Below are 72,089 nucleotides of genomic sequence, written 5' to 3'. Positions count from 1 at the left end.
CGTTCCTTATCTCCGTCTAGATCTTTTTAATTCTCTCCTCAGCACCAGGTTTATGAACATCTGCACCTCAGAGTTGGATCATGAAACAGACTTTTGCTGCCGTTGCTGGTTGAATAAAATGAACCAGAATCCGTCAGAGTCTCTTTCTCTGATTTCCTCCTCCTGACTCAGACGTCTGACTCCAACCCCCGACCAATCGGTGGTCTGTAGTGTGATGATGTCAGATACAGCTGACTCAGCAGCTTAGAACCTCGGCAGAATAGATACAGAAAAGTATCTACCCGGCACGTTGGACCCCTGTTGGAAAAGAACCAAACCGAGTGGAGGAGAGTTGAGTCAGACTGAGTAGGTTCTAGTGGAAAAGCGCCTGAAGTTTCTTAGATTGCCGTAGAAACAGCGCCGTGCTCCTGGAGCCAACACTCAGACATGGCTGTGATCACACATCCCAAGGGGACTCTTCTTCTTCATTTACATGTAGTCATATGCAGAACAAACCTCTGACATCTCATTTTAATTCTATTGTGCACCTGTTGTGCTTGAAATCAATGTTTTACCTTAAAAGGTCACGGATGTTTTTAAATCATGTTTTGTATACTTATAGCAATGAAGAGAATGTTTAACACGTCTACCTCATTTATTCTGGAATGTGCCAAAAAAGCATGTCCACAGTTTTGTGTAACCATAAAAGTATATTCATGCCGCTTCGTCTCCGTGTTTTGTGAACAGAAAATTTTTATTTAAAGAAAAAGAAGGATCATATTTAGGAGTTGAATAACAATCAGTAAGAGCTTTCTGTGATCAGTATTGTCCCGGCACGCGTGTGGAACAGCAGATCACATAATATAATAATAATATAACAGATGAACCACCTATCCATTACAACCATTTCTTCAATACATCCATCATTTACCTTCAATCTTTCAAACCTTTTTTCACAGCATGCATGGCATCGTGTAGCCTATGAATAAACTGCTTTTTTATGATTTTGAGCACTTTGATTTGCTATTATCTGAGAAGACAACTGAGCAGTTTTAGAAAGCAGCAGCCTTGCCCTTTATTGTTGTCTCTGTTTCCATGGTGATGTCCTCCTGGCTCTGAGCTCCTGCTCTCGTCAGCCACAACATTAAAGCGCTAAAGTAAACTGAATTACACTTCTCATCTTATTACAATCACATGGATTTTACCATGACACTTCCTGTCTACCTATCCCAATTACCGATGAGTTACAAGAAAGTGTAAAAAGATCGAAGTTAGTGGCCATTTTTAAGAGGTAAATTCATTGTTTATTGGTTATTTCAGATCACATGAACACTGAAAAATAAACACAAACGAGTCTTGATTGATTTATGTTTTATTTGAGGAACCAATTTGTGCACTCTGCGTTTTAAGTCTTTTAGTCTTTTTTGTGTTGATTCATTTTAATTTAACTTTGAAGATTTTTCAATAGAGGGTCTGCATTGATGTCACTTCCCCACTGGACCAGCTCCCTTACTGCACTGAGTGGTAAAAACAGCTGCAACTAGTGGAGAAGACGGGATAACAGCTGATTATCGGCTTAAATTAAAGACAGTTGGACTTGACAGTGACCCGTACAGTTACCCCAAGAACCAGTGGTCCATGGACATTAATATTTGGTACAGTTACCAAGAACCAGTGGTCCATGGTCATTAATATTTGGTACAGTTACCAAGAACCAGTGGTCCATGGACATTAATATTTGGTACAGTTACCCCAAGAACCAGTGGTCCATGGACATTAATATTTGGTACAGTTACCCCAAGAACCAGTGGTCCATGGACATTAATATTTGGTACAGTTACCCCAAGAACCAGTGGTCCATGGACATTAATATTTGGTACAGTTACCAAGAACCAGTGGTCCATGGACATTAATATTTGGTACAGTTACCAAGAACCAGTGGTCCATGGACATTAATATTTGGTACAGTTACCAAGAACCAGTGGTCCATGAACATTAATATTTGGTACAGTTACCAAGAACCAGTGGTCCATGGACATTAATATTTGGTACAGTTACCAAGAACCAGTGGTCCATGGACATTAATATTTGGTACAGTTACCCCAAGAACCAGTGGTCCATGGACATTAATATTTGGTACAGTTACCCCAAGAACCAGTGGTCCATGGACATTAATATTTGGTACAGTTACCCCAAGAACCAGTGGTCCATGGACATTAATATTTGGTACAGTTACCCCAAGAACCAGTGGTCCATGGACATTAATATTTGGTACAGTTACCAAGAACCAGTGGTCCATGGACATTAATATTTGGCATGTGACTAAGTGGCTGTGTGTGTGTGTGTGTGTGTGTGTGTGTGTGTGTGTGTGTGTGTGTGTGTGTGTGTGTGTGTGTGTGTGTGTGTGTGTGTGTGTAATAAACCAAACAAAGCTCTACCTGAAGTGTATCTATAGTGGGGGAGGGGGGGGAGCAACCCCGCCACCCGCGAGACCAGAGGCTGACACGGAAGAGCCCGGAACCCAGGCCACCGGCAACCCCACAGAGGGGAGAAGCAGGAGGGAGGCAACCCACCGCCTGCGAGCCCCCCCCCCCCCCCCCCCCCCCCCCCCCCCCCGGCGGCGGCCGAGGGGGTCCGCGGGCGGGGCCCCCACGGCGCGGGAAGAAGCAGCCAGGGACCCCGCGGCGGCGGACCGCGACCCAGGCAATCCCCGGCCACCCGGTCCGGGCCGGACACGCGGCCAGGAGGCCCTCACCCTTCAAGCCAACGACCCCCACCCGGCAGGGGGTCAGCCTGCCCGGAGAGACAGAGCCGCCCCGGCCACCCGCCCCCCCACGAAAGTGGCCCTCCAAGACCAGAGGGGCGCCCCGCCGCAGAGGCAGCGGGGGGGACCGGAGACGGGCCCGGAGAGAGGGAACCCCCCAACAGGGCGACATCCGTGCAGGCCCGACAACGGAGGGCCCCAGACCCAGGCATCCCATTCATTCATCCATTCAACTATCCGATATCTATACTAATAATAATAATATGATATACTATACATAATAATAATAATAATAATACTACTACTAATAATAATAATAATAATAACCATCTTTGTATAATATAATATTGATTTAGTTTTGATGTCCTGCCAATGGAGGCTCAAATCCTCCATGGCAGGACCCTTCCATACTGCATTCTCACCGACACAGACACACAATCACACACCGTTTCCCCCTCCCCGGGGGGGTCCAGCACCGCCAGAAGGCACCCCAGGCTGCACGGCGAGCCCCGCCGGGCCCGGGTATCCCGACCCACCTATCCCAGGCCGGTGAGGGAACGCGGGTGATGTGGGACCCCCTCCCGCCCCTGGTGTTGAGTGCATGTGATTAATGCCATAAAAACAGGGAGGGGGAGGGCCAAGTATCGATTTGACACCGACCCCCCCCCCCTCCCGAACTACGTGTCCTTGTCAAATGTCTTTATTAAGTGTTGAATGTGCAGTGTCTATTTTGCTGTTAAAACCGTGAGGCGGGGAGTGCCGGGCCACGCGGGACAATGCCCCCCACGACCCGGACCCCCCGCCCTTCGCCTATGTGCGTATGAATCGTGTAGGGGGGGAAGGAGGGGGAGCGGAGGCCGAAGCCAGGAGACAGGACCAGCAAAGCCGGCCCTGATAAGACACCCGCGCCCCCCCACCGGCCATCCAGTAGACGGGGGCCGGCCCTCCGAGCCGGGCCAGGGCCCCACCGTACCTCCACGGGCGCCCCCGGCGCCGCCGGAGCCCCCAGACGGAGGGGGAAACGGTCCAACATCCTCCCATTCATACTGACAACATAAGACATAGACACCTGGGAATGGTGCCGCCCCGCCGCCACGCCCGCCCGTGCACCCCCCGGTCAGGGGAGGCCCGATCCCCGGACCCGGCCCCCCCCCCACCGAGGCCACCCCGGCATCCCCACATCCGCAGGGGCACTCGGCCCCCGCCCAGCGACGGAGGACCAAGGCAGCAATGTCCCCCCAGTGCAGACAGCCACCCCCCACCCAGGCAGGGCCGGGCCCTCCGAGTGGGACCCCCACGTCCACGGCCCAGCCCCCCCCGGGAGACCCGGAGACGCCCAAGCCACAGCCCCCCGCCCGAGCCCCCCCAGCCACCCCCCCCCCCACCGCCATGAGGTAACCCCCCCCATAGGCCCCCAAGGCCCCCACCGGCCAGGGACAGGGCCCCACGCCCCCCCCCCCACCGCCCCCCAGGGGCCACCAGAGGCCGGCGCCCCAGACCCCCCAAGCCGACCCCCAACCCCAAGGGCTACGAGATCACCACCCCCCCGCCCCCACTACGTAACGAAGCCAATAATCGGGGACCACAGAGAGTGCAATTCAGCTGAATGTTGTTCAGTGGAGGCAGACATTATCTCACTACTAATATGATCTGATAAAAGATTCCTAAAATGGTTGATACATAAACTGGATTTTTGTTTCCAATTTACTAGAATGGTTTTCTTTGCGATACATAAAGCAGTGAGAACCCGGTGTGTCCAATTAGGATCTATTTGAGTGTCTCCCAGGTGACCTAATATACATACCGTGGGGCACACTGGGATTCTGTAGTTGATCCATGTGGATAAATCCTCACAAATCTCCTTCCAGAACCTCCTATCAGGAGTGTTCTCTGTGCACTGTGAACAGATATTAGAGGTGACAAAGCCCATCTGGAACATCCTTTGTCCAGTATAATGTATTCTATGAAGAACTTTGTACTGTATAAGTTGTAAGTTTGGGTTTTTAGTCATAGTAAACGTATTTAAGCATATTTGTGACCAAGAAAACTGGTCGGTATTCGGAGAGAGATCCGCCTCCCACTTGGAAATCGGAAGAGAGACTGAATCGTCCAGTTTAGACACTAACCTGTAGAGTTTTGATAACAACTTTAAAGTGCTTAGATTCAATAAATCTGTTATCTTAGCGGGAAGTTGTAAGTTTAATTGACTAATTTTGTATGTTTTATTTATTATGGCCTTAAGTTGTTGATACTCTAAAAATGTATTCCTGCTAACTCCGTATTGAACAATAAGTGTATTGAAAGGTACCAACTGTCCTCCTACAATTACGTGCTGTAAATACCGTATTCCTTGATCTCTCCATTGAACGAAATGAACCATCTTTTTATCATTTTTCACGATGTCTGGGTTGTTCCATATGGGAGTACGATCACATGGAAAAGGTGAAATTTTAGCTACTTTAAGAAATTCCCTCCAAGCTGATAAAGTTGTGCTAATATTAATGCTTTTGAAACATTGATGACGTTTTATAGAGATTTCTAGTTCGTTGCAAAACACTTGCTCTGAGTCCAGCCATTGACTATGTAAAGGATGATCTTTTGACCATTTTACAATATACTGTAATTTATTAGCAAGAAAGTAATACTGAAAATTAGGTAGCTCTAAACCTCCATATTCTTTAGATTTTTGCAATGTCTTTAAACTAATAAGTGGAGTTTTATTTTTCCACAGAAATTTTGAAACACCTGAGTCCAACGATTTAAACCAGGAAAGAGGGGGTTTGCATGGTATCATTGAGAAAAACTAATTTACTTTTGGTAAAACCATCATTTTAATGGTGGCTAAGGAACCCATTTCCTTTTCCATATACCTGTTTATAAATATTTTTGTGTATTTCTTTATAAACAGATTTATGTTATTACAAATATCGAAAAAGAAAACTTCTAATCGAAGTCATTTGAAAAAAACTCCCAAATATGGCAAAAACCTGCCGTGAGGTGGCTTTTCAGATGACTTGATAATACGGTTTATTGAAAAAGTGCTTTTTGCGCATTTCAACGTCTCTGGCAGCAGTTTATGTGACGTAGCCGGTCAATCTAAAGCAATCACAATCTAGCTGTTGACTGCATTCATATGATGTAGTTCTGGATATCTGCATCACATACAGGCTTTACTGGGAGTAATCAACTGAACCATCCTCTCCTGCATTTTCTTTTAAGTATGCATGTTCCTCAAAGTTGAGATTTTCTTTTTCATTGAAAAGCAGTCTGGGAGGACGAGATGCGGAGAATTACGAGAATTACACTTATTCCAAAAACACTGTTCAATGGAAACACCGATCCCCTGGAGCGCTACCTTTTGTTGCCAATTCAGAGTTTCGATTTCCTTTTGCGAAAAAGTGTAATGGAAACGCGGCTTGTGAGACCATTTTACTCACCAAGAAGTTTTCCAGGCCGTGCTCCCTGACATCAACACTGCAACTGACAAGCAAAGATGCATTTCTGCATTCAAGAGGAAAGCTGACTGATAGACTGGTACATGTGTTCACTCCATTCACTATGGTTGTGGTTTTCAATCATTAGACTTTCCTGATTGATGCTTTGAATGTGTTTTATTTTCACTGGATGAATTCAGTGCAATGAATTCAATATTGTATCTTGTTTCTCAGGGTTTCATAGTTAAAGACTTTCCAGTTTTGACATTTAACTGCAGCATATTTAGAAACAAAATGGTGCTTTTAATTTCAGTCAGCATTTATTCTCATCACTTTCCTTTGCTATGGACACATTTTTATCTCTTAGGCAGGCGGTTTCAGATGCTTAAACGTCTGTATTCTGCACCAAGCGTAGCGTTGTCAGGTTCTGCCAATAATGTGCATCCTCTTCTACCCAAAAATCCAACATTACCTGATACAAAATGGGAACCACAAATCCACGTTTCGGTGCCTGGAATCCAGTTGTTTCTGTGAATTGTAGCGATCCATTTGTCTCTCTTAAAGGGGACCTATTATGAAAAACACGTTTTTTCTTGTTTTAACATATATAAAGTGGTCTCCCCTCACCCTGCCAGCAGAGGGGAGATGAAATCCCATGAATTTCTGCAAGGTCTGTTCTCCCCCGCCCGACTGAATCCCCCAGTGTCATGTGACTTTCTTGAGCCGTTTAGAATCTGCTCCCGTCGTGACGTCAGGACAGGAGCAGATTTCCATAGGTCGGCCTCCGCTACTGAAACCACGCCCATAACAAGCTCTCTCCGCCGGCTGGAGCTCCGCCATTGTTTAGAAGCGGTGGCTGCTGAACAGCGAGGGACGGTTAAAATGAGGTTTTGCATCGACATTTACCCTCATAAAAGGATCAGTTCCAACAGTACGGACCCGGCAACTGCACACGAGTCAGCGGTAAGTGACGTTATTTTTTTATGTTATTTATATTTGTCTAAAAAGTATGATCTTTGCATGGGTTAAGTATTTAGCTTATCTCTGGAGCACCCGAGCTGCTGCCGGAGCTGCTCACGGACCGGACCGTCGAGGAGCCCCGGGCCCAGAGCTCCGAACCCGGGGGCTCCGGGGGAGCTCTGGGCTTGGAGCCCCGAGCCCGGAGTTCCGGACTCGGGGCTCGGGGCTCCGGGCCCTCCGGGCTTCACATACCTGAGCCCAATGATAAGGTACCAATTTGAACATGCTGCTCCACAAGCCTGTACCTTTGCATTGAAAAATTGGTAATGCAAAGTGGACGCCATGTAAAGGTATTGCCATAGTTCCAACTGTTTTCCAGGAGAGGAACACCTGATGAAATCCTAAAAGATCACATCCAGATTGATGCAGCTCTTCTATAAACAGCAATCGAGACCACAACATACCACCCCCAGATAGATGATCTGGTTGAAGATTCAACAAGGAACTAAAGTGACCATTTCTTCTGTTTGCATATTGCAGAGTTCCACCAGCCTTCTCGGGTTTCTCCCCTTTTGAGCTTCTTTATGGTTGGGATGTCCAAGGGGCATTGGAACCGTACCACAAAAGTTGGAAAGCTCTTTCTACAGTAGCTACCAATCAGGTGGTGGTGCAGTTTGTGTTGGAGATACGTGACCTGGGGAGATATGGAGAGGAAGCATGGGTACACCTGCGTGAGGCACAGAAAGGTCGGAAGACGTGGTATGACCAACAAGCTTGTCACCTTTAGCGCTTTTCCACTAGTACCTACTCAGCCCGACTCGACTCACCTCCACTCGCCTTGTCCTCGTTTGTTTTTCAATACCCAGATGAGAAGTAGGAGGTTGGAGAAGCTGCTGTGATGTATTTGATTGTGTATCTAAAGGAAGAAGACAACACTAAAGATGTAGAACCTGGAGGAGATGATAGATGTGCTGCTGGGTCTGTGACTTGTGTTTGATATCAAGTTAAAAAATGAGAGTGAGAGAAACTTCAAGCGGCGATGCTTTTTTTTTGTTAGTTTGTCTCTGCGCTGCTGAAAAGTCAGCTGGAGCCGTGAGCAGCTATGAAGAGACAGAGCTCCTGGTAGATCTGGTCGTTCCTTATCTCCGTCTAGATCCTTTTTAATTCTCTCCTCAGCACCAGGTTTATGAACATCTGACCCTCAGAGTTGGATCATGAAACAGACTTCTGCTGCCGTTGCTGGTTGAATAAAATGAACAAGAATCCGTCAGAGTCTCTTTCTCTGATTTCCTCCTCCTGACTCAGACGTCTGACTCCAACCCCCCGACCAATCAGTGGTCTGTAGTGTGATGATGTCAGATACAGCCGACTCAGCAGCTTAGAACCTCGGCAGAATAGTTACAGAAAAGTATCTACTCTGCACGTTAGACCCCTGGTGGAAAAGAACCAAACTGAGGCGAGTGGAGTCGGGCTGAGTAGGTACTGGTGGAAAAGCACCATGAATGTAGATGTGATTGTGAGTATGTCTGGTTGTTGTGTATATGTATATATATATATATATATATATATATATATATATATATTTGTATATATGGCCCTGCGATGGACTGGGGACCTGTCCAGGGTGGAATGAGCTGGGATATTAGCTGTGATAGGCTCCAGCAGACCCCCTGACCCTGAAAAGTGGGTATAGAAAATGGATGGATGGATATTTTGGGGTTCAATTTTTTATTTGACATCTCAATAGTTTTCTTAATTAACCAAAAGCTTAAACAGCCATACACTTTAAAATGTAAATATTTTTTACTTGTTGATCAAATCCAACAATGACAGTAAGACAGACTGTAGTTGTTACAGAATTTTGATTGTACTTTGAAAACAGGTCTGTCAGGTGTTTTATGATGTTTTTCTTTGATGTACTGCTGCAGCGAGTATTAGGAGTTAAAATCAGGTATTCAAAAAAAAGGAATAACATAAATAAGTTTTACTGATCATGTATGGGTCTTCATGAGCTGACAAAGGCCTGGGCATAAGGGTCTATTACTGTGAGGAGATGTCAGTCAGATATCATCCTGGTACTCCTCCAGAACCTTCTAAAACCTCATTTAGCAAACACTTTTGTCCAAAGCAACTTACATGACACCCCATTTCTCCTGGGGAGCAATCTGTTGTGCCACAAGCTCCTGGCGTCCCCAGCCCCCCCTGCAGGACGTCATAGGGTGAGGGCCGGGCTTCTCCCTCAGCCAGCAGCCAGCACCAGCATCATCATCAGGGGCTGCTACATAAGCTGCTGAGAGATGACGCCCGGCGCTTAGACGTTGACTACCTTTGCTCCCTCCAGCCAATCCAGTGTCTCCCCGCTCCACCGCTCCACCGCTCCGTCCACCTCCCCCGGATTGAGTTTACTTATTAAATCCTTCGTTTGCAACTCCAGTCTCAGTGTCTTTGCTTTTGGGGCCCTGGCACATTTGGCTATTGAATTCTTGAGTGACATAACACAATCAGGGATAAGGGGCTTGCTCAGAAGCCCAAGGTGGTTCATCTTGGTTGCCGTTCTGGGGCTTGAACCTGCGTCCTCCAGGCCCAGCCCTCCTCTGTGAGCGCTAGAATACCACCCCCCCCAATTCTGATGTTAAATTACTCTCGCCATTTTGTCTCGTTGAAGATTTCAATCAATCAATCCATTTATTTTAACTCACGACCATGATCACATGGTATGGAGCACAAAAACACAAACATTTGTACATTTGTAGCAAGTGGCAGGCTGCACATGTTCAACTAAAATACTCAATTTGGCAAAATAAAAATAAAAATCATTTAAACAGAGGAAGGACATTCTTCAAAAAGGCGCCTAATTTATAAATAACATTTAATTTATTAGATTGAAGTAACAAAATCATTTAAACATAGATGGTGGGTTTGTATAATACTTTGGTAAGTATTTTTGTCTGAGATTCATTATATTTACATTTTTACATTCAAACAAAATCTGAAACTCATCTCCAATACAGTTGATGTTACAGAGTTACAGAATCTCTGACTTCTATCCAGACCTTTATAATAATAATAATAATAATAATAATAACCTTTATACCTTCCAGTGACTTTTGGGATTATGCTGTTATTCTTCCTAAAATTACAAATGGCCTGTCTATACTTTTGATTTTGACATAATAAATACTGTTCTAGGTTAAACTCTTGCTTAATCTCTATATAAATATCACATGATGTTCGTCCTATAGAGTTCACTTCGCCATTTTTGCAGGAATTGATCTTTCAACCGTTGCTCAACAGTTAGTTTCAACCAGTCAATGTTATTCCATGTTTGATGGAAGTAAATGTGATTGGGCCCGAGTCAGAGACACCGGTGAAGAGCACTTTATTCCCCCACAACAGTCAAAACAGGTGAACGCGCCAAAAACAAACCTGACTGGTATCTAATTTAAGTCAGGAGTAAATAAATGCAATAAATGTGTACATTTGTAGGGCTGAGTGTGTACAAGCATCTGGGCTTGATATTGCACATTTCTGAGAAAGCGTATAATGTGCCTGGATGCTAAAAACCCTGTCTGTCTTCCAGTAAAACAGTGATCTCATAAACAAGGACGTATGCTGCCTATGAAGGAGTTTTACCTCTTAAAGAAGATACTTGTTTTCAGCAAAGGTATGCACTTTGGTCAGGAGCAGGATTAAAAAGGAGAAATGCAGTAAAGATTGGTTAATTAAGGCTGAGAACCCTGATGTAATTAGGTTCAGCAACGATTAGTGGCCATCGATGGAGCGACCAGGGTTTTCAGTAATAGACTTATTATTGAGGCTTGCTGAATGTTACTTTATACCTCTGGATAAACAAAAACAAATTAGGAGCAGTTGTCCAATAATAAGTTATCTTGTCAAGGGCTGACAGAAATCCATGCCCCTTTAACACAGTGTTAATTTTATGCACGACTGACAAGCAGAATGGTAATCAACAGTAGTGCTATAAAATAAGGCGAAGCATCAATCTGCAGAGGTGTTGATGAAGCTGGGACCAGACCAGAGACAAATGTCAGCAGTGATTTTGGAGACGGAGAGCATGTCCACACCCGGGTCCGGGAGAGACTGACGCAGCAGAATAAAAGAGTGCAGACCAGATTTCATTTCTACGCACGACATCCGTGCTCTGGAACATTTTTGGTGATGTTGTCTTTGTAACTAAGCTACAGATACTACCAGTACTCGAGTTGTAAAAAACAATCAGGGGGGATGGTGGATTTGATCATATGGGGACAGATAATTTGTACTGATTACAAATAATATAATATATTACAAATAATAGCAGTGACCAAAACACCTGCAGAAATACTGCAGGAATGACATAGCAGCAGTTAAATGCAGCCTTCTGTAAGCTTTAAATATCCACTGGGCTTACATCAAATACATCCAAACACAACAATAAAAAACACTTTTCTGAACTTATCAATATGACTCTGTCCTTCACAGGATAAGTAACATGGATCACTGCAAAAACTCACAATCTTAACAAGAATATTTGTCTTATTTCTAGTTAAAATGTCTTATTTTAGTTAAAAAAAAATCTCATTACACTTAAAACAAGACTCATCACTGGAAAAAACAACAATTTTCACCTGTTTCAAGTAGATTTTCACTTGAAATAAGTAGAAAAATCTGCCAGTGGAACAAGATTTTTTTGTTTGTAATAAGAAGATAAATCTTGTCCCACTGGCAGATTTTCCTACTTATTTAAAGTGAAAATGTACTTGAAACAGGTGAAAATTGTCAAATAAGTTATTTTTCTGGTGTTATTTTTCTGGTGATGACTCTAAATGTTGAAATAGCAGTAAAACCACATTCATTGATGAAATGACATAAGGGATGGAAAGGAGGGATGGCAGTTTTACAGGGGGGATGATTTGGACCGTTTTTATTTCAGGGGGGATGCCATCCCCCCTCATCCCCCCTCATCCCCCCTCATCCCCCTCATCCCCCTCATCCCCCCTCATCCCCCCTCAACTCCAGTACTGGATACTACATCAGTGTGGATATCATCATTCTTCCTTCAGTCCAGCATCCCAGACATCAGATCCCCCGACCTGCAGTCATTCTGAGACGACACCCCGACATCCGTATGTCATACATGCTGTGAAGTCTGTGTTGTTTTTTTTTTTACTTTTTATTTAAATGTTTTAAACATTTTACAGAACATATCCTGACTTATGACTTCACATCAAACAGAGTAAGTGAATATAGAGCAGACCAGAAATGAATCTGCCAAAAGCAAGGTAAATGAAAGATCCACATTATTGTAATATTAAAAATAACAGTATCAATGACAGGTAGAAGAGCAAATATCTATGATAGTGGCTGAGCAGGATTTTATAAAGAGGAACTCAGTCCTCCCTCACGTCCTCCATCCATCAAACCCCAGGTATCTAGAAATGCAGGTCCATCTTTGCAGGAAAGTGTCCATTCTGAGCTGCAGACGAGCGTTCATTCATCCATCATGTTCACATGTTTCACTCTCTGGTCCATTCACCTGTAGTTGGTGGTTTTACTTCTCCAGTTCACTGGAATCATTTTCTTCACTACTAATAAAAGAATCCTCAATAAATATATATATATTGTTGCTCTACATTATACATGTCTTTGGGTCTGACTCCCAACAAGAACAACATTGGTTCTAGTGTAGCATCTTTCTCCAGAATAGTGTCCATTTCCTTTTTAATATTAACCCAGAATCCTTGTAATACTGGACAGTCCCAGAAAATATGTGTGGTGTCTCCAATCTTTCCACATTTTCACCAACATAGTTCTGCATTGGGGTTTTTCACATATGAAGAAATAATAAGGGGAGTGTTCAAAAATCTAATTTTAACCCTTGTACTGTCTTTGGGTCAAAATGACCCAATTCTCCTGTTTCTTCTTTCCTCCTGCTCTCTCCTTCCTTCTTTCCTTCCTTCCTTCTTTTCTTCCTTCCTTCTTTCCTTCCTTCCTTCTTTTCTTCCTTCCTTCTTTCCTTCCTTCCTTCTTTTTTCCCTTCCTTCTTTCCTTCCTTCCTTCTTTTCTTCCTTCCTTCTTTCCTTCCTTCCTTCTTTTTTCCCTTCCTTCTTTCCTTCCTTCCTTCTTTCCTCCCTTTTTTCCTTCCTTCTTTCCTCCCTTTTTTCCTTCCTTCTTTTCTCCCTCCCTTCCTTCCTTCCTTCCTTCCTTCCTTCCTTCCTTCCTTCCTTCCTTCCTTCCTTCCTTCCTTCCTTCCTTCCTTCCTTCCTTCCTTCCTTCCTTCCTTCCTTCCTTCCTTCCTTCCTTCCTTCCTTCCTTCCTTCCTTCCTTCCTTCCCTTCCTCTGACCCGGAGACAGCACAAGGGTTAACCTAAAGTCCGTGTTTTTACTAACATTTACACACTGATCCCGGAGGTGACATCGAGACTTTGCTCTTTATTAAACAATAACCTTTAATGTAACATTACATTTGAGTAAAAAGCATCAGATCAGCCTCCTTAAGCGTGATGACAGATGAAGGTGTGTTACTGCGTGATGCAGCCATGCTTGCTGTTGTTCGGCTCATCTGGACTTCTTGTGAAACTTCATGTTGATTCATTTCTCCATGTTTATCAGCTACAAATATCAGATCATTACACTATATGGGCTGGCTACAGGCTGACGGACTGCAGTTGCCAAAATTACACCGGGAAAGAGGGAGAAAGGCAATGACAGGAATTTATTCATTGATTGATTGATTTTTTTAAAAGATTCCAGCCTTCATATCATTGAATACTGACATGTGGATTTGGACGGGATTCCAATGATCTCCCGTGGGTACCTGGGACGGGATGAGATCACAGACGTCCTCCGTGATGGTCACAAATCACCACGGAAACCTCAACGCCCTCGTGTGATGCTGGACGTGGTTCGTCAGGAGCTCTGGGAAACCCGGATCACGGGTTTGGACTGGCAGTTGGACTGCAAGGTTCATCAGCGTTCAGTTCTTCTGCTCCTCACCGGTGGAACAAACGTCCTGTAGACCTGAGGTCTGCTCCAACTGTAGATCCTTTAAATCAGGATAAAAACATTACTGAAGCGTACTCGTTTTTACTAAAACCGCACAAAGTTACACTAGTGATGGACAAGCCCTGAATGCAGGCATTGTGACGTAGAATTGTCTAATTGGTCTGATTCACTGTACAAATCGGCACAGATTACTTTGTAATACTGTATTTGACCCGGTCTTTGTACGTTTTGACCGTATAGAAATGTAATTCTTGCCATTGTAAGAATGAGACGAACCTGCTGGATCTACTGCCCTTACTTTATAACTGGTGCTTTTGATTATTTTACCTCTTTTCTTATCACTTTATTTCATTAGGGCCCGAGCACTGACAGGTCGAAGGCCCTATTGTATCTATCATTTTTCTTTCTCTTTTTCTTTCTTTCTTCCAACGAAATGAGGGCCTTTTTTCCCCCTAAACCTGCCCCAAAAGTCACCAAATTTTGCACCAAGCCAGGCCTGGCGAAAAATTTGATATTTAATGGTTTGTATTAATGGGCGTAGCCTAATGGCTCAACAGCGCCCCCTAGAAAACTTTGTGCCTCAAGCCCCACAATACGGTTTGACGTACATGCACGAAAATCGGTACACACCTGTATCATGTCCCAACTTAAAGAAAAGTCTCTTGGAGCCATGGCCGAAACCCAACAGGAAGTCGGCCATTTTGAATTAATCGTGTCATTTTGGCGCAATTTATGCCATTCCTTCAGCCGCTTCTTCGCCCGAACCGTAACGTGCACCCAGGTGTGTTATACATCAACATTTGCGTCTCCATCCTGCGATGAAGCGCATTACTTTTCTCAGTCAAAAGCGTTACCGTGGCGACGATAGATGCCAAAAAGCGCACCCCCCCCCCCTTCATCTGATTGGTCCATATTTGATAGTTCTTACTTTCTGCCATAACCTTTGAATGGTTTCACATAAAGACTTGTGGGTAGTGTCATCGGACATGGTTTTGAGTCCTTATATATAATATAATTGGTGCAAATTAGCCCCGCCCCTTCTTCTGATTGCTCGATATCTGATTCTACTTTCTTCCATCCCTTTTGAATGGTTTGATATAGAGTTGTGGTGGTGTCTAGGGATGGGCGGTATGGACTAAAAAATGTATCACGATAATTTCTGGCATTTATCCTGATAACGATAAAAATGACGATAGAAAAAATACCAATTCACCAAATCTTTCTTTCTTTCTTTCTTTCTTTCTTTCTTTCTTTCTTTCTTTCTTTCTTTCTTTCTTTCTTTCTTTCTTTCTTTCTTTCTTTCTTTCTTTCTTTCTTTCTTTCTTTCTTTCAGACTCATTTCTTTCTTTCTTTCAGACTCATTTTTCTCAATTTATCGTTTTTACCGCGAGATGACAAATTCTTACCGTGGGGAATTTTTTTGACGGTTTATCGTGAACGGTAAAATGTCACCCATTCCTAGTGGTGTCATCCACTAAATGTCCAGTTCTGAAGAATCTACATGAAGTCATACAAGCTTCCACTGCAGCCTGAACCTGCACAAGGGTGGAGGACCGTTCATCACTGCTTGCAGCTTTCATTTAATTTGTTATTTACTGCTCAATATTGTCTTACCGCTTTTAATGTTGATGTAAATCACTTTGTGTTGAATTGTGCTATACAAATAAACTTGCCTTGCCTTGCTTATAAGGTTTTAATTTAAACATGTTGCACTTTCATGAAGTTGCACTTTTATGGACAATATTGCACTTTTAGGTAATAAAAATATATTGTACATGAAGGTAAAAATACAACTATATTGCACAATGTAAGGAACACAGTATTTCACATGATTGCGGTGTTGGACATGTATTTTGAAACACGATGTGTGTTGATTGTGCTGGTTTAACGTGGCGATAGCTCTGGGAAATAAGCTCTCCTTCAGTCTGTTACTCTGTGATTGTGTGACCTGTAGCGCCCTCTGCAGGACAAGCAGGGGACGGCCAGGCAGGTGCCGGGAGACAGACAGCCTTCAGAAGTGGTAGAGGAGCCAAGTAAAAGTACTGTTACTTCAGAATAATATGACTCAAGTAGAAGTAAAAAGTAGTCATCCAAATAATTACTTGAGTAAAAGTAAAAGAGTACTTGGTGAAAAAACTACTCAAGTACTGAGTAACTGTTGAGTAACGTCTGATTTATTTTTTTAACACAACCATTCAAACAGACAAAAGTACTAAATAATCATCTTCAGGCAAATTAAATCAATAAAATAATAAAATAAATTAAAATGAATAAAAAATAAAAAAGCTTAAATTAAAATAAGCTTAAAGTAAATTCAAGTACTTTACAAAATAATAAAATAATAAGCATTTCCCCGTCTGCAGCCGTGCACCATGATGCACCACGATGCAGTACGTCAGTATTCCCTCAACGCTGGCCTGGTAGAAAACAAGCAAGCAGTTTCCTCCCAGGTGTCTTTCCTGAGCACTCTAAAGAAGCTCCCGCAGGGCCTTCTTCGCCACTGCTCGGATGTTAATGGTCCAGGAAAGTTAATCAGATGTGCAAGGGCCAAGAATCTGAAAAGAAAAATCTGAAAGAGTGAACTCTTGTGGTCCAGGATAGGGCCCGAGCACCGAGGGGGCGAGAACCCCATTGTATCTGTAATCAGTACTCCAGTTGTAAGAGAAAATCAGGGGGGATGGTGGATTTGATCATATGGGGACAGATCATTTGTGCTGATTACAAATAATATAATATATTACAAATAATAGCAGTGACCAAAACACCTGCAGAAATACTGCAGGAATGACATAGCAGCAGTTAAATGCAGCCTTCTGTAAGCTTTAAATATCCACTGGGCTTACATCAAATACATCAAAACACAACAATAAAAAACACTTTTCTGAACTTATCAATATGACTCTGTCCTTCACAGGATAAGTAAAATGGATCACTGCAAAAACTCACAATCTTAACAAGAATATCTTATTTCTAGTTAAAATGTCTCATTTTAGTAAAAAAAATCTCATTACACTTAAAACAAGACCCATCACTGGAAAAAAACAACAATTTTCACCTGTTTAAAGTAGATTTTCACTTGAAATAAGTAGAAAAATCCTTTTGAAAATGCAGGATTGAACACTGGGGTGCTGAATGACAGCTGAACTGCTGAAAACCTAAGATGATGGTAGAAGAGAGGAATTGAGGAGGTACTGAAAAGAGAAATATTTGCAAAGAAAGGAAGATGGTATGTGTATATGTATGTATGTATATATATACACACACACACACACACACACGTATATATATATATATATATATATATATATATATATATATATATATATATATATATATATATGTATGTGTGTGTGTGTGTGTGTGTGTGTGTGTGTGTGTGTGTGTGTGTTTTTCAGGAATTAACAGCTATTGTATTTAAAAACAGTGATGGACAGAGCCAATCAAGATGCACACGTCAGGATAGACACAAGGAAGGGTGGCGTGTAATTATGATCCATCTGCCGTAGAATAATGTTCAGTTCGGGGGGGTGGTGCTTGTGTCTAGCTTTCTTTTCAGTACCTCCTCCTGTCTTCAACTTCTCTTCATCCATCATCTGAGCTTTTCACTATTTTCTACAAATTTGTACCAGATTCTAGTATTTTGTTGGATTTTCATCAGTTCATCTGTTTTTTCAGCAAAGTCCAGTTTTCATTCAGCACCTCAGCGTTCAACCCTGCATTTTTAAAAGACATGCAGCCTTTTCTAGACAATTGTGATCCTGTTTCTTTTTATAATATCTTCTTCTGTTACTTTTTAATTGTTAAAAACCTCCACATACTTTCAGCTATTTCAGCCACTCAGCTATTAAAAAATTCAGCTCCTTCGGGACTCTGGTGCAACAACTTTTGTTTCAGCAAATCTTTATAGTTTATGACATATTGATAATTAAAAAAAAAGAATGATATATATAAGGGGTCTATGGAGAGGGCGTAGAGTGGAGGTCACAGGACTATAGAGTGAGAGCAGAGTTCAACATTTCAAAGATCTTCTTGATTTCAGGTTCATTTACCCCCCCCCCCCCCCCCCCCCCCCCCCAGGGTTACACTAGTTTCAGATTCAGGCTCAAACTGTATTAAATCTTTGCTCTGTCCCCCGATATGCCTCTGGCAGCTCTCTGAGTTACTGAACCTGAAATATGAGCCCTAGAAAGACAGAAACTGCTCCTGTCAGCGTCTACTGCTCCACAGAAAAAGCTCAGTCACTGGGGTTTTTTAGATAGATTATTTTATTCTTTGAAAATAAAAAATACATCAGTGTTCTCCTGACTCTTGTGAATCTGTGTCAAAATGATTGTGAAAGGGTTAACTGTTTTCCTACAGCCTCAAAAACCTTCAGACAACACACTCCATGGTAACCTCCACCTGCAGCTCTTAATGCTGACTGGACAGGTGGTGTTGATGTCTGACCACGACTGGCCAGCAGGGGGAGCTCTGACACCGGACATTAAACAGCAATGTGCTGCTTTCCCAGCGGCCCTGGTGGTCACACAGCTCAGAAGGTTAAGTAGCAGATGTATCTGCTTTGATTCCAGCCAGGTACTACTGTACATCCACTGAGGCTTCCGAGCACTTTGTTAGTTCTGGACTTCCTATAATATACTGTTTACTGTTCCCCCATCAGCTGTTTCTGATCTACACTTTCATCCCCACAGTCTGACCGTTTCCAAGCTATTTCAACTAAATTCAGAAATTCCTTTCAAGCATTCAGGCTTTCATGAAATGTTCATATCAACCATTCAAGCCTGCATTTTCAAAAGAAATGCAGCAATTTCTAGTTTTTATTCTATCGATTCCGAACAACTTCCACATACTTTCAGCTATTTCAGCAATTCAGCTATTGAAAAAAATCTGCTCCTTCTGGTCTCGCCTGTGTGAGGAATTTTGGTTCAGCAAATCCTTATAATTTATGAGATACTGATTTTTAAAATGAATACAATTCCCATCTTTCAAAAACATCCTCTTCCTTCAGATCCATCTGCTGTTTTCTCAGCTCTTTCAACAGAATTCAACCCTGCATGTTCAGAGGAAATGCAACTTTTTTTCTAGTGATGTTTGCATGTCTGCATGTCTGAAACGAGGTGACGGGCTGGATAAGAGCTTGATATTCAGTTCTGGAGGACTTCATACTCAACCAGATCGTACCGGTTGCTCGCAGTTGGATTATTTTCTGTAAAACACCATGACGGGCCTATAAGGGACTTCCGTTGTCGTTTAACCCCGTTGAATGAGCCACGTCTGCGTTACTGACGGAATCAGCGTGGACTCAGACTGTACAGTGCCAGGGCCGGGGCTTCGGGGGGGCTGGGGGGGCCCGTACTCCCCCGGCCCGGGGCAGCAGGCCACGCCCACAAGATTTTTTTTTTTTTGTTACGTGGCACCACTTGGTTCATATTAGGTATAAGTTAAAGCATTGTATAATATGTTGTGCTGAGATTTTCATGCTCACAGTTAACATTAAAACAAAAATTGCAAGTGAATCTCCAAATGTATTTTGGGTAAAATGGTTGGTCATCAACAGCCGTCTATCAACGTCATCATCCATCACTTGTCAACAGAGCAGTAATCCTACCGCCTGAACATGAGCGGGAGTTAGAAACACAAAAGTGGAGCGTAAAACGCAAAGAAAAAGAAAAAAGGGAGAAGGAAAAAGCCAAATTGCCCAAGCTAGACGCATATTTAGTTGGCCCTAATCCTCCTCCTGTGGGAGATGAAGCTGACGTTGTTAGCAGAGATTCATCCTCGGGTCCAGAAGCTGCATCCTGGTCAGGGAGCAGGTTTACAGGGAGGTACTGTTAGAACAATCACAGACACACTGGCAGCAAGAACATGGGAGTTGGTGGTAAATTGTTGATATAGTAGCCCGGCCGCCTAGCTTATTTCCTGCTCTGTGTCTCGGCTGTAGTGATGATAATAGGAACTCAGCAGCTCCCGGGGAGGTCGTGAGACGAGAGGCTCCAGGCTGCAAAGGAGCCCGGACATATGCCCCGCCCAGTACTCCAGTTGTAAAAAAAATAATCAGGGGGATGGTGGATTTGATCATATGGGGACAGATCATTTGTGCTGATTACAAATAATATAATATATTACAAATAATAGCAGTGACCAAAACACCTGCAGAAATACTGCAGGAATGACATAGCAGCAGTTAAATGCAGCCTTCTGTAAGCTTTAAATATCCACTGGACTTAAATCAAATACATCAAAACACAACAATAAAAAACACTTTTCTGAACTTATCAATATGACTCTGTCCTTCACAGGATAAGTAACATGGATCACTGCAAAAACTCACAATCTTAACAAGAATATCTTATTTCTAGTTAAAATGTCTCATTTTAGTAAAAAAAATCTCATTACACTTAAAACAAGACTCATCACTGGAAAAAACAACCATTTTCACCTGTTTCAAGTAGATTTTCACTTGAAATAAGTAGAAAAATCTGCCAGTGGAACAAGATTTTTTTGCTTGTAATAAGAAGATAAATCTTGTTCCACTGGCAGATTTTCTACTTATTTCAAGTGAAAATTTACTTGAAACAGGTGAAAGTTGTCAAATAAGTTATTTTTCTGGTGTTATTTTTCTGGTGATGACTCTAAATGTTGAAATAGCAGTAAAACCACATTCATTGATGAAATGACATAAGGGATGGAAAGGAGGGATGACAGTTTTACAGGGGGGATGATTTGGACCGTTTTTATTTCAGGGGGGGATGATTTGGACCGTTTTTATTTCAGGGGGGGATGCCATCTCATCCCCCCTCAACTCCAGTACTGGCCCCGCCCCCCGGACATATGCCCCGCCCCCAGGCAGGTTCTGATATGTTCCACTAATGATCAGAGCCCAAACATGAGCCACGCCCTGCATCTGGCTGGCTCGGCGAATGTGAGCGTGATCCTGTGCTCAAGCACGGCATCATCTCTGGAGATTAGAAGAGGCTTGTTTGGACATGTTTGGACATGTTTGGACATGTTTGGACCTGCATGTCATGCAACACGTGCATGACATGCAGGTGTCCCGTCCTCACACTCATCCCTGAACAACAAAGGGGTATAACCCCGACACTCGTACCTGCAGCGGGCTACGTCTGCCGGTCCCCAGCAACCACCCACAATAATCCAGAGCCCATTTCCTACATACAGTCATTTAGTGCACTATGTTGTGCACGTTGCTTTTTTTCTTTTCCACAAAAGGTGTCCATTTTATTCCATGTGAAAGCTGAATTTTCAAAGCTCCATATGACACAATGGTGCAAATGAAAGACCAGCTGATATTCACACCTTTTCACCTCCTACTTTTCTAGACCCAATTTATCCAGACGTCAGGGTCTGCTCTTATGGGCTTCTGGAAGCTGAGCGGTTGTAGTAGAGATTTTACCATCTGCCTTGTTAAAATTAATGACTTTGCTTGTATGTTGAGCTCCTCACTAAAGAAAAAACGCTATCTGTAAAAGCATAATGTGATACTCACCTCATTAAGTCTGAAAGGTGTTGGGATGCGTTAATGATCAGCGTTCAGAACAGATCTATACAATCAAAACCCTAAACTAAAACTGCTTTCAGTTGAAAATGTGTGAGCAGGGCTGCAAGTGCGTCTGTTAGTGTGTGCGCGTGTGCGCGCGCGTGTGTGTGTGTGTCAGGTTTTGCCGAATTTGGCCAATTAGGAGCTGGGAAGAACCAGGATGTGCAGCCAAATCCTAACACCTGTAAAAGGGGCCGAGGCTGCAGGGCTTTTCCTCTGCCTACCTGTGCATTCATCCCTTCTTTCTAGCTCTGCTCTGGTATAATAGTCACACAGGCGTGTACTTGTCTGAATGGAAAGTAAATGTTCATAAGAGGCACGTAGGATCGAGTTGTCTGTGGTGTCGGGGGAAACCCGCTACATTACTGTGGAAAAACTTATGGTTGAGGAAAAAAAATAAAGATTAACAGTTGTAACAGTTTATTAAAGTTGTTACTTTATATCAAGTATTTCATTTTTTTGCCTACTTATGTAATCTTTAAATAAAACGGGCTATAGCAGTTGTTAGATTGTGTATTTGGCTCCTCCCCCTCTCACCGGAGGCTCCTCCCACCTGAGGCTCCTCCTTCCACCTGAGGCTCCTCCCTTCTTACCTGAGGCTCCTCCCTTCTTACCTGAGGCCCCTCCCCCTCTCACCTGAGGCCCCTCCCCCTCCTGTGATAGTTTCACATCATTGAACCACAGTAGTCGACTTTAAGTGAATTGAAAGCATTTGTCCTGCCAGAATATCTGTTATCCCAGGACAACTTGGATGATGTTTTGATCCCCTTCAAGCGTCGACTACCGTACTTTCATAGAGTCAGAGGCGCAGCTGAATATCAATCATTTAAAACAACTGCAGTTTGACCAAAAGCATTGAGAACTCTGACAAAGTCTACTAGCAAAGATACTGTGTGCTGAACGGTGCTGAGCAAGCAGATCTCTGCTCCGGGGGGGAACCGGCTCAGGTTAGACTTCTACAACACGGAGGGTTCTGAGCAGGGACGTCCAGTCCCATCCTCTCCACTCGGAGTCAGTAAAAAAACTTCCCAAAATAATCACAGCATCTGAAGAGCTACTGATATCAATCGGCAAAACAGTTGATCCTAAATCTGCGTGTAAAGACGACTGAAGTGTTGAGAAAGGGCCAGCCTGGAGTCCTGGTCTTAAGACTGCGTACCGATCACGGTGTCCAACCACTTCCTGTAGGCCTGAGCAAAGCTCTTCTGCTCCCGGTTACAGCAGCCGTCCAGAACGGTGCTGACGAAGGCGTGCTCGGCCTGCAGGGCCAGGGGCGGGGGCCGCAGGGGCGGTGGCCCCAGGGGCCCTCTCCTCAGCCGCTTCACGTCCTGGGGGTCAGGCTTGGACGGCTGGTCCACGTCCATGGCGTGGACAGCAGGATGCTGCTGCGTGAGATCCGTGCAGGGACTGCCCTCCGCCGTGCCGGGGTCCTTCTCCCGGGGGGGGCTGTGCTCACCGCCGCCACTCCTGCTGCAGCACAGCCCCTTCCACTTGTGCCACAGGAAGAAGACGTGCCGCCTGGGAGGGGGGGGGACACAAACACAGTTCTTAAGAAAACGTCCTGCTTCCCCCTTACACGATGCATACGCACATAGGACAAGGGGTGGGGGGTCCGGGTCGTGGGGGACATTGTCCCGCGTGGCCCGGCACTCCCCGCCTCAGGGTTTTAACAGCACTGTAGACACTGCACATTCAACACTTATTAAATACATTTGACAAGGACATTTAGTTTGGGAGGGGGGGGGTCGGTGTCAAATTGACACCTTGTCCTCCCCCTCCCTGTTTTTATGGCATTAATCACATGCACTCAACACCAGGGGCGGGAGGGGGTCCCACATCACCCGCGTTCCCTCACCGGCCTGGGACAGGTGGGTCGGGTTACCCGGGCCTGGCGGGGCCCGCCGTGCAGCCTGGGGTGCCTTCTGGCGGTGCTGGACCCCCCCGGGGAGGGGGAAACGGTGCGTGATTGTATGTCTGTGTCGGTGAGAATGCAGTATGGAAGGGTCCTGCCATGGAGGATTTGGGCCTCCATTGGCAGGACAACAAAATGTAATAATTTATTAATATTATGTTATACAAAGATGGTTATTAATATTATTATTATATTATTACTACTATTATTATTATTATTATTATTATGATAGTATATCATATTATTATTAGTGTAGATATCGGATAGGTGAATGGATGAATGAATGGGATGCCTGGGTCTGGGGCCCTCCGTTGTCGGGCCTGCACGGGTGTCGCCCTGTTGGGGGGTTCCCTCTCTCCGGGCCCGTCTCCGGCCCCCCCCACTGCCTCTGCGGCGGGGCGCCCCTCTGGTCTTGGAGGGCCACTTTCGTGGGGGCGGATGCTCCTGCCCATGTCGGCGGCCGGGGCGGCTCTGTCTCTCCGGGCAGACTGGCCCCTCGCCGGATGGGGGTCGTTGGTCTGGAGGGTGAGGGCCTCCTGGCCACGTGTCCGGCCCGGACCGGGTGGCCGGGGATTGCCTGGGTCGCGGTCCTGGGCCGCGGGATCTCTGGCTGCTTCTTCCCGTGTCGTGGGGGCCCCGCCCACTGGCGGTGGGTTGCCTCCCTCCTGCTTCTCCCATCTGTGGGGTTGCTGGTGGCCTGGGTTCCAGGTTCTTCCTTGTCGGCCTCCTGTCTCGCGGAAGTCTACACTTCAGGTGGAGCTTTGTTTGGTTTATTACACACACACACACACACACACACACACACACACACACACACACACACACACACACACACACACACACACACACACACACACACACACACACACACACACACACACACACACACACACACACACACACACACACACACACACACACACACACACACACACACACACTGGCCTGTTCACCTACATGCTCGACATGCTAAAAAATCACTGGGTTTGTATGTATATATTTATGTATGTATGTATGTGTATGCGTATGTAGGCGTATATATGTATATATATTAAATATAGCAATAATGCACATATATATGCCTTTGGTTTTTACCTACATGGCATCAATCATTAATATGTGTGCAGACAAGGTAAAAAAAAAAAAAAGAAAACGTCCTGCGGTAAAAACAACGCGGTCACACTGTCCACACACTCTTGAGGTTTAGCAGCATCTAGTGGCCCGTCCAGGACCGGCATCCAAAACCTAGTTCCACATGAGCCTCGGTGCATCAGTGAAATGGTTGGCTTGGTTTTATTGTTTGCAGAGCCTGCACAGTATGACAGCACTTCCCCACAATACATCTGGCGCTTTTCCACTAGTACCTACTCAGCCCGACTCCACTCGGTTTGGTTCTTTTCCACTGGGGGTCTAACGTGCCGAGTAGATACTTTTCTGTAACTATTCTGCCGAGGTTCTAAGCTGCTGAGTGGGCTGTATCTGACATCATCACACTACAGGCCACCGATTGGTCGGGGGGTTGGAGTCAGACGTCTGAGTCAGGAGGAGGAAATCAGAGAAAGAGCAACTCTGACGCCTTCTTGTTAATTTTACTCAACCAGCAACGGCAGCAAAAGTCTGTTTCATGATCCAACTCTGAGGTGCAGATGTTCATAAACCTGGTGCAGAGGAGAGAATTAAAAAGTGATGTAGACGGTGATAAGGAACGACCAGATCTACCAGGAGCTCCGTCTCTTCATAGCAGTTTCTCTCACTCTCATTTTTTAACTTGATATCAAACACAAGCCACAGATCCAGCAGCAAATCTATCATCTCCTCCAGGTTCTACATCTTTAGTGTTGTTGTCTTCTTAGTTTAGATACACAATCAAATACGTCACAGCAGCTTCACTCCAACCTCCTACTTCTGATCCAGGTACTGAATTGTTATGGAAAAGAAACCAGACCGAGTTGAGTCGAGCTGAGCAGGTACTAGTGGAAAAGCGTCAATTGTGAACTGACATCCATGTCCAAGCTCTACAGTTGTTCAGAAACAACAGGTATTTAGAGGATGTTTCTCTAAAAAACAGGACAACGTAAAACATAATACGCATAAATAAAATAAAACAATCATGGCGAGTTAAATGCTATTGAGTAAAAATGAGTTCTTAAGATGAGATTTAAAAACAGCCACAGAAGGAGCTGGCCGTAGGTGCAGCAGCAGCTCGGTCCAGAACCAGGACCGGTACCACAGAGGCCAGGTCCCGCAGAGGCCCGGTCCCCCCTGCTCTTTAGCCTGGAGTTGATCAGCCCTAGAAGGTCTATGGACATTTAAAAGACCAGGGGCCTCATTTATAAAAGAGTGTATAGGATCCATACTAAAAGTGCACGTAAACCCAAAAGCCTCTCTCACATGTGTGACCTTTTAACCCCGATGTCTGTTCCTCCGTCTGTTTCCTCCGATTGTCCACTGTCTACTATTGGCTGTCTTTATATGGTCATTTTCCTGCCAAAGTTTCTCAATAAAAGCGTTTTGCAGAAAGAGCATCTTGGGAGAAGAGCTGACGAGTTCTCGAATGAGGGCCACGTTGCCCTGCAGCTCCTCTGCTCTCTCTTCCCCTTCTGCAGAAGTACGCTAAAACTATTCCAACAGTCTCTTGTGTTTTCCTCGTAATTAATTTCTGTAATGTTGATTTGAGGACCTAACACTTCCTGCAGTCTGTTTCTGCTGCGTCAGGATGAATGAACGTGTCGAGCCACCGTGCCACTAAATTTCACGGAGACTGAGATGGAGATGTTGTGGATGAGGTGGAGGACAGGAAAACCACATTATCTGGTGGTCACAGTAAAAGTATAAATAGTATATAAATGGTATAAAATAAAGCGAGTGAGTGGCAGCACGTCGTTGCTGTGCTAAACGCTGTGTGAGTGCCACGGACAGATGGTGCAGAAAAAAAAAAAAGAAGGGGTGTGATTTGAAGGTGGAGGCCAAGAGGTACGGAGCCCCTAAAGGGACACGGATTTTTTTATATATATAATGAGTTTTACGTGCGCGCGTGAAACCTTTAAGGCTGATTTATGGTTCCGTGTTACACGTAGTTTTAACGTGGAACTATAATTTAGGCTTTACGCGCGCGTGTAAAGGTTTCACGCGCGCCAGTTCCCCATATCTTCTAAATTTTTACAGCGAGGGTCAGGGTTGGCGTAGAGATATGGACATTTTTCGGTTAGTTTTTTTTTTTTTTTAAATCCCAACCTTGGCGTAGAAGGTGGCTTGCGCATCTTTCAAGCCCTGTTTTGTGCGCAAGCAAGCTTTATAAATGAGGCCCCTGAGATGTAAGAAGGTGCAAGACCATGGAAAGATTTAAAAACAAATAGAAGAATGTTAAAATGGATCCTATAAAGGACGGGGAGCCGACGAAGAGCTGCAGCACGATATGGGACAGGGAGGACCAGCTAACGCCTGCATGCAGGGCTTTGTAGTAGTCCAGGCGGGATGAAACAAAGGTGTGTATAACTTTCTCAAAGTTTCTGAAAAAGGCCTTAACCTTTGATAAAAGCCTCAACTGGAAGAAACTAGATTTTACAACTGCATTCATTTGTTTCTCCATTTTAAAGTTAGAGTCCAACAAAGGTTCATAGACTTTAAGAAGCAGCATCTGGTTTGACGTGGGGATATGTATCTGTGAGCTCACCTGTGACTCCAGAGGGTCTCGTGTCCAGGGAAGGCCTGGATCAGGTCCGAGCACAGCTTCATCTCCTGGCTGAACAGCTGCAGGATTTCATTGTGGCTGAGCTGCTTCTCTTCAGCAGCGGCCTCGGCTCCCAGCAGCTCCCCGTTTATCTGCGTACAGCTCCGGTGCGTTGTGCTGTTCCACTGCCAGAACGGACCCGAGCTGCCGGTCCCCGCTCTGTCCAGTTCCGTGATCAGCTCCCGGAGCAGGAACTGGCGGTAGTGGAAGCCGCTGTGGTCGGACACGTGCATGGACACCCACAGGTGCATAGACGACAGCTCATCGTGGAAAACCTGCCACAAGATTCACATTAGGATGAGTCAAAGACAGATTTGACAGCAATCAGAAGCAGCCTTCTTTGGTTTGATTCACCGCATGAATCGGCACAATTACTTTTGTAATACTGTATTTGACCCGGTCTTTGTACGTTTTGACCGTATAGAAATGTAATTCTTGCCATTGTAAGAATGAGATGAACCTGCTGGATCTACTGCACTTACTTTATAACTGGTGCTTTTTATTATTTTATCTCTTTTCTTATCATTTTATTTATTTATTGCTTAATTGTCTTGCCGCTTTTAATGTTGATGTAAAACACTTTGAATTACCCTGTGTTGAATTGTGCTATATAAATAAACTTGCCTTGCCACCAAAACCTGTCCTTTAACCATGGTCCAGATTTTGCAGACAAAATTACATTAACTAAAACTAAACCTATTGACACAAAAATCATTGCACAATCTGGATTGATCATTACAATGTAATGGCTTGAGTTTGCTGCTTCTGAATATTCATGCATTTCTTGCTAACCGGTTTTCAAACCTTTTACAAGGTGCAACAACTTAAATATTTCACCTTCCAGGCACCACAACTAAGGCCAGCATTTAAATACACTAGCATAGGGCTAAACTGCATAGAGTTTACAGATTTATGTTACTAATATGAATATTACTAATTCAAAGGTACTGCATGAGAACAATCTTCAGTATCGAAGGTCCAAGTGCATTAGCATAGTGACCTTTGTGGCTTAAAAATTAGTTTTTACCTGGTTAAGGTCTGGTTGAAAAATATAGTATAGAGCTGATGGACGTAATGTGTTTGATATGTGTAAATCTTTTTAATGATTGCTTTATCCTAACTTTAAAAACAACAACTAAAAACGTGGACGATGGTGGTACTTGTACCACTAGAGGAAGCACATGTACCACAGTTTGAGAACAACCGAACTCAACAACTGATTGCTATTTAATATGCAATGTTTTTCCATTTTCAATAAAACCAATGAGGAATTTAATACCGATACGATATTTTATACATCTAGTATATCATTTTCTTCACATAGTAATCTTTGTTTCATTTCTTGGGTCTTTTCATTTAGTCAGTAAATACAAAATACAGACCTCAAAGACAAAGTTTAAATATGAAATTACCAACAAAATAATGAAGGTTGTACTCATGTGAAAGAGTTAATTAGTTATTTTAATAAGAGTGACTTTGAGTTTTAGGACCAATGAAAATACAGCGAAATCAAACTATTTAACATTTTCACAAATCACAAAGCTTCACAATAAGCCCTTTAGTTTGGGTCACCCTCACCTACTTGTTTCAAAAGGTGCTGTAATGACATGGCTACACGTCTCCATCTCCAAAGGAATTTGTTAGATTCTGTCTGACGTCCAGCCTGTGTTTCTCAAGATCTGGGGACCTTTCATTGAATACGTCAGGAAGGACAGATTTTTGCCTCACACTTGATTTAAGCTATTATGAACACTTTATGAACTATTATGAACTCTTTATGAACTATTATGAACTCTTTATGAACTATTATGAACACTTGATGAACTATTATGAACTCTTTATGAACTATTATGAACACTTGATGAACTATTATGAACACTTTATGAACTATAATGAACACTGTGCCTGCGGTGTGTCTATCTCGCTCGGATTTACATGGACTTTATTCTGTCCCGGCCTCTCAGCCAATCCCCAGCCGCCCTGAGTTTGGTCACCACTGACACGGGGATGGATATGGATGGATGGACATGTATGAAGGTAGACAGTTACTGTAGCTATGGACTGAAACATCCAGACATACATAGACAGACAGAGGGATAAGTCTCCTCAAGTACAAGTATTACTTTAAATAGTATATGTGAGCTCAAACTGTCAATCACAGCACCTACTGTATATAGTTCATGTTAAAAAGTGCTTCCAAGGGGTTTTCCCATAGCGGCGGCCGCCGGCTTTCCCATTCATTGTGTATGTGTTGCCGCCGCGCAAGGACGCAAGGCTCTCCGCACAAGACGGCGCAAGCTGCCGCTGCGAATTGAACATTTTTTAATTTCACCGTGCGCCCTGTGACGGCATCTCGATGGTGTCCAATAGGAGAGAAGGTGATGGGGGGTGAAAAAAAACTTGCAGCTTGTAGATCAGAGATGATCAACATGGAGGAAAGAATGATCTTGGCTGTGAGTCTGTGTGAGGAGCTGTGGGATACGAGACTGCAGGCCTATCGGGACATCAATAAGAAGGGACAAAAGTTTTGGACATACCTGGTGTGTTTAAAAGTGGTAGAAATATGATATTTTGCTCTTTTAACAATAAAATGTTATTTTAAAATAAAATATAGCATTTCCATGCCTCATATCAGGATCAATTGAATCATTTATCAATATATGGTTATGAAAAGACCATGTGTCAATACTTTTGTAAACTGAAGCACATACTAAATGTACAGGACTGTCTCAGAAAATTAGAATATTGTGATTTTCTGTAATGCAATTACAAAAACAAAAATGTCATACATTCTGGATTCATTACAAATCAACTGAAATATTGCAAGCCTTTTATTATTTTAATATTGCTGATCATGGCTTACAGCTTAAGAAAACTCAAATATCCTATCTCAAAAAATTAGAATATTCTGGGAATCTTAATCTTAAACTGTAAGCCATAATCAGCAATATTAAAATAATAAAAGGCTTGCAAAATCTCAGTTGATTTGTAATGAATCCAGAATGTATGACATTTTTTATTTTATTTTTTTTTTTTAAATTGCATTACAGAAAATAAATAACTTTATCACAATATTCTAATTTTCTGAGACAGTCCTGTCCACTCAGTATATCTAAAAATCTAGATGACTGACATGAGCTAAAAAACATAGTTCAGAAAGGTTTTTTAATAAAATATGTTTTTAACTATTTACAGTGGATGACTTGAAGAAAAAAATGGAAGAACTTGAGGGACAGATATATGATGGAGAGGAAGGGAGGCCAGGCATTTCATGGACCCTCCTTGATGCTGCTGCTGCTCGTCTCCTCCTCAGAAAAAGAAGAACTAAAGCCAGGGCTTTTCTCTGAACCAGGGACAGATGTATTTTGCAAACGGAGCTGTAGCTACTGTACGTCCAAACGAGTGGGAAAACGGCGCCAGACCGGAAAAACTTTTTTCCGGTCGCCAAGCAACTTGCAACAAATATGTACGCGATGCGCGCGCCGACTCTGCGCCGAGTCTGCGCCCACCCCGGCGTTGTGCGCGGCACAAACCGTGTTCTATGTGAAAGCCCCTTTACATTCTTGTGCTTATCGTTACATCTGAAAATTCTGTACATCTGAGTATTTTGTACACACATTTGAGACTTTCATAAAAAAAAAACAGCAAAATCTGTCTGAAATCCCACCTTGATGTTTCCCTTGGCCATGTGCTGCAGCACCCAGATGCGGTGGGACCAGGCGTTGTAATTGCTGGGGTAGTGGGAGGCAGCGTCGGAGCAAACCTTCATCTCCTGCTGGAGCGTCTGCTCCAAACGGTCACTCAAACGCTGGCTGGTCTCTCTGTCACACTCCTGCTGGTTCTTGTTGTGACACACAGACGGGAGCTGATGCAGGATGTGTTTCAGAACCCAGCGTCTGCAGGGAGACAAGGATGACTGGACGGTTAAATAACCGCTTTTTGCAAGACAAGTGCCTTTTATTTACATGATATGGAGAAATAAACATCTGGTGACACCATTCTGTGCAAAAGAAATGTGAATAAACGCCCTAAAAGAATGCTTTTAAAAATAAAAAAATGACATACTGTGTTTTCAACCATTTTACAAGATGAAGAAAGAGCTAACAGAAGTTTCAATGTTGGAGATCAATGAGAAGACTTCATGGTAGGTGTATTGTTCTACTTGCTGCCATCTGCTGGTGCTACCGAGGGGCAGCATCAGATTTGATCAAGGACATTCTGTCTACTGGCTATGTGCTATGTGAGTTTTAAGGTTGTTGTAATTAAACCTTTACTTAAAAAGCCTACTCTTGAACCAGAACTGTTAGCTGATTATAGACGTACAGTGTATACAATCTCCCTTTATCTTTAAAAAAAAAAAAGAGTTGCAGCTCAACTCTGTAATTATTTACACAGAAACAGAATCTTCTTGAAGAGTTTCACTAAGAGTTTAGAGAACACAGAAACTGTATCTGTGCTGCTTGTCCTGTTGGATCTCAGTGCTGCATTTCATACAACTGATCACAACATTTTACTACAGAGACTTGAACAAGTTATCGGGAATAAAAGATACTGCATTAGACTCGTTTAAAGGAGCTTGAGGCCGGATTGTGGCAAGATTTATGAAAAAAATCCGTATACATTTTAAGTTTTCTAGTAATAATGTCAGATGAAGCGTTCCAAACCCAAAAGAATGAGCCCTCTAGTGTATCTCTCCGTTGCCTTGAACAGGCTGTGTGCTGCAATTCGGTCCCGAATTTCCCGCGCTGGGCTGTGGATGTGACGTCACATGACGCTGCATGCTCGTTCTCCCCGTTCTCCCGTGCCGGCTTCACTGTTGGTTGCAGTACCCCCAACGGCCGTCGTGGTGAAGGGTGGCGCTAGAGAGTCTCATTTCTTAAAAGGAGCCTCAAGCTCCTTTAAGTCATAAATGATCTGATAGGGGTGTAACGATACACTAATCTCACGATACGGTACGATACACTATATTGAGGTCACGATAACGATACGATATTATAGCAGTATTTTTTTAACAACCTTGAATGAGGAAGTAAATAAAAGTAAATAAATACATACAATTTTACATCATAAAAAGATTGATTCATGCTCACCTTATAAGTGTAAGAGGAGATTTATTTTTGTTAAGGTTATTTTGGTAATTGAGGGTTCATTATTTTATAAATATATTCTTTATATTCTGATGTAAATCAGGGACTATAATGACACTAGTCAGTTTATCTGTAGTGATTAGTCTGTTTTAGATTGGGCGGAGTGATACGCCACAGTACGGCACTAGGTGCTATGTTGATGTTCTAAAATCCTACACTGTTGAGGGACATTAAAGTACACTGGAACTCAGCAGAAGTTGTCCCCGTGTTTATCCTACTCACCACCCCAAAAAGGTTTAATTTAATAAGGTAAGGTTTAACTCTACACCAGACTTACATCAGTAAAAGTTCAGAGCTCAAAACCCCCAAGAGTCCCGTGATCGGGACCAAAACGGTACTAGTTTCTTCTGAGCGGAGGAAGATTTTGGTCCGCGGGTCGAGGCGCGGTTGTTACTAGTCAACACAATAGATTAATATTAATAACCCAATATCGTGATACAGTTTGTCACCTCCACAACACGTATTGTGACGTTTTTGTATCGCAAAATTTAGTGGCACGATATATTGTTACAGCCATATTATCTGATAGATTGCAATTTAACGTAACTGGAGAGAATTCCTGGCGCAGGGTTCAGTGCTTGGATCGATTTGTTTCACCTTATATTTGTTTCCATTGGGTAATATTATCAGACGGCATGCCATTCGTTCTGAGCTGATACGCATATATATATATACACACCTTTCCGTAAAACCAGGGGAAACAAACCAGTTGGTCAGACTACATCCATGTCTTCAAGAGAGAAAGACATGCATGACTCAAAACTTTCTCGAGATAAATCCAGATTAAACTGAAGTTGTTATCTGGACCGGAGCGCTTCAAGGACACATTGTCTAGCTATGTAATGACTCTAGATGGCGTTACTGTACCTCTGGTACTACAGTTAGGAACCTGGGAGTCTTTTTTGACCACAATCCGCCCTTCGATTTGCATATTAAACAGGTTTCTAGGAGTGCCATTTTTCATCTTGGTAATATTGCTAAAATGAGGAAGAGCCTGTCTCAGAGTGAGGCAGTTACTTAAAGATTGGACCACTGTAATTCTTATTTATTGGGTTGTCCTATAAATTATTTAAAAAATCCCCAGCTCATCCAAAATGCTGCTGCCAGGATTCTGACAAGAAGTATGAGAGATCATATTTCCCCACTTTTAGCTTCTCTTCATCGTTTACTTGTGGTTCCTAGAGTTTCTAAAAGTAGAATGGGACATTTTCAGCCTTCAGCCCACTGGCACAGATTATAAAGAACACCAAAATAAGCTACTATAGATATATATAAGTGTCACCAGGAGGCCGAGGCCTGTACAGGCTCTTGGTGAATGCATTGAGGAGATTAATGACTGGCTGAGCCACAACTTTCTCCAGGTAAAACAAAAATAAAACTGAGGTAAATGTCTTTGGAGCCAGAGAGAAATGATCACAGGTCACCACAGAGCTTAAATCTATAGACTTTAAAACCACCAACCAGGCCAGAAATCTGGGTGTAGTGATGGACTCTGACCTGAATCTGGAAAAACACATTAAGGCAACAAAGTCAGCCTACTATCACCTTAAGATTATATCAAGGATAAAAGATCAGATGTCTCAGCAGGACCTGGAGACACTAGTCCAGGACCTGGACACACTAGTCCAGGACCTGGAGACACTAGTCCAGGACCTGGAGACACTAGTCCAGGACCTGGAGACACTAGTCCAGGACCTGGAGACACTAGTCCAGGACCTGGAGACACTAGTCCAGGACCTGGAGACACCAGTCCAGCATCATCTTTAGTAGCTTGATTATTGTAACAGCATCTTTACATCCACCTTAAAAGATCAGTTAGACAACTGCAGCTCATCCAGAACTCCAACAGAGTGGACACATCAGTCCACATCAGTCCACATCAGTCCACATCAGTCCACATCAGTCCAGCTCTGAGGTCTTTCCCTGGCTGTCTGTCCCTCAGAGGACAGACTATAAAGTTCTGGTGCTGGTCTATGCAGGGATTTGTCTGGTTTTTATCAGTTCCCAGAGTCAGAACCAGACATGGAGAAGCTGCGTTCAGCTTCTATGATCCACATGTCTGGAACAAACTCCCAGAAGCCTCAGATCAGCTGAAACACTCAGTTTATTTGAGTCCAGGTTGAAGACTCACCTGTTCTCAGCATCTGATTAAAGCTCCAAATCTGAACTGGTACTTTTAATCTGGACTTTCAAGACTTGATCATATTTGATCTATTGTTCTTTTTTTCTTTCTTTATGTTTACATTTTAAATCCTACTGATTATTTCTACCATGCACTCTGAACTGCAGACTCATTTACATGTTTGGACTTGATTTAAAAATGCAAATTACAAGGTGACTTCACTCCCTAGTGACATTAATACACCCAATGTTATTACTTTTTGTTAACAAGCTTTTCAAAGTGATATTGTTGATCTGTTATAGCCAACTTGTTTGAGCCATAACTGATTTTACCTGCTGCCACTTAGATCCATGGTAATAAAACAGCTGGAAGAACATCCTCTGAGAGAAATAAAAGGCGAGCTTTTACAGGTGAGGCTGTCCGTTATTAAACCGTACCTGTGTATCCATGTCTCAGGGCTCTTGGGGAACTTGGTGAGGGCCAGCTTGCCAAGGTAAAGGTCCCTCTCTGGGTTAAGAGCGCCACACTGCAGCAACTCTTTCCTGGAACAAATTGGAATACAGGACTGTCTCAGAAAATTGGAATATTGTGATTTTCTGTAATGCAATTACAAAAACGTCATACATTCTGGATTAATTACAAATCAACTGAAATATTGCAAGCCTTTTATTATTTTTATATTACTGATCATAGCTTACATCTTAAGAAAACTCAAATATCCTATCTCAAAAAATTTGAATATTCTGGCAATCTTAATCTTAAACTGTAAGCCATGTTATAAACCACAGATAATTTATGTTTTAACAGGGGGGCAATCACTTTTTCACATAGGGCCATTTAGGTTTTCTTTCCCCTTAATAATAAAAACCTTCATTTAAAAACTGAATTTTGTGTTTATTTAGGCTAATATTTAGATTTGTTTGATGATCTGAAACATTTAAGTGTGACAAACATGCAAAAAAATAAGAAATCAGGAAGGGGGCAAACACTTGTTCACACAACTGGAATACTGTACTATACTGTAGTACTGTAATATATATATATATACACACACACACACACACATATATATATATATATATATACACACACACATACACACACACACACGTACGTACTACATACATAGACACACTCACACAGAGACTGGTTTGAGATGACAGACAGGCATCATTAACGCAAATCACCACCCTTTACATCTTATACATCAATCAACTGCTCACTAATTCTTCAAAGTTTACTGAAAGATTCCTTTAACCAAAGGAAAGTTGGTTTCAAAGATGACACTGATGGCCAGAAATGTTGGTGTTTCATTACCTGACATTCCAGGCCGTGGTGAAGTCTGGGTTGAGCAGTAACAGAGTGCAGGTGATATCCACTAAAGCTGGGAGAAAACAACACAAACACTCAGCAAACATCCTCACTCACTCCTCACATTCAGCCAACAGGCCGGCAGAGTTTTTTAAAACCCCTTTAAAGCACTTTCAAGGTTCCAGCTGTGGTAAACTACATATTCATATTCATATTCATACATTTGAATAACATTATTCTTTTTAAATCCTGTTTAAAATGATGGTATTGTTATAAAAAGCACAAACAATGTTTTCTAAGAGCAACACACTAGGAAACTGCATTATCCAATGAAAATGCAGGGTTGAATGCTGAGATGCTGAATGAGATCTGACATTTGCTGGAAAACTGCTGAACTACAAAAAAATTAAAGAAATTGCTAAAGTTGGGTCAGAATTTAAGGAAAATAGTCAAACTACTCACTCCGACTCGACTCGTCTCGGTTTGGTTCTTTCCCACTCGGAGTCTAACTACCGAGTAGATACTTTTCTGTATCTATTCTGCCGAGGTTCTAAGCTGCTGAGTCGGCTGTATCTGACATCATCACACTACAGGCCACCGATTGGTCGGGGGGTTGGAGTCAGACGTCTGAGTCAGGAGGAGGAAATCAGAGAAAGAGACTCTGACGGATTCTGGTTCATTTTATTCAACCAGCAATGGCGGCAGAAATCTGTTTGGTGATCCAACTCTGAGGTGCAGATGTTCATAAACCTGGTGCTGAGGAGAGAATTAAAAAGGGATCTAGACGGAGATAAAGAACGACCAGATCTACCAGGAGCTCTGTCACTTCATAGCTGCTCACGGCTCCAGCTGACTTTTCAGCAGCGCAGAAATAAACTAACAAAAAAAAAGCGTTGACGCTTTAAGCTTCTCTCACCCCTCATTTTTTAACTATATCAAACACAAGCCACAGACCCAGCAGCACATCTATCATCTCCTCCAGGTTCTACATCTTTAGTGTTGTTGTCTTCTTTGTTTAGATACACAATCAAATACGTCACAGCAGCTTCACTCCAACCTCCTACTTCTGATCTGGTGTCTAAAAACAAACGAGGGCAAGACGAGTGGAGTCGGGCTGAGTAGGTACTATAGTGAAAGCGCCATAAGACCGGGAGACTGGACCATATAAGTCCAGTTCTTAGATCTCTACACCAGCTTCCTGTCTGTTCCAGAACAGATGTTAAATCCAGCTGCTGCTTTATAAATCTGTGAATGGCCTCAGACCAAAATACATCTCTGATCTGGTCCATGATGAACCAACCAAACCCTCGGGTTGTCAGACCAACGGCTACTTTCTGTACCCACAGTTAGACCCATACACCTGGGGAACAAACTCCCAGAATGCATTTAGGCGGCTGGAACTCATTTACTTTAAGTCGAGGATGAAAATTTTTTCATTTACTGCTCAATTTCAGTAATCTCCTATAATGCAATGCAACCTTTATTTCTTGCATCTCATTTGTTTAATTCTTTTTAACTTATGTCTGTCAGTCTTTAATTACGCTTTTAAAGTATTTTACTGTTTAATGCTGACGTTGGACCCCTATCCTCATCCTGCAGCTCGGGGAGATGTTGCACCGAGTGTGCCCAGGCATCTATTGCGTTAACAAAGTGGCCAACATGCATTTTTCACAACTTGAATACTGATGTTGTCATATCAAGCTCATTCTTCCCAGGGAGACAGTATAATCCAAACTAGGGCTGAACCATTAATTGCATTTGCGATAATATCGCGACGTGATAAAACGAGATTTTCTAAACGCAAAGACTGCGATTTGACCAGTCACGTGATCTGGGTACGTGATGTGCGAGTGAGCAGAGCGGGAGGAGCAGAGCCGGCAGGGAAAAAAAGTCAACAGTAACCTAAATCTACCATGGCCTCAGTGTTAGGGCTCGGCCGGGCGGGGCTTTCCTCCACAGCCCGCTCGCGCTGGGAGCGGGCCGCGGAGGAAAAAGCTCTTTCCCATTTTAGATGTTTTGCATTTGCTCAAACTGAAAGTTTACGCTGACACTCAGTCTTTCTGACGTAACCCGCTGTGAAGTCACATCTGTGACGTCATGCACATTCCCTCTATATAGAAGAACTGATGATTCCAGTACTTACCTTCCCTGTCCAGCCAGTGTTTCCTCTGGCGATAAAGCAGCAGCTTGTTATGCACATATGGCAGCAGGAACTTGACACACCAGCTCTCAACACCCAGCTTGTTCTCCACCAGCACGATGGGACTGCGATTGCAGCGGGCCTCTGGACACGGGATCATGCCAATCTCATCACTGCAGGGAGCAGATAACAAGATTCAGAGTGGAGGACAGAATAGGAATCATTCCCACTCCACATTTTGGGTGTTTCATTGTAAACACGAATAAGACGAACGGACAACCCTGTCACAGACTTCTGGACTCTTTAAAGATCTGACCAACCCATCTAGATTCTCTTTCCCTCTAATAACTATAATCAAGTATTTTCTAGTTGATACTGGGTGAGATGTAGAGTACAGTTTAACAGGGTCTGCATACCCAATTGTTTTTGTACAATTTATTTTAATACAACATTCAAATAGAAATACTGGTCATGAATAACTTTGACATTGTCTGGAAAAGCGCAGCAGGTTGCAGGGTATTACCCTCCGTCAGTGTTTTTCAAAACTCCATCAAATTACAGCTTTATTAACATAAAGAACATGTTCTTAGCAGATGTTCTTCAGACGGGGGGTCAGAGATGCAACGTGCACTTTTGAAATTACACTTTTTATGTTTATGCCACTCACTGCTTACTAACTGTTTAATAAATACAGTTTTGGTAAATTTGACTTATTCCCCCTTTTTGTATGAAAGTTTAAAATGAGCATATATTAATGCAGTATGAACAAGAATGTTTTAATGTAGATATAGAATCATCATACTGGTGTGATTGTAGGCATCAAAGTGTTAATTCAAGGCTAAGGCAAAATATCGAGATATATATCGTGTATCGTGACATGGCCTAAAAATATCGAGATATTGATAAAAAGCCATATCGCCCAGCCCTACCGGACATTTCAAATTTTTAGTGAATAAAATCAATATTTTGAGTTAGTTTCTGCATAAAAATGTGTTTTGATTACATTTCTAGCAAGAAATATATATTTTACTTTCATAATATTCACTCAGTGAATGTACATAATCACTCGCTTGCTTGTTGTTGATCTTTTCAGATGTCGCCAGAATAAAGGCTGATTTATGGTTCCACGTTACACCAACGCAGAGCCTACGACGTAGGTTACGCCGGCGACGCGCGCCGTACGCCGTAGGCTCTGCACTGATTTAACACAGACCCATAAATCAGCTCCCGGGCCGGCTGCTCTTCTCATCCCCGAAAACATCGGAGCAAATTTCTTAACAGGCGTTATTTGGATAAACTGAGCCCAGGTTGGGGATCTTAACGGTTAATTTTACGCCTGAAAAAATATTAAAACTTAATAAAGTGGCATATTAACAGCGCTACAGCGGAAATTAAAACAGCTTTTATCTCTGGGCTTCCTGATATGGTGTGACGTTTGTGCAAACGTAACTACGCAGTCGCTTACGTACCCGAACGTAAACCATGCAGTGACGTAGCAAGTGGTGTCCCAATCCCTAGGGAACATTACAAGGGCCCTACTCATTTTTAGGGCTAGTGGTAGTGAGTGAAGGCTAGTGGTAGAAAGTAGGGGGTGTATTGGGATTAGCCCTTAGAATCAGATTGATTTGTTATTGATTGATTCAGTGTTTTGTGATGTGTTATTTACGTCTCCCATGTGCCTCTCTGACCCCGCCCTTACTTGGCCCCGCCCCTCCGTGGCCCACCACTACTTGGCCCCGCCCCTATGCCTCTGTGGTCCCTCCCTAACCCCGCCCCTCCCGGAAGCACGGCAGGTGTCCGGCCGCCTGTCCGTGACACTCGCACTGTACAAGAGAACCTGAGTGTGACTAAACATGGACGCATTTATCCCTCATTAAACGAATCCTTGCAGGGATTACAGGAAGTTATTTGTTAATGTAGATCACGAAAGATGCAACAGGGACCAAGTTTACAAAGAAACGCCGGTTCTAAACGCAGGGCACAATAATTCAGCCCGTAGACCCGCTGGCTGAACTTCCAGGTATTAGTCCGAGCCCTGCGGACTAACACCTGCCGGCAGCTGCTGCTCCTGGGGCGGCTCGGCCCGCGGGTCCTCTGCGCTCCCAGCGCCAGCAGAACTTACATGTTGGGGTTCCTCTTGAAGGCGCTGCTGAGGTCTTTGAGGACTCTCTGCACTAACACCTCCACCTCCTCCTCCGACTGCGCCATCATAGGACCCGTCTGCGTCTTCCTCTCCGTCTGCTCGGCAGCAGCCGCAGCGGTGGCGCGGCGCGGTGCTGCCCCCCTCAGGACGCCGTAGGGACTGCAGCCAGTTCAACACCAAGCTGGTTTCTGGCACAGTGGAGGTAGAACCAGAACTCGAGTTGTAAAAAATCAGGGGAGATGGTGGATTTTATCATATGGGGACAGATAATTTGTGCTGATTACAAATAATATAATATATTACAAATAATAGCAGTGACCAAAACACCTGCAGAAATACTGCAGGAATGACATAGCAGCAGTTAAATGCAGCCTTCTGTAAGCTTTAAATATCCACTGGGCTTACATCTAATACATCAAAACACAACAATAAAAAACAGTTTTCTGAACTTATCAATATGACCCTGTCCTTCACAGGATAAGTAAAATGGATCAATGCAAAAACTCAAAATCTTAACAAGAATATTTGTCTTATTTCTAGTTAAAATGTCTCATTTTAGTAAAATAAATCTCATTACACTTAAAACAAGACTCATCAATGGAAAAAACAACAATTTTCACCTGTTTCAAGTAGATTTTCACTTGAAATAAGTAGAAAAATCTCAGATTTTCCTACTTATTTCAAGTGAAAATTTACTTGAAAGAGGTGAAAATTGTCAAATAAGTTATTTTTCTGTTGTTATTTTTCTGGTGATGACTCTAAATGTTGAAATAGGCTGCAGCTGATCCAGAATGCAGCAGCACGAGTGCTGACAGGAATCAGCAGGAGAGACCACGTCTCTCCAGTGTTAGCGTCGCTCCATTGGTTACCCGTAAAATTCAGAATCCAATTTAAAATTTTATTACTTGCATATAAAGCCCAAAACGGCTTAGCTCCGCATTATTTGCAAGACCTGATAGTGCCTTATGTTCCTGGCAGAGCTCTCCGTTCTCAGAGTGCAGGTTTACTCGTAGTTCCTAGAGTATCTAAATGTAGATTTGGAGGGCGGGCGTTCTACTATCAGGCACCATTACTATGGAACCAACTTCCAATCTGGGTTAAGGAGGCTGACACCACCTCCACCTTTAAAACTAAACTTAAAACATTTCTGTTTAGTAAAGCCCATAGTTAGTGTTTAGTAAACCTCTAGCTGGTGTTGGTAAATCTCTAGGTAGTGTAAACTCTAGTGTGTTAGAGTTGCTCCTGTGGTTTCTTGTGCTGGTTCCCCCTTCTCTTCTCTTTTTTCTCTTTTGTACATGGTGCAGCATCCTCTGCCGGTGGCGAAGAGCATCTCTGAATGCACAACACCGGAACCTGCAGCGTGGGAGTGAGGGGGGCAGGGTAACGGCCCGGTCAGGCGGGGGAGAGATTTGTCCGTCTCTTCTCCCTCTCCCTGGCCCTGCCCCTTCTCAACCTTTCCCCGACCCTGAACCTAACCTGGGACTTGCTGATTGGGCCGGAGCTTCGGGAGCTGCGTGCTGGCCTGCGGTCCCCACCCCTGGTCATCCCGTTGCTGCTTCCACCTGCCTGCTGTGCTGTTGCCGTCCCTGACCCACCAGTCTGGCCCTCGGCAGGAGGGTCCCCCCTTATGATCCAGGTCCTGCTCAAGGTTTCTTCCTCCTAAAGGGGAGTTTTTCTTGCCACTGTTTGGCTTAAGGTTTTTCTCCCACTAGGGGAGTTTTTACCTGCCATTGTTTATGTAATAACTGCTCGGGGGTTTATGTTTATGTTCATGTTCTGGGTCTCTGGAAAGCGTCTAGAGACAACTTTGTTGTATTAGACGCTATATAAATAAAATTGAATTGAATTGAATTGAATTGAATTGAATTGAATTGAAATAACAGTAAAACCACATTCATTGATGAAATGACATAAGGGATGGAAAGGGGGGATGGTAGTTTTACAGGGGGGGAATGATTTTGACAGTTTTTATTTCAGGGGGGGATGCCATCTCCCCTCATCCCCCCTCAACTCCAGTACTGGGTATCACAATAAAACAAAACAGAGTACCACTGACATGACGTAGCTAGTCATTTAAAAACGACTTAAAGGGGACCTATTATGAAAAACAGGTTTTTTCTTGTTTTAACATATATAAAGTGGTCTCCCCTCAGCCTGCCAGCAGAGGGGAGATGAAATCCCATGAATTTCTGCAAGGTCTGTGACCCCCGCCCGGCAGAATCCCCCAGTGTCATGTGATTTTTTTGAGCCGTTCAGATTCTGCTCCTGTCGTGACGTCAGCACGAGTCAGCGGTAAGTGACGTTAATTTTTTTATGTCATATAAATTTTTTATGTCATTTATATTTGTATGATCTTTGCATGGGCTAAGTATTTAGCTTAGCTCCGGACCACCGGGGCTGCATACGGAGCTGCCGGAGCTGCTCACGGACCGGCCCGTCGAGGAGCCCCGGGCCCGGAGCTCCGAACCCGGGGCTCCGGGCTCGGGGCTCTATTAGTACCGTAATACATTTTTCTTCTGTGGTTTCAGATCTTCCAAGCACCTGGAGCTGTTCAACGACACCTTCAGAAGACGCGCGGTCCTTCCTTGAGCCAGCAATAGTGCATACATTTTATTTATATATTTTAACAATAAAGTTGCCATTTGTGAAAATTCAGTGTTGTGATTTCTTTACAGTTAACATGATTCATTTGTCTTGTAACATAAGAAGTGAAATGATGAGGAATTGGAGTAAATAACCGTGGTGTACCTGTTTAGAATTAAATTCAATCTTCCTGTGTGAAGACGAGGTGACTAAAGGCTGATTTATGGTTCCGCGTTACACCAACGCAGAGCCTACGGCGTAGGGTACGTGTGGATTTAACGCAGAACCGTGGACACGCTTTGCTACGCAGCCGCTGCTCTTCTCCCCGGAGCAACGCTTTGTCTCCTCCCCTGCTACACGTCATTCAAGCAGCCAATCAGCGCAGAGCCTCATTATCATACCCCCCCCTTCCTTCAGAATGAAGCACAGAAAAAGGCTTTAGAAGAGGTAAAACTAAAGACATGGCCCACAGGCTGAATTTCTGATTTATGTAGAAAAAACAAGCTTTAGATTGTTTTTAAGACATTCAAGGCCTGTTTAAAATATACATTAAATGCCATAATATGTCCCCTTTAAATGCCACCAAATTGATTTCCTAATGTGCTGCTGATATTACAAATCTGCAAATTAATTTGGATTTAATCCAAAAATACTTCCCCATAGCCTGTGAGTCATAGGGGAATTACTTGTTGCAGTAGTTTTATGATTTAAGACTTAATGTGGAGGGTTATTGTAGTAGCAAGAAGGCTCCTGTAATAACTTGCATTGCAGTGGATCTGAAGAACTAAAGACACTGTTGGTGAAACACTGTGATGTGAAGAGGATGCTCAGGCTCAGAAGCTTCTTCTTTTTATGAAATATCCTCTCTTGCACAATCTGCTCCAGAGGCCCCAGAGCAGAGCCAGCTGCAAACATCTTGCTGCAAACACTGTAGGACCTAAACATCCTCAAGACGTAAACCAAACGCTCTCCTTCTTATAAATTGCTGTCTTTCTCTTATTTTCTTTTATTTGTTAAGAATAAGTCTGGGGGCCCAACTATAGCAAAGACTGTGTATGTCACTTAATGGTCTCACAAACTCCACACACATATGGTGAGAACTCTGCCTTACCTGTCAGTCACTGATGCCGATGACGTTGATGTTTACTGGGATCCTGTCTCCTCTCAAACTGACAGAAAGATGGATCGATGCCTGTGTTACTCCAAAATTGGACCATTGTAATTCTTTGGAATTGTGTTGTCCCACAAATCCTCTGAAAAAACTCCTCTTTCCTGTCCTCTCAGCCCCTAACAGGTCCACTCCGGAGTCTGCTTCTGCCAGAGGTTTCTTCCTGTTAAAAGGAGAGTTTCTGCTTTCCCCAGTCACCCAGTGCTTGCTCAGGACCAATGATTGTACATCCTATAATTTATCCTATAATAAAATATAATAAAAACTATCATAAAAACCCTGTAACGTGTAATGCATCATCTTTTGTCTGATCCTTAACCTCTGCTTCATTGGGGTGGTTTTAAATGGATAATCAGTTTAATTGTCACTGTCCCCTTCCTTCTATTGTGTAGCCTACGTCTTCACCACAGGCTCCAACCGCAGAACAAGATTGTTCCACCAGTTTGACGTTAACTTGTGTCCTTTTCAGTCCGTCACCCGAGCAAAGGTCTGCGGTATTTCAGTAACCGTGAAGAGAAGATCATTACACACTTATCAGTTGTCTTCAGCGGCATTTAATAATCCATTTGTGAGGTATGTATCCCAATATTCCAAGTAAATCTCATCAATACTAAAGGGAATGTTACAAACCAGAACAAAATCCAATTTTAAAGTTTCATTGCTGTTTTAGTTTTATTTTTTTTAAATTGATGATGAACTTAAGGGGTGTGTCCTATCCAGACCTAAAATGTGTACGTACACACACACACACACACACACACACACACACACACACACACACACACACACACACACACACACACACACACACACACACACACACACACACACACACACACACACACACGGTAGTTGAATTAAACACTGCACTCCTAATGTATAAGGCACAAGCATCTCCTTCCATCCTGTACCAGAGTCTGTTCCAGCTAGAGAGACTGCTATATATACAGTTTTTCTCTATTGCCAAAACACAAAACCCAGTACTCTAAACCAAATGACCAGTTGCCTAAACACATTTAGTAAAACTACCCCCCTTTTGCCACAACCACAAACACAATTCACCTGTAGACACTTTTCACAAAACCCATCCCCTTTTTCTCAAAACTCTAAACACATTTTACCGTGCTAAAACACATTTTGCATATAACTCTGCTCCAATATCCATTGTGAAGCTCATGTGATGCAAAATGCTACCCACAATCAGCAAAACTTGAACACAATGAACATACCTGGTGTCAATCAGTAAACACAACTACTCATAATTGAAAACACCTATTGCAAATGATGTGACCACACCTATATAAGTCAGTGCAGTTTGCTGAAGCCTCAAAAACAAAAATAGATGATCAAGACAGGAGAAGAGGAGTTCGTGTCAGATGTGTTTGGCATTTGAGAAGGAAATACCATTTAGTGAAGAGCTAACACTGTTTTGAGGGTAGAGTGTGCTTTTGCAAGAGAAGTGTAGGATTTTGCATTTTGTGTGTGAGTTTTGTAATTTGTGTTTAGAGTTTTGAGAAAGTGAGGTAGTCTATCAGGAAATGTGTTTAAACAATTGTGAAAAACCGTAACATCAATCAGCAATTCATTAGTGTATGTCTGCCACCCTACTCTCCGTTCCTAAACCCAATAGAGGAGTTCTTCTCATCATGGCGGTGGAAGGTCTATGACCGCCAACCTTACACCAGAGAGAACCTTCTCAGGGCTATGGACCTGGCCTGTGATGATGTGGCTGTGCAGGCGTTCCAAGGCTGGGTGCGGCATGCCAGGGCATTCTTCCCACGTTGTTTGGCTATGGACAATATTGCCTGTGACGTTGATGAGGTCCTGTGGCCCGACCCAGCCCGACGTGATGCCGCCCCATGATTTCGGTGTCAACATACAACATACTGTGTCAATTTTCAAACGTACTGTAATACAAAGAAATCGCACCCTGAACATTGTGTTCTCAATTGTTACTTTACTGTATCTATTGTGTGTAATGGATCCTCTATGGAGTTTACAGTACTCATTTTTGCATTGAGTTGTGATATTACTGCATTTTCTGCATTATGTAACTATTCCCATGAAATGCACAAATCTATAGAAAATGCCCAAAACATATTTGAGAATAAATAAGGGTTGCTCAAATGCATCCTGGCAGTTGTGAAACTGTAAAAAGAACAGTCTCACACTGTGAACATTGTGTTTTCAATTTTTTTGGTAATGTGGTTAATGATGCTCAGTAGTGTTTACATTTCTGCAAGCCTTGAGTGGTATTTTGGTGTCAGAGTTTGCTTTTGAGCATATGAGCAACTGTTTTGGTGTGATGGGTTGGTTTTTGTGCATATGAGCAACTGTTTTGGTGTGATGGGTTGGTTTTTGAGCATGTGAGCAACTGTTTTGGTGTGATGGGTTGGTTTTTGAGCATATGAGCAACTGTTTTGGTGTGATGGGTTGGTTTTGAAAAGAAACTGTGAGGTTTAGTGTACGTAGCTTTAGAAAAGTGTTTTGTGTTTAGAGTTTTGTGAAAAGTGAGGGCAGTATCGTGAAATGTGTTTAAGCAATAGTGAAAAACTGTAATAGAACCAAAACTAGGATCAATACTAAAGAAAGATGCATATAATAGAACCAAAACTAGGATCAATACTAAAGAAAGATGCATATAATAGAACCAAAACTAGGATCAATACTAAAGAAAGATGTATATCGGTTACAGGAGTTTAAATATGGAACAGCCTAAATAATGAATTAAAAAACTGTAGTTCAATAAATACATTTAAAACGATGTATTAATCCAATATAATTGAAAGATACAGAACATTAGTGTGATACAAAACTATATATATACATACATTGTTGTTGTAATAATAATATCTATATACCAAAAAATGTAAAGATTGGTCTTTGGTTTCCTTTTGTTTTCACTCTTCTACAGATTGTTTCTGTTTCCTCTAATCATTGATTATTTACTTTCTCTGTTAGTTGTTTTTCTGAGATCCGTCTTCTGTTTGTTTTTTACTTGATTTTTCTGTCACATTTACGTTTGTCTTCCTTCTTGTTTTGCATGTGTGTTTACTTTGCTGTTTTTGTTGTTGTTGTAGATTGTTTGTCCTTGTTGTATTAGTACAGTAGTAGTACTTGTTGTATTAGTACAGTAGTAGTACTATGAAGTAAACTAAGTTAAAAAGGGAAGGCACAATAAGCTTAGGCTTCAGCTACACCTTTTGGTCGGTTTATTCCTTACTTCTTTTTTTATTATTTCTTTCCTACAAAAAGAAAATGAAATGCAATGTATTTATCAATGGAAACTGATGGACCAAATAAACTACTTCATCAGGCCATATTGACACCTTGGAGCAGCTGAACACGGAGGCCGCCCTGAAAAAGAGTGAAGTGTCTTCCAAAGGCCTCACAGAGAAACTGTAGAAGAAGCAGCAGAGACGTTGGGCTGCTGTCAAAAAGAGCTCCAGATGAGAGAGCAGACGTCCCACATGGAGCTCTCGGCTGCAGCAACAATACTGAGAGAGCTTTCCATGGACGCACACAGAGACACAGCACGGCAGCTGGAAGAAATAGAAATAAAAGAGATGCCACAGGCTAAAGAGAAGCAATAGAAATAAAAGAGATGCCACTGGCTAAAGAGAAGAAATAAAATAAAAGAGATGCCCCTGGCTAAAGAGAAGAAATAGAAATAAAAGAGATGCCACTGGCTAAAGAGAAGAAATAGAAATAAAAGAGATGCCACAGGCTAAAGAGAAGCAATAGAAATAAAAGAGATGCCACTGGCTAAAGAGAAGAAATAGAAATAAAAGAGATGCCACTGGCTAAAGAGAAGAAATAGAAATAAAAGAGATGCCACAGGCTAAAGAGAAGCAATAGAAATAAAAGAGATGCCACTGGCTAAAGAGAAGAAATAGAAATAAAAGAGATGCCACTGGCTAAAGAGAAGCAATAGAAATAAAAGAGATGCCACTGGCTAAAGAGAAGAAATAGAAATAAAAGAGATGCCACTGGCTAAAGAGAAGAAATAAAATAAAAGAGATGCCCCTGGCTAAAGAGAAGAAATAGAAATAAAAGAGATGCCCCTGGCTAAAGAGAAGCAATAGAAATAAAAGAGATGCCACTGGCTAAAGAGAAGAAATAGAAATAAAAGAGATGCCCCTGGCTAAAGAGAAGAAATAGAAATAAAAGAGATGCCACTGGCTAAAGAGAAGAAATAGAAATAAAAGAGATGCCACTGGCTAAAGAGAAGAAATAAAATAAAAGAGATGCCCCTGGCTAAAGAGAAGAAATAGAAATAAAAGAGATGCCACTGGCTAAAGAGAAGAAATAGAAATAAAAGAGATGCCCCTGGCTAAAGAGAAGAAATAGAAATAAAAGAGATGCCCCTGGCTAAACAGAAGTGCTGCCTCCGAGGGGAAGGTGAGCCCATCAACGGCATCAAGATGCAAAAGCTCCTGCTTCAGGTATTCTGACACTGCTTTGCTGATTCACATTTTAATTTGACTTTAAACCTCAAGATGTGTTTGAAACCCTTCAAAAGGATCACGGTGTGGGAAGAGAGGATTTCTTTAGATACCTACAAGTGAGACACTATTTTGACAAGAACATTAAAGAGGGGTTAGGAATCGATGAGTTAGGGTTCATGGGGGTCTTTTTATCATTAACTAAGTCTGAGTAATAAAATTATCTCCAAACTGTATAAGATCATACAACTTTCCAAACAAGATAATACAGAATATATAAAAAGGAAATGGGAAAAGGAAATGAGGGTAATAATCACACAGGAAAGCTGGGAAAGAATATGCCAACTACAATGGATCTCAACTGGGTCAAATACTTGGAGGGAGTTCTGCTGGAAAAGTATTACAAGATTTTTTATCACACCGATTCAAAAACGATATCGGGGCAGCGGGGATGCCTGTTGGAGACTATGTGGGTCTCAAGGAGCTAAATATAAACCACTTCCATATTTTTTGGGACTGCTAAGCGATAAGACCTTTTTGGAAGGAGATACAGATGCATGTGGAAAATATATTTCATGTGAACATGCCATTGAATTGTGAAACGTTATTTTTGGGAGACATAATGTTGGAAACATGGAATGTAAAAGACAAAAAACTGCTGACTATACTGTTGGCAGCCAGTAAGAAATGTGTTACAAGGAAATGGTTAAAAGTGGAACCCCCACTATCGACGAGTGGATTGGGATCATCTACCAGATCTATGTTATGGAGAAGATCTTCCTCCCTCAAGGTGGAGAAAGAAAACTTTTATAAGATCTGGTCCAAATGGACTGAGTATGTGAAACCAATCACATCTGATTTCATGTCAACTATTTTTTTATGTGATGTAATGATTGTAAACATGGGTGCGCTCCCTGGTTTTTTTTTTTTTTCTGTTATTGTTTCTGATTACTGTTCATAAAAAAATGCCTGGAGGACAGTAGGGACAAAATCATTTAAGTTAAAGATTGAATGTAAAAACGTGTAAGATGGAACACTGCTGTTCTAAATAAAAAGAGAATAAAATAAAAAAAAAAAAAACCTCAAGATGTGAAAAACATGTCTCTTTTTTTTTTTACCTTTCAGAATCTACAAACGGGGAAGTTCGTCTACAGGAACCGTGGTAGCTCGTCTGCTGTTCATCCAGATTAGGGCGGGAAACATTCACTCATCACTCATTTTACCTGATATGGCCATTCCTCCATCTCCTCCAAACCTCCATCCCCCCATCCCGCCACCGCTCCATCCCTCCATCCCTCCCACCTACAAGTTGTTTTATTGTGTAATAGTTCCTTCAATAAATTTCATTTTCTTTCATTGATTCTGCATCTTGGCTCTTTGTTTTTGTTTGTTTGGGCTTTTAGTTTTTTTTAATGAATATCAACAGATGTGTTGTTTTCCATCCAAGGCTCTATTCACCCTATATGCCTAATTTTGAAGACATTTCAAAAGTCCAAACATTTTCTGAGGTATTTAAAAAAGATCTTAGACATAGTTTTGGTAAAGGTGTGCAGTTTCCACATAATCCAGTACAACAGCTCCGTATACAACCATATGTTCACAGCTCTCCTGGAAGGAGCTGGTTTTGGCCGGTGCGGTCGACAACTCAACTCCAAGCCAGGCCCTAAATCCAATTTGCTTGTCTGACTCAAATCTGGAAGTGGAAAAACAGCAGTTCTCCCACTGATCACTGGAGTCCATTTCATTTCACCCCCACGGTAAAATATTTACCTTTACAGCAGAAATAAACCTATAAATGATTTGGGTCTCCATGGCCAGATTGTTGGCCAGTGCCAGACAGCTGTCATAAACGTATTAAAACAATGTGCCCAATAAAACCCTCAGTTCAGAAAAACAAGGAAAGAAAAGTGGACCAACGTGCAGTTCCAGGGTTCCATCAGGACGTTCTTGGGAAGCAACTCAGCATTCTTCTTCCTCCAAAAACGAGTTGACTTTTTACCAACTTGGTTTCATCTGACTATATAACATTCCTCCAATCCTCTTCTGCATCATCCAAATGTTCTCTAGCAAACTTCAGACCTGGACATGTCCTGTCTTCAGCAGGAACATCTGGCTCTGCAGGATCTGAGTCCCTGATCGTAGTGAGTTACTGATGGTTCCTTTGTTACTCTGGTCCAGATCTCTGCAGGATCTGAGTTCCTGATCGTAGTGAGTTACTGATGGTTCCTTTGTTACTCTGGTCCCAGCTCTCTGCAGGATCTGAGTCCCTGATCGTAGTGAGTTACTGATGGTTCCTTTGTTACTCTGGTCCCAGCTCTCTGCAGGATCTGAGTCCCTGATCGTAGTGTGTTACTGATGGTTCCTTTGTTACTCTGGTCCAGCTCTCTGCAGGTCCTTCACTAGGTCCCTGTGTGGTTCTGGGATCTTTACTCACCGTTCTGGTGATCATTTTTACCCCTGGGGTGAGATCTTGGATCCACAGATGGAGGGAGATTATCAGTGTCTTGTATGTCTTCCATTTTCTAATAATTGCTCCCACAGTTGATTTCTTCACTCCAAGCTGCTTCCTATTGCAGATTCAGTCTTCACAGCTGGTGCAGGTCTACAGGTTTCTACTGCCTTCTATAGCTCTTTGGTCTTGGCCAGAAATCTTGCTTGTTTGTTATTGACCAAATACTTATTTTCCACCATAATTTACAAATTAATTATTTAAAAATCCTACAATGTGATTTCCTGGATTTTTTTTTTTTTTCAAATTTTGTCTCTCATAGTTAAACGGAACCTGTGATGAAAATTACAGAACTCTCTCACCTTTCCAAGTAGGAGAAACTGGACAATCAGTGACTGGCTAAATACTTTTTTGTCCCACTGTGTGTGTGTGCACGCACGCACGCACGCGCACGCGCACACGCACGCGCACACACACACACACACACACACACACACACACACACACACACACACACACACACACACACACACACACACACACACACACACACACACACACACACACACACACACACACACACACACACACACACACACACACACACACACACGAAAAGGCTTATTTTAGCAGTTTTCCTGAGGAGCATGTGCATCCTCAGTTTTAAGTCGCAGTAAAAGGTGCAGGAACGACATCTCCCATTTCTTCAGTCCTGAATCCGTCTTCACCTGAATTACAGTTGTTTATCACATTTCTGTGCAACAAGACGAGGCGTTAGGACCAAAGCTGCGGTGGTCATGTGCTCATCTCTAGCCACTAAAGGCCCGTGCCTGGCAGTCTGGCACACGTGCTTGCCATGTTGCTGGTTTGAATAGTGGTTCTTCAACGCTCCTGCAGGAGTGCCTGGATGAAGCCAGCCCGATGGGTTGGTCAGTCTACGGTTCTGGGGGTACACCCATGTCTTCACCTGCACGTTTCTTCTTCCCAATAAGGTTTCTTATGGCGCTTTTCCACTATAGTACCTACTCAGCCCCATTCAACCCGCCTTGCCCTCGTTTCTTTTCAACACCCAGATCAGAAGTAGGAGGTTGGAGAAGCTGCTGTGACGTATTTGATTGTGTATCTAAAGGAAGAAGACAACAACACTAAAGATGTAGAACCTGGAGGAGATGATAGATGTGCTGCTGGGTCTGTGACTTGTGTTTGATATCAAGTTAAAAAATTACAGTGAAAGAAACTTCAAGCGGCAACGCTTTTTGTTTTGTTAGTTTGTCTCTGTGCTGCTGAAAAGTCAGCTGGAGCCGTGAGCAGCTATGAAGAGACAGAGCTCCTGGTAGATCTGCTCGTTCCTTATCTCCGTCTAGATCTTTTTAATTCTCTCCTCAGCACCAGGTTTATGAACATCTGCACCTCAGAGTTGGATCATGAAACACTTTTGCTGGCGTTGCTGGTTGAATAAAATGAACAAGAATCCGTCAGAGTCTCTTTCTCTGATTTCCTCCTCCTGACTCAGACGTCTGACTCCAACCCCCCGACCAATCAGTGGCCTGTAGTGTGATGATGTCAGATACAGCCCACTCAGCAGCTTAGAACCTCGGCAGAATAGATACAGAAAAAGTATCTACTCTGCACGCCTCCACCCGCCTCCACCCCTAGTGGAGGAGCGCAAAACCCAGTGGAGTCAGGCTGAGTAGGTGCTGGTGGAAAAGCGCCATTAGTCCCCCAACCTGCTGCTCATCAAACTGGCTCATCAGCTTCAAGACCCCTAAGCGGGTTCTCCCGACGTCACTCACCACCTCAACACAGCGGGTAGAAATACAAACCTTTTTACACTTTAATAATCCATGAGGTAAAGAAAGATGATTATAAACCATTTTTAACAAAGTAAAAATGTCAAGGTCAAAACCCTCAGCACTATTCAACAACTCCCCAGCAAAAGTCAACATGGCATCTAGACAGAGGTCCTGGGGGGGGGTCAGTCCAGTGAAATGATGTCTGATGTGCCGCTGTCGGCGGCGCCTCCCCCGCCCGCGATGACCCGGCTCTCGTGGAGGGAGCCGGCGGCGTGGGAGCCGGTGTCGTAGTGACTGGAGGACGAGGAGGACGAGGAGGAAACCAAGGTGGTGCTTGTTCCTGCTGCAGCAGAGTCCTGCATGCTGCTGCTCAGGCCGTCCAGGAACATGTGAGGCCGGTAATGCTGCGCAGAAGAAAACACAATCACTCATCAAGCTGGGAGGAGCTGTCCTGAGCTGAAACATTAACCTGGGAGGAGCTGTCCGGTACTGAAACATTAACCTGAGAGGAGCTGTCCGGTACTGAAACATTAACCTGGGAGGAGCTGTCCGGTGCTGAAACATGAACCTGAGAGGAGCTGAAACATTAACCTGAGAGGAGCTGTCCGGTGCTGAAACATGAACCTGAGAGGAGCTGAAACATTAACCTGAGAGGAGCTGTCCGGTGCTGAAACATGAACCTGAGAGGAGCTGTCCGGTGCTGAAACATGAACCTGAGAGGAGCTGAAACATTAACCTGAGAGGAGCTGAAACATTAACCTGGGAGGAGCTGAAACATTAACCTGGGAGGAGCTGTCCAGAGCTGAAACATTAACCTGAGCTGAAACATTAACCTGAGAGGAGCTGAAACATGAACCTGAGAGGAGCTGAAACATTAACCTGAGAGGAGCTGAAACATCAACCTGGGAGGAGCTGAAACATTAACCTGAGAGGAGCTGAAACATTAACCTGAGAGGAGCTGAAACATTAACCTGGGAGGAGCTGAAACATTAACCTGGGAGGAGCTGTCCGGTGCTGAAACACATTAACCTGAGAGGAGCTGAAACATTAACCTGAGAGGAGCTGAAACATTAACCTGAGAGGAGCTGAAACATTAACCTGAGAGGAGCTGTCCAGAGCTGAAACATTAACCTGAGCTGAAACATTAACCTGAGAGGAGCTGTCCGGTGCTGAAACATGAACCTGAGAGGAGCTGAAACATGAACCTGAGAGGAGCTGAAACATGAACCTGAGAGGAGCTGAAACATTAACCTGAGAGGAGCTGAAACATTAACCTGAGAGGAGCTGAAACATTAACCTGAGAGGAGCTGAAACATTAACCTGAGAGGAGCTGTCCGGAGCTGAAACATTAACCTGAGAGGAGCTGAAACATTAACCTGAGAGGAGCTGTCCGGAGCTGAAACATTAACCTGAGAGGAGCTGAAACATTAACCTGAGAGGAGCTGTCCGGAGCTGAAACATTAACCTGAGAGGAGCTGAAACATTAACCCTAGAGGAGCTGTCCGGTGCTGAAACATTAACCCTAGAGGAGCTGTCCGGTGCTGAAACATTAACCTGAGAGGAGCTGTCCGGTGCTGAAACATTAACCCTAGAGGAGCTGTCCGGTGCTGAAACATTAACCTGAGAGGAGCTGTCCGGTGCTGAAACATTAACCTGAGAGGAGCTGAAACATTAACCTGAGAGGAGCTGTCCGGAGCTGAAACATTAACCTGGGAGGAGCTGAAACATTAACCTGAGAGGAGCTGAAACATTAACCTGAGAGGAGCTATCCGGAGCTGAAACATTAACCTGAGAGGAGCTGAAACATTAACCTGAGAGGAGCTGAAACACATTAACCTGAGAGGAGCTGAAACACATTAACCTGAGAGGAGCTGAAACATTAACCTGAGAGGAGCTGTCCGGTGCTGAAACATTAACCTGAGAGGAGCTGTCCGGTGCTGAAACAATAACCTGAGAGGAGCTGAAACACATTAACCTGAGAGGAGCTGAAACACATTAACCTGAGAGGAGCTGTCCGGTGCTGAAACATTAACCTGGGAGGAGCTGAAACATGAACCTGAGAGGAGCTGAAACACATTAACCTGGGAGGAGCTGTCCGGTGCTGAAACACTGCTGGGCACTTTTACTTTGTAATGTAGGTCAGTGGTCCCCAACCTTTTCTGCACCGCGGACCGGTTTAATGTCTGACAATATTTTCACGGCCCAATCTAAAGGTGTAGCTGATAAAAACTAAAGAAAATGACAAGATCGGCATTAAAAACTGTGGGATTTTCTCTATAATAATAATAATAATAATAAAACATAATTTTCAAAAAAATAAAATAGAAATTGTAGATTACCTTTAATATGAGTATTTCTATAAATGTGTTTTTATGTCTGTTTTCTCATTAACGTTATTCAAAGCCAGGCTTTTATTTTAATTGTTATATATTAAGCTTTTATTTTGAAGGCGTCTCGCCGAGACATCGTCAACAGCCGGCGCTTCGGACTTTAACGGTAAAAGTTTAACGGCAGTAGAAAGTTTGTCTGAAAGACTAAACTAGTGTTGGGAATGCTAAAGTGGAGCCTAACTGACACAAAGAGCTCCTGATGATAAGGATTTGTTTTCTTTGATAATGTTATGCCGTATTTATGTCCAGCTTGAGTTTGGTTGCCATGGTTACTCATGTATTGTGGTTAACGGTAGCCGACCGAGCAGCTGTGTCGGTCTGTATTTGAGTTCAATCAAACTTATATGAATGTAGTAACACTAACTATTTTATTTTATTCCTTTATAGCTCTTACGGTGTGTTCACAATGTATTTACATCCAAGGATGTAAATACATTGTGAACCATCAGTTTGAGAGTCAACCATCATCAGTCGGGGCTACAGAAATTATTTTTTCTTTCTGTGTGGCCCGGTACCAAATGACCCACGGCCCGGTACCGGGCCGTGGCCCGGGGGTTGGGGACCACTGATGTAGGGAACTGTCGCTTAACTCAATTATAAGGTGTAAATGAGACGTTTCCGCTGTAAAACCCCCTCATCCCAGACACTTAACACCCCGGTCCAGCAGAGCAGACCTGCGCCCTCCGTACACAGATCTCTGAACGTAAGAGCTGTGACATGTTGTCAAATCCACAGGTAGAAACTCTACATGCAAAAAACTATAAGAATAAACACATGCCAGCAACTTTATTAGGTTCAATAGTTGTAAGTGATGAAGTGGCCGGTGAGTGAGTATTGAACTAGCACGGTGACAGCCCGCCTCTTAGATTACCAGTATTGGTTAGTTTACATTTAGCTGCAACGAGACGTTTACAGTTTGGAAAAACAAACTTTTGTTCCCGTCTCAGAGTAAAGCTGTCAGTCAGTCAGGAACCGTTGTGCCCCTGTGGAAGCTGATCATGCAGCCTAAAACAGTGGTGCACTGCAGCATCTTACCTGAGGATCAGCTTGGATTAACGAGAACAGATCCAAACCTGCAGGGAAGAGAGCGACAACCAATCAGCAGCAGCGGGAGACGGGGATCAGGCCGACGGCGGCTGCACTGCCACTCACTCTGCATGTCTGCGGGGATGGAGGCCAGGCTGGACGGGTGGAAGGGGACTGCATAGTCGGCCAGGGTGGAGGTCAGGTACGACTGCTCCAGGGAGCTGGACACGCGCACCGCCGGCTGGTAGGCCAGCACCCTGGAAGGAAGAGAGATACTCACAGTCCAGAGGACAGAATCCCCACCCTGGAGGGGTGACATTACTGGTTGGTTGTCTGTTACTCATTGTGACATCCATTAATTATACACGTTACCTGCTGTTGCTGCAGAACTGGTTTTAGTTACAAGCGCTACTAGTTACTTCAGTCTTATTCAGGAGTTGCGGTAACCCAGGGGGTTAAAATGTGTTTATTTGGACTTATTACAGACTTTTTTCTGTATTTAAACGACACACAGGACTGCTTTTGCTTATGTGAAAGACGTGCAGCTGCTCACCCCTTGGCATGAATGTCCTCGCTGTTGGAAATGTAAACGCACTGTTTCTTCAGCGGGGGGTCCACTTCCTTCTCGTCCTCGGAGGAGGAGGAACTCTCCAGGGTCAGGTCAATGACGTCCATCTTCTTGGTGGAGCTGGGCTCTGCAGACGGGAGCGGCACCGGCAGCTGCCGTACGGGAGCCAGGGCTGAAAGACACAGTTAGGGAATCAACCAGAGCTGGAAGAGGACCAGCGTCGTGTCATTGTGATACTGGGAAGGATCACCAGTCTGACAGCATCTATTCACACCACGCATGTGTCTGAACATGCTGCTCTAGCATGAGTAGCAACCTTTATTTTGTTTACAATTATTATACAAGGCTTCAAATTGTAGAGATCAGCCCCGCCCCACTGCGAACCGAGTAACTGGATTTGAACAGGAGAAAATTAAAAATGATTATCTAAAAAAATACAATAAGTTCAGTAGGACAGATTGTGACTGGTGTGTATTCCACTGCTCTTCTGAGCCGCTGCATCCTGACTCTGTAGCGTCTTTCTCTCCTAAAGCCGTGGTGCAGGTGGGTTTTTTCTAGAGAAGAACATAGTTATGGGTCGTTGTTGTCGCTCTTTTTTCTTCTGGGTAAAAAGATTCTTATAAACCGACATGCCACCATGGATTTTATTTGAGAACTGTAGCGGGGAGACTGTTTAGCCAATCAGAATGCAGAACACGATGCAAATCCGTGAAGCAGCGAGACGTGAAAGGTGAACTGCGTTATAGCCAGGGATTACCGCACGCACGCACGCACGCACGCACGCACGCACGCACGCAGGCGGTACCAGCAGGATGTGTACTTACGCTCCACCTTCAACGTGACGGACTGAGACGTCACATTAACGGCCTCCTTCTTAGGCCTCATGGGACACCAGGTGCCGTCCTCCTGGAACTTGATCTCATCCACGTCTGAGCAGTCGTTCAGGATCTCCAGGAACAAGCTGAGCACAGAGACAAACTATTCCCTCAATCATGTGCAATGACCATGCATTCACTTTCTTTTTATCCCCTCTTTCTGAAAAACGAATAAACTGAGCAGAAAGCAGGTCTAAGGGGGTGAATATACTTGCTGTTCAGAACGCGTACGCATCATGGTCGCCTCGCGTGTCCTGGTCTGATCGGGACCAGAATCACCGACCCGGACCAGTTTGTCCTGGCTTATTAGTTGTTGGTGTAAAGATGCATTTAGAAATGTCTAGTTAATGATTATTTAAGTTACTTCTGTCAAGTTTCAAGTTATTTCAGTGACCATGGAGAGTTCTTCCTTCCTTTAATGTGGGTACCAACAAATGTGTCCACATTAGGAATGGGTGATATTTTACCGTTCACGATAAACCGTCAAAAAAATTCCCCACGGTAAGAATTTGTATCTCACGGTAAAAACGATAAATTCCCGTTGATGACGTTTTTGTGTAACAAACATGGCGGAAGGCAGATCTGAGAGCGAGGAGCTCGTTGTTAAACGAGACTCCAGCTCCGTTATCTGGAACTGGTTTGGATTTAAAAAGACGAGGAGAAAACATCATCTATTATATGCAGAGTCTGCAAAAAGACAGTGAGTGCAAAGGATGGCTTTTATTTATTTGTCCTGTTTCTTTATTTATCAGGTTGTATTTTTTTCTACTTTGTGATTTTATGAGCTAAGAAAACTTGAAGGACAAGGTACTTTTGCTGTTTGCTCTGTTATCCAGCTGTTTAAGCCATACAGTTTGAATAAATGTTGAATCTGTTCTTACATTTCAAACTTGTTTCATTCCAGTTTTGCAGTACAGGTGGACTAATTTAATTGGTTTTTATTAATTCAATGTAATTGGTGTAGTTTAGTAGTATTTAGTATCTTTTAGAGCAGTGATTTGGGGGCTCCAAAGAAGAATGTGGTGATAGATTTATAGTTAAAAAGGTGGAGTTGAATTGGTATTTTTTCTATCGTCATTTTTATCGTTATCGGGATAAATGCCAGAAATGATCGTGATACATTTTTTAGTCCATACCGCCCATGTGCGTGAAACACATCCAACCTCTAACAGTCCAACCATCCCGTCCACAGCAAAGACTGCTCATTCCTCCTCTTAAAGAACTACAGAGACGTCATGCCTGCCAGCCCGTAGCCGGACAGGCCCGGTGAGTCCACTCACCCGTCGATGATCAGGTCCTCGTACGCCGCCCTCTTGTCACACACGGGGCAGATCCAGGTGGGCTTCTTTTCGTTCATCTGCAGGTAGAGGGCAGCGTCGAAGCACTGCAGGTGGGAGCAGGTGACGGCCCTGCAGGGCACCGTCAGACGCATCTTACCCAGCTGGAAGACAAGTACTGGCCTGGTCAGCCCAACGCAGACACGGGTGCACTCATAGTACAGATTATTATTATTATTATTATTATTATTATTATTATTATTATTATTATTATTATCATCATCATCATCATAGATGCTGCCGTGCTCGGTCAGGGTTCTGACCGCCCCAGCCCTGACCCCACCAGGGCTATTACATGACTATTATAGCGTCTATTACAAGGTGCTAGGTGTTTCCAGAGACCCAGAACACGACTCAGCACTGGTCTGATTGGGTCACTGGCTCTGCTAAGCTCAGCCTATTAAAGGAGCAAATTCAAATTCAACTGCAAACGCAACTCAGATCTGCTTTGACGCCATCAAAAGCAAAAACTGCAAACGTGCAGAGTTATAGATGAGGGCTAGTGGATATGAATCTACCTCTTCAGAGCGAGGGATTTCAGATGCTGACTAGCCGACCGAGGGCCAGAAACATTTCCCAGAATTTGCAGACTAAATAAAAAAAAAACAACAATGCGGACATTTCTTATTGTTTAGTGAATAAAATAAAATCAATATTTTGAGTTAGTTTCTGCATAAAAATGCATTTTGATTACATTTCTAGCGAGAAATAAATATTTTACTTTCATAATATTCACTCAGTGAATGTACATAATCACGCGTTTGCCTGTTGTATCTTCAGATCTCGCCAGAATAAAGGCTGATTTATGGTTCTGCGTTACACCAACGCAGAGCCTGCGGCGTAGGTTGCGCGTTGTTGCGTACCCCCGATTTAACGCGGAACCATAAATCAGCTCCCGGGCCGGCGGCTCTTCTCATCCCCGAAAACATCGGAGTAAATTTCTTAACAGGCGTTATTTGGATAAACTGAGCCCAGGTTGGGGATCTTAACGGTTACTTTTACGCCTGAAAAAATATTAAAACTTAATAAAGTGGCATGTTAACAGCGCTACAGCTGAAATTAAAACAGCTTTTAGCTCTGGGCTTCCTGATATGGTGTGACGTTTGTGCAAACGTAACTACACAGTCGCTTACGTACCCGAACGTAAACCACGCAGTGACGTAGCAAGTGGTGTCCCAATCCCTAGGGAAGATTACAAGGGCCCTACGCCTGTGGCTTCATTTTTAGGGCTAGTGGTAGAAAGTAGGGGGGGATTGGCCCTTAGTCTTCCTGAATTCACCCCACGCTTGCAATTCCACCTTAAAAAGGTGCTCCGTGAACACAGCGGCGCTCACACAGCGGCGCTCACACAGCGGCGCTCACACAGCGGCGCTCACACAGCGGCGCTCACACAGCGGCGCTCACACACATGCATCACACGGACAGAGGTTTACACACCGGGCACATGAGCGACACTCGGAGGCTGGTGGTGGCGATCTCACTGTCTGGGTCCGCGGTCAGCTTCTCCTTTACTGGAACACAGACGGAAGAACAAACGCGCAGAATGAAGGACAACCAGCCAACGAGAGACGAGCAAACTTCATTTGGGATTCTGCATGTTCATTCGGACAACTACCGTATTGGCCCGGATGTAAAACTGTGTTTTTTGCATTGAAATGAGACTGAAAAAGTGGGGGTCGTCTTACATTCGGGGTCTAGACGTTACCAGTCACAACGGTAGATGGCACCAGATATCTTTAAAGCCAATGCTGAACTTAACCCTTGTGCTGTCTTTGGGTCAAACTGACCCAATTCTTCTATCCTTCTTTCCTCTTGCCATGCTCTCTCCTTCCTTCTTCCTTTCCTCTTTTCCTACTTTTTTACCCTCCTTTACTCCTTTTTTTCCCTACCTCCCTTTCGTCATTCGTTCCTTTATAATGGGGCGGCAGTAGCTCAGGTGGTAGAGCGGGTCGTCCAATGATCCGAAGGTCGGCGGATGAATCCCGCTCTGTCCCAGTTTGCGTTGTAGTAATAATAATAATAATAATAATAATAATAATGACTTGGATTTATATAGCGCCCTTCTAGGCACCCAGAGCGCTTTACAGAGATCATTATTCATTCATACACATTCTCTCCAGTGGTGGTAAACTACATCTGTAGCCACAGCTGCCCTGGGGCAGACTGACAGAAGCGTGGCTGCCATATCGCGCCAAACGGCCCCTCCGACCACCACCAACATTCACACACATTCATACACATTCACACGGGGCAAGGTGGGTAAGGTGTCTTGCCCAATTCAATTCAATTCAATTCAATTTTATTTATATAGCGTCTAATACAACAGAGTTGTCTCTAGACGCTTTACAGAGACCCATACCCAGAACATGACCCCCGAGCAGTTATTACAAGGACACTACGACAGCAAACTGGGACAGAGCGGGATTCGAACCTTCCGATCATTGGACGACCCGCTCTACCACCTGAGCTACTGCCGGTGTCCTTGCTAGTGTCCTTGGGCAAGACACCTTACCCACCTTGCCCCGTGTGAATGTGTATGAATGTGTATGAATGTTGGTGGTGGTCGGAGGGGCCGTTTGGCGCTGAATGGCAGCCACACTTCTGTCAGTCTGCCCCAGGACAGCTGTGGCTACAAATGTAGCTACCACCACCAGTGAGGATGTGTATGAATGAATAATGATTTCTGTAAAGCGCTCTGGGTGCCTGAAGGGCGCTATATAAATCCAAGTCATTATTATCATTATTACCTTCTTTGCTTTTCCTTCCTTCTTTCCTTATTTTCTCCATTCCTTCCTTCTTCCCTCCCTTCTTTCTTTCCTTTTCCCCCTTCCTTCCATCTTTTCTCCCTTCCTTACTCCCTTTCCTACTTCCTTCCTTCTTTCCTCCTTTCTTTCTTACTTCCTTCTTTCCTTCCTTCCATCTTTTCTCCCTTCCTTCATTCCTTCTTTTCTCCCTTCCCCCTCCCTTGACCCAAAGACAGCACAAGGGTTAACTCCCCAGGTCAAAGCCAACCCCTGTCACGAAGAATAAAAATAAAAATAGCGGTAGCACAAAGAAAAAAATAGCGGTAAGAAATAAAAGAGAAGAAAATAAGAGAAGAGATAACAAAAAATGGAGAAACGTAGCGACAATCTTGAGAAAAGTGGGTCGGAGATCGGCAGGTTAACCGGCAGCTGAGGAGAAGTTATGAAGCAAACTTCAAGATGATGATTTACATGTGGCAAAAAAAAAAAAACATGCTTTTTCTCTTGAATATATTGTTATAATCATTTGTTTCAGATGTAGTGTAATTATTTTCTGTATAAAAATTGAATTTGGGGTTCAAAAAGTCTTTTTTCAAACTTGAGTCTTGAAAAGGAGGTGGTCGTCTTATCTTTGGGCCAATACGGTGTCACATTCCTGAGCCAGTGTTAATGAAGTGCAGCTGTGTGTGGAGTGGTCGGTTACTGAGAGCTCTGGAGTGGTCCGGGTTCCTGATGCCCTTCATCCTCAGTCTCTGCAGCAACAGTGGTGACGTCAGCTGCCTTACCAGGTATACAGACAGAGAATAGGTCTAAAAGACAATCAGCAGCCTCATCAGATCACTGCTACTGTCATCACAGCCCGACACACCCGGAAACCGCACACAGGAACGCTGCTGCTCACCTTGGCGATTTCAGGGGCCCAAGTGATGGAGATCTGGTTTGGTACGGCGGAGGAGAGCCTGACGAGCGAGGTGATGTTCAGAGGTCTCCCCGGCCTTTTCTGTTCCACGCCGTTTTTTGGTGGCGGTGCGAAACCCTGCAGGGATAAAAACACTGGAGTGTTGCTGATACAGCACTGGAGCTGCACTGGTGGGAGCTGGTGCAGCAGGAAGAGGAGCACTCACAGGCAGAGGAAACAGTTTCCCGTTGACCTTTATACAAAGACTGTTGGGGTAGTTGTCCTCCTGAGGACAGCTGGTCTCCGACAGGCAGAACCTGAACACAAGAGAGCAAGAACAAACTCAAGAGATCCTCGTGCGCGTCATGTATGCTGCTGATTCCACCTTAAAAATAACGGTCTTTGGAAAAACACAGGGAAAGACCTCGTCTGTTCACGTCAACATTTCTGCAGAATGGGGTCAAAATCGAGGCGGAAATACTTTCACCAGAGAGGAACCCTTAAATCTCAGACAGACGGTAGAAAGTACCGGGATAGCCAGATTTACAAGAAGTTGCACGAAGCAGCATTTGTTTTTAATTTGGATACAGGAAGAAGAAGCAGAAATGACGGTAATTGCGTCATCACGTTCTCCGCGCGTCGCTGGTTTGATCCAGATATCCCCAACGATTAATCACCATGTAAACTGAATATTCCCAATGTTTCAGTAACCGGAATATTAGCAATAACCCGAATTTTGACTGCATGTAAACGTAGTAAATGTGGGCGATGCGGGCACTCCCCGGGACGTATGCCAGGATCCTGTTTTGAGCTGAAACCATCCACGCAACGCCACCCGACTCACTGTGCCCTCCTCCACCCGTCAGGGCACAGAGTTCCACCCCTTTTCTGATTTTGGCCAATTAATAGCATAGTTAACCTGGTTAACCCCTGGGCCCCTGGTACGGGGGGGGCAAAGGCCTCATAAGAACATGAGCCTGAGACCAGCAGTGGGAAGGGTTTGAAAGAAATGTGAAAGTATGGTCTCACCTCAGTTGAATTTGAACCATATAGTCCCTCCTTCCACCCGGTAGAAAGTCCCTGTAAAAACACAACACACACAAACACTCTTTAATGGGCAAACGTGCAGCGCGGGACAGGTACTTCACAAGACCACCCACCTGGATATGCATACTTCTCGAACTTGCTGTGGCGTCAGGGCAAAGATAAAATGCTTTTCCTGGTGGTATCTCTGTGCAGTGTTTGCTCCTGAAAAGACAAAGATGGCTGTTACAAAGGGATTCACTTTTATAAGCCCGGTACCAGTGTTGCCAACTCCTCAGTAAGGAAAGTAGCTATTGGCTGTCCCAAAAGTCGCTAGAAGTCGCTAAATGACGTCATCGCCTAATTTGCATAATTGGCAATTTGCATATAACTGTGATGGACGCTGTAGGAGAGGAATAACGTCGTGGGAGAGACAAAAGTGAGTAAAAAACAACCTAAATATGTTTAGAACTACAAATGTGATTTTAATGCTTTGTCTAGATCCACATTACACACATCAGTTTTGTCCTGTATTGTTAAATGTTATAACAGCAAATTTAATCAAAAGATTGTTATGTAGGGTGAATTGCTAGCTCTACAACCAACCCTCCTCCTTTATCCGGGCTTGGGACCGGCAAAGTGACCCAAAAGAAAAAAGAAACGTTTACATTTACATCCCGCTCTGCAAGCCAGCGGCAGCTTTGCGCAAGTGCATTTCATTTGCAGTCTGGACGCGGAGTGGTGAGGGTCTCCTCTCTGCTCTGCTCTGCCCACCAGATAAGTCTCCAATAACACCAGAAAAAGTCGCTAGATTTGTCGCTAGTCGCTTTTTTGAAAAAAAAGTCGCTATAGGGGTCTGAAAAGTCGCTAAATCTAGCGACAAAGTCGCTAAGTTGGCAACATTGCCCGGTACCGGGTTTGCCTTTAGCCAAAAGAAAGCCATATAAGATGCCCTATCAGTCGGTCTTCCACATTTTATAATGAATGTAAGCTACGTTGGGCCTTGCTGGGGTTTTTTCTAAGGAGTAAAAATGTGTATATAACACTTGGAAAAGAGTCACCAAGTGCTTCACAGGATATCATGGATAAAAGTCATCTGAATAAAACTGGACAGCATATAGAGGAAGAAGGCCTAGAACAGTCCCCAGAGGTATCCCACAAGCCTCACACTAGAGGACTCTGAATTGCTGATAACATCTCAAAAAGATCTGTTCATTAAATAAGAATATAACTATTTAAAAGCCGTGCATGATACCCTTAAAGGTCATTTAATTTAAAAATACTTTATTAATCCCCAAAGGGACATGAACTATTGTCCGTGCCCAAGGCAGCAGTTAAAACTGCCGTGATCAAGGGGGTATTCCTGACTCGGAGGTTGGCTTTTGGACCAGACTGAACAACAACACCATCAACAACTTTTCTCACATACTTTGGCAGAAAGTCTTGTAACGTCACGTTAGAGGAAGAGAAGAATGGCAGGCGTTACAGATTTACATCATCAAAGGTAAGCTGAAGACTACAAACCCAGACTGGAAGGCTTGATGAGGACGTCCAGTACGTCGTAGAAGGGCAGGGCCTTCATCTGCACGTCGGGGTGCACCGGAGGGAGGAGGGGGGCGGCCTGCTGCAGGTTCATGCTACTGTCAGGGTGGGACCACCAAGCCGGCTCATCAATCCAGGGGCTGAGAGACGCGTCACAGGGCAGACTCCTGCACACAGAGGCATCGCGTCAGGCATCGCGTCAGGCATCGCGTCAGGCACAGATGTGCAGCGCTGCAGGAGGCCGGAGACCCCGCGCTGGGGGCCGGGAGACCCCGCGCTGGGGGCCGGAGTCCCCGCGCTGGGGGCCGGGGTCCCCGCGCTGGGGGCCGGAGACCCCGCGCTGGGGGCCGGGGTCCCCGCGCTGGGGGCCGGGGTCCCCGCGCTGGGGGCCGGGGTCCCCGCGCTGGGGGCCGGAGACCCCGCGCTGGGGGCCGGAGTCCCCGCGCTGGGGGCCGGAGACCCCGCGCTGGGGGCCGGAGTCCCCGCGCTGGGGGCCGGAGACCCCGCGCTGGGGGCCGGAGACCCCGCGCTGGGGGCCGGAGCCCCCGCGCTCGGGGCCAGAGACCCCGCGCTGGGGGCCGGAGACCCCGCGCTGGGGGCTGCACCCAAGTCAAGCTGGGATCATCACGTAGGCTGGCTTTTTTAATGACGTGGTATCATCAGAATTCGGTCTCTACTGGACAACCTGAATTACAACATAATGGACTGCGTTTCCATGCATCAATAACTCTTTTAAAACCCGAATATTGGCAATAACCCGAATTTGCACGGCCATGTAAACACCAATAACCCATTTGAATAACTGGAATTTGCTCATATTCAGGTTTTTAAAAACCCCAATATGAGCCCTGGGTTACTCCTTTTAAAACCTGAATATTGGGTCATGTTAGGGCTGCACGATTCTGGACAAAATGAGAATCACGATTTTTTTGCTTAGAATTGAGATCACGATTCTCTCATGATTTTTTTCCAATATAAAATTTATTGCACTTATTACTTTAACTTTGCAACAGCTGAACAAAAATATAATAACAATAAACATCTCTTGTCTTCTTTACACAAACCTTTGAATAATTTAAACAATAATAACAATTTTGAACAATATTTGTTCCTCCCTGAGTTGAACACCCTTTCAGAAAGGGGACTTGTAACAGATCCTGTAGTTCTGAGGCAACAAATTATTCCTCTGGCTGCTTTTTGCTGTAACAGCTGACATTGAACATAAAAACAATAAACATCTCTCTTGTCTTAAATAATTTTAACAATAACAATTTTAACAATATTTATGTGCAATATGTGTCAGGTGATGAGAAAATTAGATGTTTCTCCAAATGTAATCCACAATCATTAACAAAATATAACAAACATGATAGTTGACCATGACAGGACTACAACAACCTAGAACATAGGCCTAGTCCTTTTTTTATGCAGCCATCTTTAAAAAAAAAAAAAAAAAAAAAAAAAAATTTTTTTTTTTTTTTTTTTTAAAATCGTCGTCATTTGGAAATGAGATCGCGTTCAAGCATGAATCGAGATCGCGATTTTTTAACGATTAATCGTGCAGCCCTAGGTCATGTATAACCTAACGGAATATCCCCATCAAACAGAACAGGAATTTGTTTTCTGCACATGCTCTGTTCACAAGGAATCCTGGTCTTTTGAGTCCAGGAAGTTCTTATAAACACGGAGAAACCAAGACCAGGAGGAGACTAATCACTTCATAAATGTAATGAAAGATATGAACATTTCTGCATTTGTAGACGGTAGAAAGTACCGGGATAGAAGATTTACAAGAAGGTGAGAGAAAAGTTGTGTGAAGCAGCATGTGTTTTGAATTTGGATACAGGAAGAAGAAGCAGAAATGACGGTAATTACGTCATGATGTTCTCCGTGCGTCGCTGGTTTGATCCAGATATCCTGAATGATTAATTACCATGTAAACGGAATATTCTGAATGTTTCAGTAACCGGAATATTAGCAATAACCCCAATTTTGACTGCATGTAAACGTAGTCATGGACTGTATTGAACTTAACTTTTGAGATAAGTTTTGTTTGGAATGGCTGCTAAAGAAATAATACTGGCAGGCGAGTTCAGCAACCGGCCATGCTTCTGTTATGGAAGCAGAATGTGTCTGAAGGACCCCCCCCCCCCCCCCCCCCCCCGGACGAGGGTTGGTCTGGCTGAGTAGAGAAGGGGAGGCTTCCCCAGACACTAACACACCACTGACCAGCAGAGATGCAACACTGATTACATTTACATGCAGTCAAATTGGGGTTAAGGTCAATATTCCGGTTACTGAAACATTGGGAATAATGTGTTTCCATGCGTGAACAAACAGCGTTATCCCTGTATACATTGTAATTAATCATTTGGGATATCTGGATCAAACCAGCGACGCACGGAGAACATCATGACGCAATTCCCGTCATTTCTGCTTCTTCTTCCTGTATCCAAAACAACAACAATAACATTAACAGCAGCACGGAGGATAATCAACAGCCCAGTAGAAGTCCCATTCTTTTGTGCTTTGGTGCTGGTACTGACCCACCAGGACTAACACTGTTCCTCGTCTCCTTCTTCATTAATGGAAGGCGAGAACGTGAAGAAATGTCAAATGGAGCCGGAGCTGTGCCGTCCATCTCCACGCTACCCGTTTCCACCAGAGACCCCGGACACTCTGGACGAAGGAGCAGTCAGGACCGGTGGGAACGGGTCGGAATGATGGAGTTCAGCGACGCAGACTGGCGGGAGAATTTCTGTGTCTTCCTGGACTCAAAAGACCAAGATTCCTTACTAAAAGAACATGAGCAGAAAACAAATTCCTGTTCCTTTTGATGGGGAAATCCCGTTAGGCGTTTACATGACCCAATATTCAGGTTAGAAAAGGAGTAACCCAAGGGTCATATTCGGGTTTTTAAAAACCGGAATATGAGCAAATTCTGGTTATTCAAAGGGGTTATTGGTGTTTACATGGCCGTGTAACCGGGTTATTGCTAATATTCCGGTTAGAAAAGGGTTATTGATGCATGGAAACGTAGTCATTGTGAAGGAGTGCTGATGAGGAGAGCATCTCTTCTGAAGAACACTCAACAGAAGGGATGCTGGGAGACATCCCTGATCTCCAGTTCTCCATCCTAAATGAGCCTGGGCTCAGAGAAGACCTGAGGTGGGAAACCACGTCCACATCTGGCCCCTCCTTGGTGTGAGAGCTCCAACCTGCATCTGTGGATGGCTCACTAGTGACACACACCCATTTCCATCACAGGACCCTCCGCCAGAGGGCTGGCGGGTCCGGGGCGCCCCATACGGATGTTTCACCTACACCTACAACTGACCACATGCATTGCTTCAGATTCTTGAATGATCTTATATTAAATACTCGAGATAATGAGATTTCTGAAATTGTTAGAGTGTTTTGGTGAGGAACATTATTCTGAGACTGTTAGACAATTTAAAATTAATGCCTTTTTGGGTAGATAGCTGAACATTTGCTCATTTCTTCTACAATAGCGCCCCTCATGGTGCCAACATCCTGCTACCCCCCCGGAAAACCAGATCTGCAGCCAGCTGTTGAGGGAGCACCTCCACATCTGCAGCTGTTGAGGGAGCACCTCCACATCTGCAGCTGTTGAGGGAGCACCTCCACATCTGGAACCAGCGGTTGAGGGAGCACCTCCACATCTGCAGCTGTTGAGGGAGCACCTCCACATCTGGAACCAGCGGTTGAGGGAGCACCTCCACATCTGGAACCAGCTGTTGAGGGAGCACCTCCACATCTGGAACCAGCTGTTGAGGGAGCACCTCCACATCTGCAGCTGTTGAGGGAGCACCTCCACATCTGCAGCTGTTGAGGGAGCACCTCCACATCTGCAGCTGTTGAGGGAGCACTTCCACATCTGGAACCAGCTGTTGAGGGAGCACCTCCACATCTGGAACCAGCTGTTGAGGGAGCACCTCCACATCTGCAGCTGTTGAGGGAGCACCTCCACACCTAGAACCAGCTGTTGAGGGAGAACCTCCACATCTGCAGCTGTTGAGGGAGCACCTCCACATCTGGAACCAGCTGTTGAGGGAGCACTTCCACATCTGGAACCAGCTGTTGAGGGAGCACCTCCACATCTGCAGCTGTTGAGGGAGCACTTCCACATCTGGAACCAGCTGTTGAGGGAGCACCTCCACATCTGGAACCAGCTGTTGAGGGAGCACCTCCACATCTGGAACCAGCTGTTGAGGGAGCACCTCCACATCTGGAACCAGCTGTTGAGGGAGCACCTCCACATCTGGAACCAGCTGTTGAGGGAGCACCTCCACATCTGGAACCAGCTGTGGAGGGAGCACCTCCACATCTGGAATCAGCTGTTAAGGGAGCACCTCCACACCTGCAGCTGTTGAGGGAGCACCTCCACATCTGGAACCAGCTGTTGAGGGAGCACCTCCACATCTGGAACCAGCTGTGGAGGGAGCACCTCCACATCTGGAATCAGCTGTTAAGGGAGCACCTCCACATCTGCAGCTGTTGAGGGAGCACCTCCACATCTGGAACCAGCTGTTGAGGGAGCACCTCCACAACTGGAACCAGCTGTTGAGGGAGCACCTCCACATCTGGAACCAGCTGTTGAGGGAGCACCTCCACATCTGGAACCAGCTGTTGAGGGAGCACCTCCACATCTGGAATCAGCTGTTAAGGGAGCACCTCCACACCTGCAGCTGTTGAGGGAGCACCTCCACATCTGCAGCTGTTGAGGGAGCACCTCCACATCCACACAGGAAACGGAACCATAAAGAACCTTGTGGGGGCGAGTCCCGAGCCAGAGGAGGACGGTTCAATTCAATTCAATTTTATTGATATAGCGTCTATTACAACAGAAGTTGTCTCTAGAATCTTTCCAGAGACCAGAGCATAAACCCCCGAGCAATTATTACATAAACAATGGCAGGTAAAAACTCCCCTAGTGGGAGAAAAGCCTTAGGGCAAACAGTGGCAAGAAAAACTCCCCTTTAGGAGGGAAGAAACCTGGACCAGGACCTGGATCATAAGGGGGTAGAAACCTGGACCAGGACCTGGATCATAAGGAGAAACCTGGACCAGGACCTGGATCATAAGGGGGGACCTCCTGCTGGAGACCAGACTGGGGGAGTCGGGGGTGAGGACGGTCGTCCACCCCCCTGAGCATCCTCTTCCCAGCTTCAGGGATTTATTTCCCTCTGGGAATTCAAGTTATTTCTGAATTTACTCGTGGCTGATTTAGTTTGGTACCAGTCCTCTCCCCGACCTGATCAGCGGTTCTTCCGGGTTCTCTTGGTACCAGTAAGGTTCCCACCAGTGTTACCTGTAAACACCCGTCCCCCCTCTCACAACAACAGCATGAATGACCGCGGGACTCCTGCAGACAAGCGCGGGGTCCAGCACGCATGCGCAGAGCCTGCTGCCCGGCCGCGGCGGCTCGGAGCGGTTCTGTGTGTCGGAACCGTTCAGACCACCCGACCGGGACGAGGCAGGGTCGGGGGGAGCAGCAGCATGTAACGGTTCCCGCCCCACGCACCTGTTCTCCTCCGCGTCGACGAGCAGACGTTAGCAGACAGACACGATCCCCCCCTGCTGTCTCTTTACCTGCGCCATCTTCTGCTTCCGGTCATGCCGCCCCGCGTGACCGCGTCTTCTTCGTGGCTTCCGCCAGCAGAGCCGCTGCTGCTGTTGGTGCTGCTGCTGCTGCTGCCCCCTGCTGGTTCCTGCTGGTCGCTGCAGGTCCCTGCTGGACCAGCAGGGGGCAGCAGAGCCGCTGCTGGTCGCTACGGCAGCTGCTGGTGCTGCTCCCTGCTGGTCGCTGCCATAGACATGTCTCCTTGTCACTACCTGATGTGAGTCCGCTACCCGATTTGAGTCACGCATGCGCAGTTGCGTCCAACATGTGCATTTCAGTGGAGAAGTAGTGTTGTCATTACCCGATTATTGATTAAAATGAGCGACTTTAATGTTTTCCATCATCTCCATGCCTACATGGAATCCGGAAGTTTCATCCTAGTTTGGGAAAAGCTGACAAATGGAAGATTACTCGTTCTATGAGTAATTACATCTTGAAAGGTAATTTGGCTATCATGCTTAGCTATGCTTGCTAAAAATAATATAAATATTTTTTGCCAAAAATAATATAAAGATTTTTTGCATCAATACCCTTATATAGCATAACATTCCCTGTTGTTGGACACAACTGCGCATGCGTGACTCAAATCGGGTAGCGACTCACATCAGGTAGTGACACTCCTCCTCCTTCCATGGAGCTTTTGCGTCAACGTCGCCGCCATATTGGATGTTCAAGACTGTGCTGTAAACTAATACAAGTAAATGGACTTATTTTCATAAAGCGCCTTTCTACAAAGAAATGTACGTTTTACATCTCATTTATTCATTCACACACGCACTAATATATTTGGGAAACAGTTAGACACCAAATATAATATATTTAATTTTCTCAGATGGCAAAAATAAGAACTTTATTGATCTCACATAGGAGTAATTCATGTTATATCAGCTATAGAGAACAAGGTAGTGCCGAAAAACAATATATATCCCCCCCCTCACAAAAATAAGAATGTTATTTGTTGTCTGAAAAATGGTTTAAATGTTATTTTATTGTCCGAATAATAATGGTTCAAATGTAATTTTATTGTCTGAAAAATGGTTCAAATATGTTATTTTGTAAATTGTTTTGTTGATGAGAAAATATGTTTCTCTTTTTTTCTTATTTTTGTGAGGGGGGATATATATTCTTTTTCGGCACTACCTTGTTCTCTATAGCTGATCGTCGTCGGCCTCCGTCAGTCGTTTATCGACTATGGATACTTGCCAGTGCACTTCCTTGACCGTTTGTGGCTGTGTAGGCCTATTCGTGAAGCACAGATCCGTCCACACAGATCACACTTGTATTCTTCACTTTGACTTGGAGCGTGACGGTGTTGGCGCTTTGACGCTTGTTTCTGTGCAAGTCTGGTGTCATCCGCTACCATAGCCTCTTTCACTGTGTCTCTCCATGCCTCACCATT

At 44.0% G+C, this 72,089-nt stretch overlaps 2 protein-coding genes and 1 long non-coding RNA gene across 4 annotated transcripts; 1 reads left to right on the top strand and 2 right to left on the bottom strand.

The window, feature by feature from the left end:
* Positions 1-20,708: 20,708 nt before the first annotated feature.
* ptar1 (protein prenyltransferase alpha subunit repeat containing 1) lies at positions 20,709-40,316 on the bottom strand. The gene is made up of 7 exons (XM_061729668.1): positions 40,185-40,316; positions 38,066-38,235; positions 35,929-35,995; positions 35,049-35,153; positions 31,010-31,238; positions 27,286-27,617; positions 20,709-23,218 (listed from the first exon to the last, which is right to left on the bottom strand). The coding sequence occupies exons 1-7, from the start codon at positions 40,271-40,273 to the stop codon at positions 22,846-22,848; spliced, it is 1,365 nt and encodes a 454-aa protein (XP_061585652.1). The 5' UTR covers positions 40,274-40,316; the 3' UTR covers positions 20,709-22,845.
* Positions 40,317-40,881: 565 nt separating this feature from the next.
* On the top strand, positions 40,882-42,813 carry LOC133450792 (uncharacterized). Its single transcript, XR_009783123.1, has 3 exons — positions 40,882-41,841; positions 42,359-42,497; positions 42,734-42,813. It is a non-coding gene; the product is annotated as an uncharacterized LOC133450792 (long non-coding RNA).
* Positions 42,814-52,660: 9,847 nt separating this feature from the next.
* pias2 (protein inhibitor of activated STAT, 2) lies at positions 52,661-70,702 on the bottom strand. Of its 2 annotated transcripts, none has more exons than XM_061730189.1 (14): positions 70,592-70,702; positions 65,029-65,213; positions 63,642-63,729; positions 63,511-63,561; positions 62,708-62,798; positions 62,485-62,619; positions 62,287-62,392; positions 60,277-60,350; positions 58,783-58,943; positions 57,452-57,588; positions 56,613-56,799; positions 56,186-56,316; positions 56,069-56,106; positions 52,661-53,047 (listed from the first exon to the last, which is right to left on the bottom strand). In XM_061730189.1, the coding sequence occupies exons 2-14, from the start codon at positions 65,138-65,140 to the stop codon at positions 52,826-52,828; spliced, it is 1,533 nt and encodes a 510-aa protein (XP_061586173.1). In that variant the 5' UTR covers positions 65,141-65,213; positions 70,592-70,702; the 3' UTR covers positions 52,661-52,825. The 2 variants fall into 2 exon arrangements, with proteins under 2 accessions (XP_061586173.1, XP_061586172.1); XM_061730188.1 differs by having other exon boundaries at positions 70,660-70,690.
* Between the last annotated feature and the right edge of the window lie 1,387 nt (positions 70,703-72,089).

Source organism: Cololabis saira, chromosome 9 (genome assembly GCF_033807715.1).
Source record: "Cololabis saira isolate AMF1-May2022 chromosome 9, fColSai1.1, whole genome shotgun sequence".
NCBI lineage: Eukaryota > Metazoa > Chordata > Actinopteri > Beloniformes > Belonidae > Cololabis > Cololabis saira.
The sequence above is the reverse complement of the archived record's forward strand: the minus strand, read 5'-3'. Positions and strand labels throughout refer to the sequence as shown.

Excerpts from the sequence above, each read along its gene's own strand:
- pias2 (XM_061730188.1), bottom strand. The coding sequence starts at position 70,685 with ATGACCGGAAGCAGAAGATGGCGCAG. Across the intron at positions 62,393-62,484 it reads GGGCCCCTGAAATCGCCAAG|ACCTATTCTCTGTCTGTATA; the intron begins GTGAGCAGCAGC and ends ATTGTCTTTTAG. Across the intron at positions 56,800-57,451 it reads CGTCACGTTGAAGGTGGAGC|CCCTGGCTCCCGTACGGCAG; the intron begins GTAAGTACACAT and ends TGTGTCTTTCAG.
- ptar1 (XM_061729668.1), bottom strand. The coding sequence starts at position 40,273 with ATGATGGCGCAGTCGGAGGAGGAGGTGGAGGTGTTAGTGCAGAGAGTC. Across the intron at positions 27,618-31,009 it reads TGGCCAAGGGAAACATCAAG|GTTTTCCACGATGAGCTGTC; the intron begins GTGGGATTTCAG and ends ATCTTGTGGCAG. Across the intron at positions 23,219-27,285 it reads GAGACCCTCTGGAGTCACAG|GCGGCACGTCTTCTTCCTGT; the intron begins GTGAGCTCACAG and ends CCCCCCTCCCAG.